The following is a 65,864-nucleotide window of genomic DNA, read 5'->3' as shown; positions in this document are numbered from 1 at the left end:
AAGAACACGATTCCTGCTGTGAAAACTTATACTTTTGATGTGGCCAAATGCGATGCAATCTATGATATACTTGTGTCTGATGGTTTGCTTGTGGTCCTAAAGACCAAAAACTTCCTTCTCCTGAACAAAGGAAAGGGAAGAAATATTGCAAATATCACAACTTTTTTGGTCATTGGACCTCACAATGTGTTCGTTTCAGGGACCTTGTGCAGGGAGCATTAGACTCAGGAAGACTCAAGTATAATGAAAAAGCCAAATGTCAAATGAAGATCGACTCTGATCCACTGCAGATAGCTGAGGCCAACTATGTAGAGCCTTTCTACATTGGCATGGTCGACATTTCCGAAAAGCTGAGTCTGGGTTTGACGCTGGGAGAAGTAAGAGAAGAAAAATAGCTGTCGAAGAACCAGAGGTTGAGGAAGAAGTGAACTTGGAAGAGGTTTACCCCAAGGCTGGAGAAACCCTTGTCGAGTTTCTATCCCGCAGCAAAAATGGCGAGAAAGAAGTTATGCTGTGCCCTCGATGCAGCGCTGTTTTCGACAAATCCGCAGCCAAGGCCTATCAAGATTCAGAATGAAAAGGCATTATCAGAGGAAGGCTCCTGTATCCAGGAGACTGAAGTACCCTCACGAGGAGTGGGTCGAGAGAGACCAGGAACTCGATGGCCATAAAGGCCAGAAAACAAGCAATAAAGACAAAACTTACCTCCCCAATGCTGGATTGCCAAGAAACCAATGGTTCGGGCCAGCGCCTCCAAGGCCAAAACCATACCCTAAGTGGCAGAAAATCGACTTAGGCCAGGGATCCTCTTACATCAACAATTCCCGTGTGTCACGAAGCTACTCCTATGGCTCTGGGAACTACTATGCTCCTGAACAAATGACCAGGACTCAGTTCAGGCGTTTTTTTGAGGAAAAGGAAAGCTGAGAGGGAAAGAGGTGGCAAGTTCCGTTCACTATGGGACATAAAGCCAGAAGACAACTCTCGCAATGAACCTAGTGTGGCGTCGATTATCAACCAGCTGGACCACGCCATCAAACAAGGAACAACCGTACCACCGAATTCAGCTAAGGAAAAAGGGAAGGATGTTGTCGAAGATGAGGATGAAGACATGCTCGAAGATTTCGACGACAGTGATGGAGAAGAGCTTAACATCATCTGCATCGTGTCCATCCTACCTGCAGAATTCGATAGAATCTCCGAGGTCACTGAAAGCGAGGAAGACTACTATGTCGACGACGAACCAGATGACAATCCTTTGTGTTATTATGTGATGCAGAGAGGATCTGTCGAAGATGAAAGAGCTATCTTCCAAAGGCCAACCGAGCAAATGAAGAGCCATTTGAAACCGCTATTTGTTTGGGCCAGAGTCGAGGAGAAGGGTGTTAACAAAGTCCTTGTCGACGGGGGAGCTGCAATCAACCTCACATGACATGGTGCTTTCTGATTATGAAGGAAAGACAGGTTCTTCCCTAGGGGCAATTATGTTGAACATAACCGTAGGAACAGTAGCCCGTTCCACATTGTTCATTGTGGTCCCTTCAAAGGCCAATTACAATTTGCTGCTGGGAAGAGAATGGATTCATGGCGTGGGGGCAGTGCCTTCGACCTTACACCAACGTATATCCATTTGGAAAGCTGATGGAGTTGTCGAAAATGTACAAGCAGATCAAAGCTACTATTTAGCAGAAACAAGCTACGTTGGTAAGAAGAATTTCGAGAAGAGTTTAGCCACAATTGCTCCTTTAGACACAGTGGCTAGCCAATACTTCAACCCCTACTCAGAGTGCTCAGTAACGTTGGATCCCATCCGGGGCCTAAACCTCAATGAAGCATGCAAACTTGATGCCATGAGTGGATGGCACAGTGATGAAGAGAAAGATGCCACTGTTGGGTGGCAAGCCAATGATAAAGATGATTAATTCGAGCATGGCTCGAATTTCGGCTTACGCAGCCGAAAACAAAATAAGAACGGCCTTGGAGGCCGAGAGGATGGCCAAAGAAATGGCTATAGATGAAGCTAGTGTCTCAATCCTGCCCGTCGAATTGACACCCCAGGAGGAGGCAACAACAAATAAGGATGACACGTGCATAGAAGAAAACGAGCAGAGTACCGAGGAAAGCGGATTCGAGGACCTTTGCAATCTGAGGCTAGATTGCATCTATGATGACGGCCCATTGGGCTTCGAGAAACCAGTGGTCGATGTTTCCAAGAAAATGGAAGCGCAAGACCCTTTAGAAGAAGTGGACCTGGGTGATGGCTTAGAAAAGAGGCCAACGTACATCAGTGCTCTCATTGACCCGGAGCTAAAAGACAGGATGGTGAAATTACTCAAGGAATTCAAAGACTGTTTCGCTTGGGATTACGATGAAATGCCTGGCCTCAGTCGAGAAGTGGTGGAATTGAAGTTACCCATCAAAGAAGACAAGAAACCAGTCAAGCAATTGCCCAGGAGGTTCCATCCAGATGTGTTGGTGAAAATCAAGGAAGAAATCGAAAGACTCCTCAGGTGTAAATTTATCAGAACAGCTCGATATGTGGACTGGTTAGCCAACGTGGTTCCAGTAATCAAGAAGAATGGAAAGATGAGAGTTTGCATAGATTTCCGAGATCTTAACGCTGCCACTCCAAAAGACGAGTATCACATGCCTATTGCTGAGATGATGGTGGATTCAGCTGCTGGTCACGAATACTTAAGCTTGTTGGATGGTTACTCAGGCTACAACCAAATCTTCATAGCAGAAGAGGACGTGTCGAAAACAGCTTTTCGATGTCCTGGTGCCTTAGGGACATACGAGTGGGTGGTCATGCCATTTGGGTTGAAAAACGCTGGCGCGACCTACCAAAGGGTAATGAATACCATTTTTCATGATTTTATAGAAACCTTCATGCAGGTTTATATTGATGACATTGTGGTGAAATCCCCATCAAGGGATGACCATTTGTTGCATCTAAGGAAATCCTTTGAGAGGATGAGAAAATATGGCTTGAAGATGAATCCCCTTAAATGTGCCTTTGGTGTTATTGCAGGTGATTTTTTGGGTTTTGTGGTGCATAAAAAGGGCATCGAGATCAACAAGAACAAAGCTAAAGCCATTCTCGACACTAGTCCACCAACCAGCAAGAAACAACTGCAATCACTATTGGGAAAGATTAACTTCCTAAGGAGATTCATTGCTAACCTCAGTGAGAAGACCAAGTCATTTTCCCCACTTCTTCGACTTAAAAAGGAAGATGCGTTCCGCTGGGAAGCAGAGCATCAAAAAGCGTTCGATGAACTCAAAGCGTACTTGTCTAGCCCACCTATAATGGCACCACCTATAAGAGGAAAGCCAATGAAGCTGTACATCTCTGCCACGGATGGAACCATCGGAAGCATGTTGGCTCAAGAAGATGAAGATAGCAAAGAAAGAGCCATATTTTACTTAAGCAGGGTGTTAAATGATGCAGAAACTCGATACACCATGATCGAAAAATTGTGTTTATGCTTGTACTTCTCTTGCGTAAAGCTGAAATATTATATAAAGCCAATCGATGTAATGGTTTTTTCTCATTATGATATAATAAAGCACATGTTATCCAAACCTATCTTGCATAGTCGAATTGGTAAATGGGCTTTAGCCCTAACCGAGTATTCACTAACTTATGCCCCACTAAAGGCAGTTAAGGGACAAGCAATTGCTGACTTCCTGGCAGACCATACTTTGCCTCAAGAAATCATAACTTACGTAGGCATCCAACCTTGGAAGCTATTTTTCGACGGTTCTAGCCATAAGAATGGTACTGGGATCGGGATGTTCATAGTATCCCCAAGGGGCATCCCCACGAAATTCAAGTTTAGGATTAAGAGTAACTGCTCAAACAATGAGGCTGAGTATGAGGCATTAACATCAGGCCTCGAGATCCTGATAGCCCTTGGGGCAAAGAATGTCGTCGTAAAAGGGGACTCTGAGTTGGTAATAAAGCAACTTACCAAGGAATACAAGTGCATTAGTGAAAATCTAGCTAGGTATTACACGAAAGCTAGCAATTTGTTGGCCAAATTCGACGAAGCTAGGCTAGGTCACGTTCCCAGAGTGGACAATCAAGAAGCCAATGAATTGGCACAAATCGCGTCAGGATATATGGTCGATAAATGTAGGTTAAAAGAGCTTATCGAGGTCAAAGAAAAACTAAACCCCTCTAACCTCGACATCCTGGTCATTGACAATATGGCACCTAATGATTGGAGAAAGTCAATTGTCGATTACTTGCAAAATCCTGTGGGTACTACAGATAGAAAGACAAAATACAGGGCAATGAGCTATGTCATCATGGGAAACGAGCTATTCAAGAAAAACGTCGACGGAACACTACTGAAGTGTTTAAGTGAAGACGACGCGTTCATAGCGATCTCGGCCGTTCACGACGGGCTATGTGGTGCCCACCAGGCAAGAATCAAGATGAAATGGATCCTATTTCGACAAGGGATGTATTGGCCTACTATTGTGAAAGATTGTATGGAGTATGCCAAGAGGTGCCAAGATTGTCAGAAACACGCGGGGATACAACATGTGCCAGCAAGTGAATTACACTCGATCATTAAGCCTTGGCCATTCAGGGGTTGGGCGTTAGACCTAATTGGCGAAATTAACCCATGTTCTTCTAGGCAGCATAAGTACATCATAGTGGCTATAGATTACTTTACCAAGTGGGTAGAGGCAATTCCTCTACAAAAGGTGACCCAGGACACGGTGATCGAGTTCATTCAGAATCACATAGTGTACCGCTTTGGGCTACCTGAGTCACTTACTACAGACCAAGGCACAGTGTTTGTAGGCCAAAAGGTGGCATCATTCGCAGAATCTTGGGGTATAAAACTCCTAACCTCGACCCCCTATTATGCTCAAGCGAATGGTCATGTCGAAGCGGCCAACAAAACGTTGATCTCCTTGATTAAAAAACATGTTGGTCGAAAACCTAAAAACTGGCATCAAACGTTAGGCCAAGTGCTTTGGGCTTACAGGAATTCACCTAAGGAATCTACCGGAGCAACGCCTTTTCGACTAGCATATGGTCAAGAAGCGGTATTACCAGCAGAAGTATATTTACAATCGTGCAGAATTCAAAGGCAAGAGGAAATTCCAAGTGAAGATTATTGGAGTATGATGCTTGACGAATTAGTCAATCTCGACGAAGAAAGACTATTGGTGTTGGATACCTTAACCAGGCAAAAGGATCGCATTGCTAAAGCTTATAACAAAAAGGTTAGAGCTAAGTCTTTTATGCTTGGTGATTACGTATGGAAGGTCGTCTTACCAATTGATAAAAAAGATAAACGTTATGGAAAGTGAGCCCCAAACTAGGAAGGCCCTTTTACAGTCGAGAAAGTACTTTTAAACAACGCTTATTCGATTAAGGAATTAGGAGGTAATCGACAAATGACGATAAATGGCAAATATTTAAAAACGTATAAGCCAACATTGCATGAGATAAACATCGAATAAGAAAGTAAAAGAAAATAAATTGCCAAACGCGAATGTTTTATTGAGTAGAATAGAGCATTACAATTATGGCAAAGGAATTTTAAAAGGGAGGGTTGGCCCTACAACTATTGTATCTGGCCCTAAGAGGCTCTATGCGCCTCAAGACATCCTCTTGTTGGGATTCCAGTCGCGATTTCTCCTGTCGAATATCCAGCTCTTCACGGGCAGTAGAAGAAAGCTTGTCCACCAAGGTTTTCAGAGCTCCCACACTCCCCTCGGGGTCCGCCTGGCTAAGAGCAGCCTTCAACTCTTCAAATTCCTCCATCTTCTCGTCAATCTGGTGTTCAGCAAAGAACACTCGAGCAGTAAGCTCCCGGTGTTCTTCATATAGAGGTACAGCTTCATGCAGGAGGCTCAAGAACTCCTGAAGAGGAATTCTTACCGAGGCAATAATATTCCTCGAAAGAAGTTGGTCAATGAGCCCCGTAAGCTCTTCAGCCAAAGGAAGGAAAGAGTGCAACTCCCAGAATAAGTCTTGATCAAAAGCCAAGTTCCGGATCTGGTTGAGAACACGACGGCTAGCCATGGCTGAAGGGATTTATGAAAGCAGGAAAAGAATTCTGGAAAAGAAACAAGGGAGAGTTTGGAGAAGTTACTGAAAAGAAGTAACCAAAAACGCTCTATTTATAGGGTAACAACCAAGGAATGCATTAAGTAATGGCAATCAGTTGCCAACTTTTCATCTTACGGTTATAGGCTATGCAGATTACCACACCATCGTGAATAGCTTTGGCTTTTAATGAACAAAGACTTGCATTGAATCAAGAAAACGTGGTATAAGATTGCAATAAATTGGTTCATTCCCCAGAAACAAAGCGACAACTACGTGAGGGGGTGCAAGGAAGTTTGAACGACGCAACAGTAAATGAATAGCCGTCAAAATAAATGCGTAGTGGAAACTGAAAAGACTTGGCAAAATTAAACGTCAAATTATATGGTTTAGGTGCCAAAACCATTGTCGAAATATTACACGCAATTGGCATCGGAAGCCATGGCTAGAATAGTGCCATCATTACATAAAAAAAAAAAAAAAAAAAGTCCTACAGCAGGGTTTTAAAAGAGTTCAAACAATCAACAAAGGTGGCAATCTTGGCATCGAGACCCTTCTTCACAGCCTGATCAATCTCCAATTCCTTGATAACCTCTTTTGTCGAGATGATCAGAGCCTTGGAGTCTTTAGTAAGCACATCCAACTGATCCTTCACAGCAGGGCCTTCCTCGACCAAATCAGCTCGCTTTTTCTCCAGTTTGGTAATCTCTCGATGCAGCTCTTCAAGTTTGATGTCGACTTCAGAGATTTCATCTGCGATCAAAACCTTCCTAGCAGTGAACTTCTTGAAGTCCTCTTTCATTGCTGCAACTTGAGCTTTACCAGCAGAGACTTTTGCTTCCTTAGAGCTGACAGCTTGACCAACGTCCTTGACTTGATGAAGGGTGGCTGAAGCATCCACTAAAAAAGATTGAAGGTTAGCCAAAGCAGCAGCCTGTTGAGAATCGAGTTTTTGGCCAAGAAGGAAGACAAGCAATTCCTTAGCAGCATGGCTCGCTTGAGGATCAGCTTGAATCTGGTCGAGAAACCCATTGGCGAAGACAATAGCCTTCAGCCGACCCATACTCTCCTCGATCTGCTGAGAATTGGCTACCCCACTTGATTGAGCAGTCTCAGCAGTGGCATCAGCTTGACGGGGTGGAGAGTCCCATTCCAAGGTGCCATCGAGGAAGCTATCCAAAGCTGCCAGCGGGTCCTCCTCAAATAAAGTGTCGAGCTTTTCACTAGACACATGAGATGAAGAGCCACCCTTGGTTTGAGGCGAATGTTGCACAGTGGCAGTCGATTTTGGAGGAGGCATAGGGCTGTCATCCTTGCTTGGAAGAGGCTCTGTTTCGCGGATGGGAGAAGTTGCACCCTGAGTTTCCTGCAAGAAAAACCTCTTTAATGCCCTTTCGATAAAGTAAAACGCATATTAGAGGAGTCGAGAAAACATGAAAAGTATAAAGATACCTGGCAAGCAGAGTCCTTAGAAGGGCTCGAGTTGGTGGAGCTTCTGGAACGGCGAGGAGACTTATGACGAGATTTGCTCCTGACCTTCCTCCTTCCCTCAGATGAGGAGGTCTTTTTAGCTGAGGATGCAGCCTTGGGAGGTTTCTCGACACCTTCAGTTTTGGATTTTGCAGGAATGGGAGCTGGGGAATTCTCACGGGATGGAGGATTGGAAGTAGAGTGCTCATGAACATCAGTCTAAAGGAAACAAAACAAACAAGAGATGACTCAGATTAGGAAACCACGGGTTAAAAATGTCACAAGGTACCCTCGAGAATGGAGAACATACCTGAATGGCGGCGCCGCCACCACCCTCTTTGTCATCGACTTCTGTTTGAGCATCAGATGCCAACTTAGAAGCCCCACTAGGGGTGGAAACACCAACCCCCTTGGCCCTCTTCTGACTGGCCGAAGCAACAGGCTTAGGTTTCCGTTTTCGACTCTGTCGAAAAATACGTCAGCCCATAATCCAAGGAAATCGAAAAGGAAAAGATAAAAGCATGAGGATAGTACCTTGAGCTTGTCAGCAAGACTAACATCATCATCCTCATCATCATCATCATCATCCTCAATCACGACTGGCTTGTCCTTGGAGGAATGAGCCACTGGGGAAATAACTTGAGGAGCTGGTCGAATAATGACTTCAGCTGCAAACAAAAGAAAAATTAAGAAGTAAAACAGGAAAACCAAGGCCAAGTCGAAGTATTACCTTGACCAATACGCATGTTCAGCGATATGTGGTTGAAGATTTCGACGGGCACATGATACGGAAAGTTCCATAGGTGGTACTTAGTCCAAGTCACTCGCTTTCGAGGAGGTAGAGCTTGATTGGCCAACACATTTATGTTTACATGGTCAACCCATTTAGGCAAGACCGGTGGAAAAGCCAATGCAAACTTACTCGTAGGCAAAGACGGGAACCTAAAGCCAGTTTTTCGAATAACAAAAGATAGACCTTCCTCACCAGGAGGAACCACTAACTTGGATTTCTTGGCTTTAAGTTCCCATTTTTGCCTTAATACTTGGGCCGCTTTCGCAACTGTATCTCGAAGGCGAAGAGTTGGGTAATATACCACACCAAAGAACTCTTGAAAAGATCGAATTTCTGCCAGGTGCATACCTTTGGTCTTCTTCGGATCCTGCTTCTGCAAAAGAAAAGCATCTGTCATGCATTGCAGACAATCGACGAGGGGCTTCGAAATTTGAGCCCAATACTCAGACCACCAGGCTTTGAAAGCATTAGTGGCATAATATGAAGGAGCGTAAGTGAAGGGGCTCAGGTTGAGGAGTCTCTTGTTATAAAACTGAACAGTCGTGTCGAAAACAGGAGCCCTCTTAATAGTTCCGGGATACAGGACTAGACTCTTGTCAAATAAAGTGTTGGGTAGAACTTGGCTAAGCCCAAACTGTCGAGAAACCAATTGAGGGTTGTAGCCACATAGAGTGTAGTCACTGCTAGCAAAGCCCACAGTTAAAATCCTAGGAGATAAGAGGGTCCTCCAAAGTATGATGTGGTGCTCCTTGGGCAACGCAGAATCAGAGGCATTAGGATAAGAATTCCTCAGCCAGAAAGGGCCACGAATAGCCTTGCTGTAAGGAGAGAAACTGGAACGGTAGTGCTTCAGCTCGAGAAACATGGTAAAGTACTTCCTGAAATCAGCTTCGAAACTCGACGCATCATAAGCAGGGGTCAGGGTCTCGAGCCTATGGGCATCGATCCTGGTGTTAGAAACAGTTAGAGGATTATCTTGTACCGGTAGAAGAGGTTCGAAGACTGCATTCAACCAAAGTTGAAACAGCCAAAGTGGTCCAGCCGCATTCAGAGAGACGGTCTTAGTATTCCGGATATCCTCGACAGCTTCATTCAGCATTTGATACAGGTTGCCAAGGACGAGCCTAGCCATAGCAAGTTGTCGACCCTCGTGAAGCAGATTGGCTAAAGGCAAAAGCTTGGTAGGTATGCGCAAAGATTTGGTGCAAAAGACATAAGCAGACAGCCAATACAGCAAGAAAGCGACATGTTCAGCATCAGACACCTCACCACTCTCGACATAATGGTCCTTAATGAATCGACTAAAAGAAACGTTGTCAGTAGGGATCGAGATGGGTTTAACAGGAGCAGGTGCAGAGTGATAATCATCACCAATGGGCCACAACCCGGTGATAGCAGCAACATCCAAGAGGGTGGGGGTGATCATACCAAAGGGAACATGAAGGCAATTAGTGGACCTCTCCCAGAAATAAAGTGCACTCAGCAGCATAGCAGGGTTATACGAGATTGGAGATCTCGACAGCTGAATCAAGTCGAGAATCCCTACATCCTTCCAGTGTTGTCTCTTATCTCCCTCAACCCTATCTAACCATTTCAGGTAGGCCTTGTCGTTAGCAGAAGGGTTAGGAGGGGCCGAACGAAAGGCTCGTTTTGGGTCAGAAAGAAATGGCATACGGTAAGAGGGTTGAAATGCCAAAATGAGCTCCTCTCCCCTAACGCTAGGGTGAAATGATTCATGTTCTTCAGGGAGACTATTGGGCCTATCATGCTTCACTACTTTCAAAGGGCCCAAAATGGCGCGTAAAGTACCATTAACAGAGAAAGGAATGAGTACCTGGGATTTCCAGATAGCTCTCTTCTCTGCTTCGTTGGGAGGCTCTGGGATTGGCACGCGCTTGGACTCATCCAGTTTAAGCTCAGTGGCCAACGGAATGGTTTGCTCAGGATTGGAAGCCATTGAAAGACGCAGTAAGTATTTCAGAGAAGACGGAAGAAGATGAAGTGAGGAAGTCTGGAAGAAGAAGTTGCAGGTTGGAGGAAAGGGTAAAGCTTGAACAAGGAATACCAAAAGGGTATTTATAAACAGAAGGGAAAACGGAACCCAAGCCGCATTGAGCAGCAATTTATAAAAATTTGGGGTCCAAGCGATTATTTTATTAGTTAATTCATGTCACCTCTCAGCTTTTTGGCATAGGCGAAATCATGGCCCTAAAAAGGCTATAACTGTCAGCTAGTGGAGAAGTCATCAGACGTTATGGCTGTCGATTGGACTTGAAGATCGAATGGTCGAGAGCACAAAGCATTTGAATCGTTGGAATCGAACGGCTGCGATATAAAAAATGCTTGGTGTCTTTGAGCTAAAGCAGTCGACAACCAACATTTTTGGGGGGCAATTGTTAAGCCAAAATTACAAGTACTACAATTCTCGACACCATGGTGCAAAAGTGGTTTCTCGACAGAAAGGGTTGGGCGAAGCCGGCAACTCAGCACACGATGTCCCTCAAAGACAAGTTAGTAAAAGCCATAACTCGACACACTCAGAAGATGAAGAAATCTCGATCATCTTAATGGAAGAGGCAGTTACCGAATAACAAGCAACTACAAGCACGTGCGTACACCCACGATGCCACGAATAGTAACGGTTGCCCACGACTCAGAAACATCCACATGGCAATAGAGTCACGTGCGCGAAGACCATCGGCTAAGCATGGGGTATGGCGCCAAAATTCAAAACCCACGAAGCCATCGTGCATCCAAGGAAAACCGCCAAGAACATGGGCAGAAAGAACAATATAAATAGAGGAAGCAGCAGCAGAAGAAAAAAGGGTTCCCAACTAAAAACTCTGAAAATTCACTAAAAGCTCTAAACGTCCGCATCAATGAGACTTCGAGAGCAGAACGTGATGATGGAGGAGTATGTTGCAGAACCAACGCTTTAGTTTCCCTGCATTTCAGTTTGTTGATTTCCAGTTCTTGTGTGTAGCTTGTTTTGTCGAAATTTGCTTTCATGTTATTTTAGTTTGCTTGACTGTTTTGTAATCGACTCATATTCAATAAAGTCCAGTTTCGTTTGAGTTGTTTATTGTTGTCGAGAATACACTCGTTCACACTACACTTTGGCAAAGCGTTTTCTCAAAAGGACCCCGAATCTAAACTTCCTTTAGTCGAACTAAGAGGATATTTGTTTACCAAAAATCCGTGTAAACACACAATGCTGTAGTAACATTGGAAATACATTGTTCAAAGTGGTAAAAGATCCAATTATAACATTTAGGATTTCACCTCTGCAAAGCTTTCATTCAATACTGTCAATTAAGAATCAGATCAAATAAAGTTTGCTGTATAACGATGTAGGACTCTCGAGCTGAGACCTATTAAGATCACCAAGTCAGTCCAGTAATGATTAAGCAAATCATATTCGAAGGCTGGCAATGTGGGACTCATATATATCAAGGCCTCCAAATCACGGTTTAGTCTTAAATGAAGATTTATTTGTTGCAAGATTAAGGTTGCATAATCAGTAGGCAAAGGTGAAAACACACAAAATGGGAGGGAATTGGTTTGAAAGTTCTAATGGTAATTACCTGCTCACCGTATAATTATAGTCCTAATAAATTTTCACAAAATTTTAATTCTCAAAATACTCAGATTAAATTTTAACTAAAACAATTAAAAGTTTACACTACCAGAATGTAAAATTACAAAAAAGAATAATTCGTACTTACAAAAAATAAATTTTGAAAATAAAAAACGTGAATAAATATTTTATCAAAAGTTGAATTTCTTTAACAAAAATTATACAATTATGAAAAATTTCTAGAACTTAAAAAAAAAGGTAAATTCCAAAAACATATATAAGACTTAAAAAATACAGGTGTAAAATTTTGTTCGAATATATGGAATAATTACTACATTCCCGCATCTTATAGTCGGTAGTGAAGGGCTTTACGATGTTGAGTGGCAATGTGGGACTCATCTATTAATAGATACTTATCCTAATGTACCGCTTCAGCTCCTGCTCTGCGGTTATACTTGGACTAAAATTAAATTTTCACCGTTTATACTCATCCTCCAACGGTGAAAATTTTAATTCAAATATGTTCTTATACACTTAACGGGAACACATTGAACTAAATCATAGGACTTGCTTGCCCAGCAAGTGCACTTAATACATACAGATTGAAGCTACATTATCGATGCATAAATATCAATACAACAGGTAAAGTATCCTCAACCTGTGTGCCTTAAATACACCTGCACCAAAACCTCCAAAGTTTTACCTAGAAGCTCGAAGGTCTCATATTTTATAGCTGGCACATCAAAGTCTGTACGTTGTTAAGTGTCGATGTGGAACACACATATCAATGGAACCATGGCTCTGCAATAACTATCTCGTGAAGAATTTATATTTGGCTTCATTCAAATATGTTTATCTCATGATCATCATGAAGACATCTAGCCATTACGATGAATTCGTTATCTAGCATCCTTAAAACAAAACCAAAATGAGTGGTTATATGTAAGAATTTCCCATGACCTTATTGCTAGAAGTTAGAAACTACCTACAATTCCCACATCACAAAACTAGACCTTTACCCAAACCAAATCATCCCCTCAACTAAACTGTGAGACAAGGGCCACTGAACTGGAAGTCAAGGTCCAGCCTCAACACTCTCAAATTGTTCTTCCAATGTGTATGGGACTCTCGTGCACTACTGAGCTCTATGCAACAGCACATTCCTTTCTTTGTGTTACTCACTCAGTGTGGATAAGACATTGTTCCTATGTATATATGCAACAACATTGTTCAGCAGAAAAAGTGAGTCTGCAGTTGAATAGTTGTGAAAGCATAGAAACATAAATCAGGATGAATGTGTAAGAAAACCATGAGTTGAGCTTCCTACTATATGTTCTTAACTTTATGCACCTTAATCAAACTTTTTTAATAACCGATGTGGGGCTTTCGAACATGTGGCTTCGTGAAATCGACCATGAAACAGGAACGTAATTTGAAACAATGTGGAACTCTCGAGCTTTAATTATCTACTATTTTTTTTATCTTAAATTTTTTATAATCAAAATATAATTTCGCTAAATTTTTCATATATGTTTTGAAGGAGATATGGGTCTTCTTGAAAAATTTTAAAATTTTAATATTATTAATAGTGATATCTGATGATGCATAACATATCTTCACTTGCGATGAGATTAAATAAGTTATTGGCATGGTGATGTTTAGTAATGATTCTTTTTATTTTTATATTTTATATTGATATCCTACATGTTAACGGTAGTGAAAATTATTTTTGTGAATTTTGAGAGTAAACAGCCATTTTGGTCCCTGGTTGTGTATTGCGGTGATGGAATGGTCCTCGACTTTTAAAAATGGTCATTTTTAATCCTTGAATGTGTCGACGTTGGTCAAGTTAGTCCTTTTTTCAATTTTCCGTTGGTCCCTGAGACAGAAAATGTCAAATGTCACATTTTTTACATGTTTGACATCCTACATGGCTCTCCAACGGTCAAAATGAAAGAAAGTAAACACATTCAGGGACCAAAATGACGGTTTACTCCAAAAAAATCACTTAACCATTATCTTCATCTTCATCCTCAATCTCACCTTCTTCTTTCATCATTTCTAGAAAACAAACACAAAATCCCCCAAATCTTCATCTCCATCATCTTTTTCCATATTCAACCATTAAACTTTAAAAACCCAAAAAAAGAGTTTCTTCACTTCATGTTACTCATATTCTTATTCTTCATTTTTGGGTCTTTTTATTCATTATTTTGCTTGATACCATGGTTTGGATCATCTCGATGGTGCACGCCGCTGGAATCACCATGGGCTCGGTCCCTCCGACGAGCTCACAGGCGGCGAGGCAGAGAACCGGCCTGACCCTCTTCCCGCCGGCGAGGAGGGAGTAGCGCATGGCCTCGTGGATCTTGAGAGGGTTCTGGAGCGAAACGGCGTCGTCGAGGGCCTGGTTAACCTGGGTCGCCTTCTGAATCATGTAGGACTTGAAATTGAAGGTGGATTTTTCTTTCTCAGCCTCCACCGTCTCCTCCTTGGTCATCACCGCCGAAACAGTTGAAGAAGAACAGAGTTGGTACCTTTGGGGCTTTGCGGGGATAATTGGCGAAATGGGTATCTTCCTAAGGCCATGGAAGAGGTAAAAAGTTGGGGATCTGGATCTGGTAGCATGGTTCATCACGAAACTTGGGCGTGCCCATGTGTTGAGATTCACAAAACTCATATTGGGGGTTTCTTTCAGTGTGGGTTCTAAATTTGAGTTTTGGTTAATTGCATACACTACACAGTGGGATGATGCTAGAATCAGAAGAAAGGGTTGAAGGTAGTGATTGTATGAGGGTGTGATTAACAGTGCATTAGTGTTGATTGAAATGGAGTTAAGGAAGGATAATGGAAATTGAGGAACTCACTGAGATGTACAGGTATGGGAGAGTGGGGGTGATAGGCAAATAGAGCAGATAAGCAGTGCCTACCAATGAGATTAGGACCAAGATAGGATCATATAAAATATATATGGGATGTGGGATTAGATGATGAACTTTTTAAAGTTTAATGGTTGAATAGGGAAAAAGATGATGGAGGATGAAGATTTGGGATTTTGTGTTTGTTTTCTGGAAATAATGAAATAAGAAGGTGAGATTGAGGATGAAGATGAAGATGAGGTTGGAGATGATGGTTAAGTGATTTTTTGGAGTAAACCGTCATTTTGGTCCCTGAATGTGTTTACTTACTTTCATTCTGACTGCTGGAGAGCCACGTAGGATGCCAATGTGTAAAAAAACATGACATTTGACATTTTCCGTCTCAGGGACTAACGGAAAACTGAACAAAGGACCAACTTGACCGACGTCGACACATTCAAGGATTAAAAACGACCATTTTTAAAAGCTGAGGACCATTCTGTCACCGCTATACACAACCAGGGACCAGAATGGCTATTTACTCGAATTTTGAAGATTCAGACTACTAGGGGGCGTTTGTTATAGGTTTTACAAAAATATTCCCAGGAATGTTGTTTCCCAGGAATCTCATTACCAGCAAAGTCATTCCCATTCCCAGGTAAAATGAAAAATGCGTTTGGTTAGTATACGTTATTCCCGGGAATATTTTTCGAAATCATTTAATAGAAAAAATAGAAAAAAAAGTAGTGAAAGAGAGAATTTGTGGAAAATAACTTCCATTCCCATCCCATGGGAATGTAAGATTCTCCTTCTTTGAGATGGGAATGAGATTCAAAAAATCATGTGTAATTTACTTACCTGGGAATCTTTCATACCCGGGAATAAAAAAAATTAAACTTCTACCAAACATGGGAATGTTACTTTCCCAACCTCACATTCCCGGTAATATTTTGAGATGCCTATCTATCAAACGCCCCCTACAAGTACATAAAAATTGTAGTATAATATGCATAAATCTGGAAGATTTATGATTCTTAACACATAAACAGAGAATAGTTTTGAAATGAAAAGTGCATGAATTGAAGTGCACTAGAGAATTTGATGCTCAGAATATAATATTTGTTGAGCTATGAATATCCATTTTAATAGCTAAGTTGTTTGCCTCGCTGATTACGCAACAACGCACACGCTCCTTAAGAGTAAATTGTATTTCTCGCCTTTGACAATGGGAGAATCAAATGTACATACCATATTTGGTACTGTAAAGATGATTGAAAAATGATAGAAATACTTTGGATATATTTTTTTATTGAGATATTTCGTGAAGTAAATATTTCATCAACACATTCTTCATTGCAAAAGTGTTTTGGATCAATTTTATGTATGACTGTGATTGAATAATTTTCAAAAGCAAATCTTTCATCAAACATGACAAAAGTTGTAATCTTTTATATTAAAGTATGGTTAATTGTCCCATAAGGACATGATGACGTATATGATATTGAATTGTGGTTCTCCTGAAGAGACCTATGAAATCTCAAAGCAATAGTATAGTAACGTGGTGGTAACTCACACTTGAGGGTGAGAATGTTGATTGTTGAGATTCAAGAGTGATTTAGAGACTCTCCTACTTTGAGCTCTCTAATTTCCCCAACTGGTGATAGCAAAGTATGAAGATAAAAATGTGAAAATCCCTGTAGGGTTCAAAATGCGAGAAAATATTATTTGAAATATTGAAGAATTGTTTTGATTAGCGAAGTTCTTCATATGGACGGAGTGATTGTGATTGACATATAGCTGGTTAGACCATCCCGAGTCTTATGATGCGAAAGTCTATTTCTCATATGTTGTTCTCAAAGCCAAAAATTAAAATTGTGGCAAAATAAGGAGAATTTCATATGATACTTTGAATATATTTGATGTGATACATGTGCACATATTCAGTGTTTATCGATGCATCGACTTTGATAGAGTGAAATTTCCAACCTTGATAAGTGTCAAATAACCACTTATCCCAAAAGCTTAAGTTGTTGGGTAAGGACCACTTTAATGGTTTTATATTATATTCTAACACGCCCCCTCACGCAAGAGCCCTTTGGGCTTGAAGCGTGGATAAATGCACAGGCCCACCTACCATGTGCTTAATTAAATTCCACTTTTTAATTAGAAAGTGTGGGGAGCAAGGATCGAACTCTAGACCTCTCGGTCATAGAGGCTCTGATATCATGTCAAATAACCACTTATCTCAAAAGCTTAAGCTGTTGGGCAAGGGCCACTTTAATGGTTTTATATTATATTCTAACAATAAGTTGGTATGTGACTTGATTAATTCGAATGTCGAGTTGCGCATGTTCATATTTAAAATGATCTGGCAAAGATATTTAGCTAAATACTTTTTATTTATAGCTATACAATCATTAAGAGAACAAATGTCCTTAATTTTTTTACATGTGATGTTGCTAGTAGCAACATCTATATGCACCAAGCCAATGGATCATTATAATTCTCTCGATTGCAATTAGTTCATTGTGAGGAACCTAATATCTCTCATCTAATAACTTTTTTATGTGAACTATGTGTTCTCCGTTGTCCAGCAGAAAACACTTAGATGAGATTAAAAGAAAGCTGAGATTATGCTATGAATTTGAGCTATTGCCAGAAGATATTGTATATCTTACTTATCGTTATTTCTCGGCATCAAGGGAGAGAAAAATTAAACAGCTCTGAAATTTTATGTAGAATGCATATATATACTCGCACACAATAATGTGAACCTAAAGTTAAAAAAAAATGCACTCTCTAACCTAAAAGGGATTTGTAAATTCCTTTATGCTGCATATGTCCTTATCTATTGAAACTTTATTAGGCTAGACATGCCTAAACTTGGTTCCAAAAATAAATCTTAGAGAAGGAAGATGATCTTGTTATGAGGAAAATTATCATGAAAAGTGTAGATATTATGAAAACTATTTAAACCTCCTGAAGAGGTTCAGGTACCTGTGATTATTGATACAAAGAGATCTCAATCGATTATATATCTACAAGTTGAAACAAGGAACCAAGAACTTGAACCCAAAATAATGGGTGTGATTGGCCAAATTAGAAAGAAGCAATTCATTGGCAAAATATAAGGGTATTTGGACTTGAAGTATGTACCCTAAAGGTGTAAATTCAAAGGCATATATGAGCATTTGTATTCAAATGAAGTGATAAAACATTAACATTCACGCGACACGTCAATAATGTGTTTGACTGGTATCAGTGGTTCAATTCGTGTTTGACAATTATGGTTTGCCCTTTGGACAAATGTTGGCAACAACTATATATAAAGGTTGCATTGCATTTATTGCTCAAGCAAAGGAAGTATATATCAAGAGAGATAGCGCAAGGCAGATATCATCAAAACTCTTCTTCATTCACGATCTACAAAATTATGGTGACAAAGACATCCAACAAATTCATTCAACAGATAATTTGGCAGACTTGTTCACGAAAGCCCTTCCGACTACAACGTATTTGAAAAGCTTGTAAAGAGTATCAGAGTCCGACGGCTCAAAGACCTCAACTAAACTTAATTGCACTTTTTTTTCCTTACCCATGTTTTTCCCCATTTGGTTTTTCTAGTTAAGGTTTTAATGAGGCAATGTTTAGCCATAGACTTTAGATTGATGCACTCTTTTTCTTCACTAGGTTTTTCTCCCATATGATTTTTCCTAGTAAAGTTTTAAGGAGACACATTCTAAGAGATGATCATTCAGGGAGAGTGTTATAAATAGATGATCATATGGGTCAGGCCCATGTATTATTATCTCCAAGTACTTGACCCAATGAATCATGCTATAAATATAGAGGAGGTTCCATCAAGCAACCAACCCTCATTTCACAGTATTCTCTCCGACTCTTGCTTCTCTCTACCTCTTACTCCCCTCTTCTCCTATATTCCATCACTTGCTTAAATTTTATTCATAACACAAACAAATTTTTTAGTTTTTCAATTTTACAAAACACAACTATTCAAACCCCGAAGTTATTCCCAGGGTGGTTTGTTCCAATGATTTGAAAAAGAATCTAAACACAAATCCTAAGTTGAAAACTAGCATAAAGAAAGAAAGAAAGAAAATTTTAATGAGTAAATACTAAAACGTGAGTAAATATTTTTTTCAAAAGTTGAACTTCTTAAAACAAAAGTTATACAATTCTGATTTCGCAGGTCAGGTTGCATGTTTTAAAATATGGTCTTAGAAATCCTAAAACATAAAACTAGTCTAGACCTATGAAGATCAGAGCAATGTGGGGCTCATATATCAAAGGATCTTTATCTACCTTCAGCTCCTGCTCTCCAGTTATACGGTGGCTTCATTCAGATTTGGCACCAGGTCGAATTAGTTATCTGGTATTTTTAAACTGGTTATAATTCCCACATTATGAAAAAACTAAACCTTTAACAAACCAAATCATCCAAGGGAGAAAGCATTACCGTTCCGCGTTCAAGGATCAATGGTATGAGCAAAAGAAAGAAATAGAAGCAACATTGGCATACAAGAAGCAAAACCAATTCTTCACAGTTCACATGGGTTTGATTGCAAAATTAAGCACATAGGGAGTTAACCTCCCAGAACAAAAATGAAGGATTTGTCCCTGTTGCACACATCAACAAGCTTTACGATTGTAAAATTGCCATTTTGAAATTTCACAGCTAATACTCAGAATTTCACCACTGCAAAGCTTTGATTCAATCCTGTCAATTAAGAATCAGATGAATTACAGTTGGTGTAATCATAGCATCACAGATAACACCATAAGTGATCAATCTAAGATATAACATAAAGATCAAGAGAAAACAACTAAACCAAAAACTGGAAACATGCTTTATATTGAAGAGGATCACATAAAGAGCATAAGTATCATACAACTACATCAAATCCCAACAAAAGAGAGATTAGCTATCCATTTACATGGATAACTTTACAAATAGAGAAGAAGAACGAGAAGAACTCAAATCGTCGCGATGTCTCGCCGCCGAATCCGATACCCAAGCCTTTTCTCTAGCCTCCTAAGCCTCTCTCCTTGTCTCTCAAGTGTTTCTCTCAGTTTTCAAGTGTTAGGTCGAAGTATATGCTGCCCAATCTTCTAAAAAATGACTTTTATAGTAAAAAATCGCAGTCTGGGTGCCTAGCTCCCTCTGATGGCCCCGCCCAGCGTCCTCTGTAGGCCGCCCAGCAGCCTGTACACTTCTTAAACTTCATTTTCTCACCAAACATGCATCTTTTCCCGATCCAACCGTTCAAATTGAAGTTCCATGTGTTATAAATCACATATCCAAGTTTTAGCTCGATCTGACGGTTAACAAATGTGATATTCAATTTTGCTAGAACAATTTTTAACATTTCTGCATCAAAACGTTGCGATTAGAATTGAAATTGTCATAAAACCTATCCTAAACTTAAATAATTACTAAACTAATAAATTTAGTATTAAAATGATATAAATTAAAGCACACAAGTCAAATAAGTGTCTAAAATGATATTCAAATTTACGTAAAAATGACACTTATAACCGGTGTTTGATTAACTAAATAGATTTTATATATTCTTTAAAAAAAATTAATGTAAATATTTGTAGAAAACACTGCAGTATAACAGAACACAATGGTGCAAATCTCTCATGTAAAAGGCTTGGCACGAAGCAGAAATTCTCAGGTTCAGAGAAACCATGTCAATGGCCAAGGAATTTCTGCAAGCACTCAACAACCTAACATTTCTAATGGTATGTTTCCTAAATAAACAAGAACCAATTTTATTTGAGTTATTTTGTGTAGGTGTTTGATTATCTAAACTGCTTTTATATATTTCCTAACAATTCTTTTAAATGGAAATATTTGAACAAAACAATGCCGCAGATCAAAATTCACATATAAAGGCCTTAGTACGAAGCCAAAATACACAGATTCAGATAAATCATGTCAATGAAATAAGAAGTAAGTATCTACCACTTAATTTAATTTAGGTTTGTAATTACTGTTCTTAAATATCTATATCTATATCTATCTATCTATCTTCTATATTTATATCTATCTATCTATATCTATATCTATCTATATATAATATAAAAGATAAGTTTAGCAACTTCGAGGGTAAAATAGTCTATCAATAAATAATTTTTCATATATTTATTTTTACCTATGGGCATTTAAGTAATTATACATATTATTCAACAGACTTTTAATCTCAGCCGTTCGATATTCTCCTTGAACTTTCTCCATCAATATTAGTATATAACTTTATACTATTAAGCTCAAAACTATTTTAAATGAATTTATTATTATTTAATTTACATGAGTTATGAAATGTCATAGGTCAAAATTAATATTAAATATCATATAAGTTATGAATTCTAGAAGACACACATAGACTTCTACTACTAATTCTAAAATTAATATTTAAAGTTCAGATCTTTCACATGACCATGTCATGTGAGATTAACACATGAGCGGATTATATTTTGCACATCCTAGGCTTACTTTTTCTAGGGTACTTATGCATAGGGGTGGCAATATGGGTTGGCGAGGCGGGCCTGACCCAACCCGCCACTAACCCGTTGAAATGCGGGTTGGGTTGGATTAGCTCACTTTTAGCATTTGGGTTCAAAGTCTTAATCCAACCCATATTTTGGCGGGACGGCAGACTAGCTAGCCCACTTAGAAATGTAGTGAAATAAAAAAAAGATGTGCAATGATGAATTTTAAGAAATCTTTCCCATTTTGTATATTGGCACATGAAAAAATTAGAATTATACTAGAAATTAATGTAGATATAAGATAGATACACGGGATAAAAAAAAATCGTCTTTTTATCTTTAAAGGTTATGAGTTTAACGAGAAAGTCTCACCAATAGCAATACCAAAAAAAAAATTTATCATGCGTTGTTATTAATAGTTGTAATTGTAACCTCAGTAGTAACTATCAAGTGTAAGTGTCAATAACCTTCATTGTAATGCCCCGACTTTCAGAGATCACCATGGTAACTTGCTAAAATAAATATGCAATGTTTACCAAAATGATTCATAAACACGAGTATATTCTTTTCTGTTCAAAGTATTTCCAAAACATTTCATGCATAATCCCAACTGTAAATCAGATTACATCTAGCATTGAACAAGGCAAGTATCTGAAGGTAAGAACGAAAGAACGCATCCTACGAAACCTAACAAGTAGTACCAGATTCAACAAGGAATCTATTATGCAATGATACCACAAACCCGACATACTCCCTACGATTTCCACATTAGGGAAACGCAGGAAAGCAACGTATCGGAACCTACCCGAAACCTCAAATATAAATCCATAAAATCCTTATGCAAGCTTGAACCAATAATGGTAAGCTCTATATCCCAAGGCTCTAGTCTTACACCCGACTCTACTCTTCGAGTCTTCCACTAATCTTCAAGTTCTCATCTCCGACTCGTACAAAGGTCAAGCTTCATCGAGGGTTCTTCATCGCCTAATAGCGTTAAGCGCCCAAACAACAAGTAGTAAAAAAAAGAGTTAACTCCATACAATCACCTCACATAAAAGAGAAAAGCATGTTATTCAAATTTAAGTGCATAACATGGCACATAAGTTAGAAACTTAATTCAAGATAGATGACAACATATATCTAACATATATCCAACAATTTAGACTAGTCAATAACGTCTCGCAAGATGAGACAATCACGTGGGACAATATCCACCACACTACCACTTTAGGACGCCTCAAAAGACAGGGCGATCACGTGGGACAATATCCACCACATCGCCACTTCAAGTGATCCAAAACATTCCGATAGATAAGCTAACAATATAGTTCAAGATAGATATCAACAAAATCAACAACATAGAATTAAATCAAGTATCAACAAAATTAGCAAAAGAGAATTAAATCAGATATTAACAACACATAATTAATATCATATATAAACAGAATCAACAACATATAATTAAATCAGATATCAATAGAATCAGCAACATAGAATTAAATCAGATATCAATAAAACCAAATGTTAGTGTCCTGTAATGCGACTATATGTTGCTACCAAGATGAATCGATCAATAACGTCTCACAAGACGAGACGATCATGTGGAACAATATCCACCACATCGCCACTTAAGCGCCACAAAGGACGAGACAATCACGTGGGACAATCACCACCACATTACCTCTTCAGGACACCTCGAAAGACGGGACAACTACGTGGGACAATAACTACCACATCGCCACTTTATAACGCCTCAAAAGACGGGACGGTAACGTGGGACAATATCCACCACATCGCCACTTCAAGTTCAAGCCCTATATGCCAAAGTTAGTAAACAATATCTCATCAAACTCAGTAGTCACTCAATCAAAAATTCCAAGTCCAATAATCAAGCCAGAGTAACCACATGTTATTCATATTTACAACAAGCATAAGTCAATTCATTTATGCATACTAGTTCTTCAAGTGAATCATTAAGCAATGAACAATGGCCTAAGCCCTAGAAAACAAATGTGTAAGCCTCAAGGCTTAACAATGGCCGAAGCCTCAAAAAACGTTTGGCAAAAGCCTCAGTACAGTCAATAGTAGCAAGTATATATCATAGTAAAACATGTCAACTTCACAATCAAACTAAACATCTTCATCTCAAACAGAAGTAGTTCAATTAAAGCAGGCAAGACTCAAGGACACTTATATACTGAATTACCCTTACCTTTGATTTTATCCTTCCAAGCTCGACATCACAGTTCAATCCAAACTCAAGTTCCCGAACTCAGCAAGTTCCCTGGAGCGTCCTCCTCCGTCATGAAACCTCACAGCTTGCTCCAAAACCTCTTTCCTCGGCTCAACTCGTTCCAAACCTTAAGCAAAGTATCCTTGCTTAGTCACTAAGAAACAATATAAACTATTAACATTAATCAAAACCCGAAAAGAAGCTTTCGAAGCTTCAGAGTTCGACATTTAGGCACGAATGGACAGCAAGACATTTGTTCGCTAAAATGCGCATAACTCGAGCTACATAACTCGGAATGACACGAAACCAAAGCCAAAATTTTGACAACTGAAAGAGCTACGCTATAGCTCAGGCCATAAAAACCCAGAAATTATTTTTGGACACAGTACCACTCCAACAAGTTTCGGCCACTAGAAAAAACAGGGTTTCCCGAACTTTTTTTTGTCGATCTAATTAAATTCCTAGGTATTCTTAGGAAATATCTAGGGTAAGGAAACACTCGGAACAATTATAGAATTTGAAATGCACTTAGGGGCAATTTGGTCAAGATTTTAGGCTAAAAAACTCAAAGTTAAAATTTTCAAAAAGTAAACCGATGGGGTTGTAGACAACGCCTTTTATAGCAACTAATCCTAAAGGCACTAGATATGCCCAATACCTCTACCTAGTATGAGGGTCAGTATCCCTTAGAGGAGCAAAGTGAAAAGGTAGCCTTGAGAAGTGAATTTCCGCCCTTAGATGTGGTTGATTCGGGTCCCCCGACACCGATGAACTAACGGAAATCAAGTCTTTCACTAAGATTTCGAATAAGTTGATTATGTTTCGCCTCTTCCTCGAAGAAAGACGATCAAACAATTCCCAATCATGGTCCTTGCGGATCGGATCATCCATATAATATACAAAAGGAAACTCTAGATATTTGATATCTTTCTCTTTGAATGAGATCTCAATTCCAGCGACGGTTTCATTAGATATCTTACAACTAGAATAGGGACTTTTCGGTCCAAAAAGTAAACTCACTGTGAAATTGGTTTTTGAGTTAGATTTTCAGATCTACGACGACTCGGTGAAAATCCAAGTGCATCGGCAGTGAATATGGAGTGCAGGGAAGGTGTAGAAGATGATTGAAAGAAGAAATTGAATTTTTTTTTTTTACATAAAGCTCAAAACTTTGAGCATAGAAAAACATCAGAAAGAATAAAAGGGTGCAAGGGTTGTGAAGGTTACCTTTGTGCCTATCCAACGCAACTAAAATCGGGACGATCGAACAAGAACTGAGCAGAAACTCCTCTTCTCCCCCTCTCTCTAGGCCGCAACCACCTTGGGTGAAAATGAGAAGAAATTCTCATTTTTCTCCTTTTATAAACGAGGGGAAAATGCGAAAAAGAAAGATTTCGCGGGTCCGATCGTTTTGGTACTTACATATGCTGATTATAAATGAATATTTGGCGACAGAATGCCAAAACTTAAAACGATGTTCTTTTAATTGAAGAAAACGATCCAAACGCAGTATAAATCAAAATGCGCCGAAAAACTACTTTTTGCAGTTGACGTCGGATGAAGAAACTTCCTTCTGAAGAAAGACTGCAATCGTCGAAATAAATCAGGTACCTCGGATGGAAACTTCGTCGGGAAGGGGAACCTATCATGCGTACAGTCCAGAGTTCCGTAACGAAACACTGGTCATGGGAAAAATACCCTGAGGGTCTTATTTTTCTAACGATTTTGAATTTCGCTTAAACAGTGCTCTATGAGCGGAAACAACCTTTTTCGGACACTCTCGACCTTAGTCGGGTGCGAATACGGCTCATGCTATCACTTAAACTTACTACCGTAACATCCTTAGTCATAATCTGAACTTAATAATTATATAAATAATTTTCATGACTCGCAATAGGGTTAGAGTCAAGAAAATAAAATAAAATAATAGAATATAAACACTTAATTAATTAATATAACGAAAATAAATAAATAGTCTAATTATTTATTTTGGGGTCTTACATTCATCAAATCAAATCATTGATAAATGTCATTTTTTCTTTGATACACACTCACTTGATATTACTTAACATCCTTAGATGTGTTTTACAATCATTAACAAGAGTTTACTTTAGTCAATAAAGTCAACCAACAATTATAAACGATATGTCGAGTAGTCATGAAAGTTGTAGACAAAATATAACTTACAAATAAGAGTTGGAGCTTAAATATGTAAATCCTGGGAAGATCATCATTTACTAGTTTTCAAAATAGTCTTTTATTAGTTGAGATCTCCTGTAATATATGCGTGTCTTACAATAATCTACTTAAAAAATAAAAATAGAAAGAAATTTTCAAAAAAAAAAGTGAAAAATTGGTTCGTTGGTTGACTCAATCCAACCCGTCATTAACCCGTCATTAACCCGCCAAAATGCGGGTTGGATTGGGATGACCCGTTTTTAAAATTTGGATTCAAAGTCCCAACCCAACCCATCAAAAAAGTGGGCCAAACAAGCTTTGCCACCCCTACTTACACCCTATAATTACTATTAAGTTTTTGGAATTTTTAAAAGATATAAAACTATTCGAACTTTAATCTTGCATAAGCTTAACAACATTTAAAAATTTTAAGTTTTGTACCCATATTAACTTCCAACTTCTAACATTTTTTGAATTCCAATATGTAACGATCATTGTATGATTTAAACAGAAAATAATTTTTACATTCTTGCAAAGAATTCCAATTCAGAAATTATACCAAATTTCACACTTCGAAATTAAACCAAATCCTGAGCGGATTTCTCTGAAAGAAGGTAAAAATATTTTACTGTAAGATGCAAGATTACTATTTATCCTTGTCTCGCATTTTTATAGATGGTGATGAAGGTTGTACCATGTTGAGTGGCAATGTGGGACTCATATATCAACGGATCTTATGAACCTTCAGCTCGTGCTCTGCAGTTAGACTTGGCTTCATTCAAATTGTGTATCCTCATGATCACACCATGAAGATATCAGAAGAAACCTGTAGCCATTACCATGAATTAGTTATCTGGTAATCTTTAAATTGGTTATAATTCCCACATTTTGACAAAACTAAATCTTTAACAAACCAAATCATCCAAGGGAGAAAACATTACCGTTCAGCGTTCAAGGATTAATGGTCTGCACATCACTCAATATTACTGATTATAAGTAGAGGAAGCACCTAAAGTAAGAAATAAAAGCAATATTGGCATAAATCAATGGTTAATTAGTAAGTAACCGAAAAAAGAAAGGTTAGTCATTAGTCTTATATATACAGCCTCAAACAAGAAGCTAATGGGGCCAAACCTCATTGCTTCTTCCAGGATTACTTCCATTAAAAGGAACCTCTGCCTCTTTTACAACTTGTTTTACTTATCTATTCATCTGTGTCAAACCTTATTGCTTCTCATGCTGGAGTAACATTGAAAATACATTGTTCAAAGGTGGTAAAAGATCCAATTACAATATTTAGGATTTGAATCCATCCATGAGTGCACCAAGTTGTGGGACTCTCGAGCTGAGCTTCCAAGTGTATTCCTTACTTTAAGCACCTTTATCAAACTTGTTTTGTTTTGTAACTGATGTGGGACTCTCAAGCTTAGCTCATACAATTTTCTCCATGCACCTTAACTAGTTGTCGCATCTTCTAAGCAAACCAAATCATCCAAGCAAGCAAGGTATACAATTTACACAGAAAATGAGAAAACATCACCGTTTGAGGATTAATGGTCTGCACATCTGATAAGTAGTGGGAGCTTCTACAGGAAGGAGTAGAAGCAATGTTCTAATCAATGGTTCGAAAGTAAAGTCATGTTGATTTTAATGTATCTGCAGTGAAGACCGAAGTAAAACCGTGAAGAATTTTATTCAAACAAGTTAATATAAACTAAAAATGGATTTTAATTAACGACGAATAACAAATTGGACACTAAATGGGAACATATTGAAGCTCTCCTATTTTATATTTGGCATATGAAAGTCTCTCTGTTGTTATGCAGCGATGCGGGACATATATATCAGTGGAACCATGTTTTATCCTGCATCTTTAAACAAAACCTAATGAAACAAAATGGACAAGGGGTGGGTTATGTAAGAATTTATCATCACCTTATTGCTAGAAATTAGCAACTACCTACAATTCCCACATCACAAAACTATACCTTTACCCAAACCAAGTCATCCCCTCAACTCAACTGTGAGACAAGGGCCACTGAAGTGGAAGTCAAGTGCCAGCCTCAACACTCTCTCAATGGTGTCCAAACCCCCTTTTTTTTTTTAATATTAACTTTCAAAAAGTAACAAATACTCATCTCTCCATTCATGTGTGCATGACCTTAAACAGCAAAAGGAATTGAATTACCATGAATTAGTTATCAAGTGGTAAAAGATCCAATTACAATATTAAGGATTTCACCACTGCAAGTAAGGCTTTCATTCAATCCTGTCAATAAAGAATCAGATCAAATCAACTTGATGTTTTGTGAAACTGACTATGAAGCAAGCTGGTGGTACACCTCTCATACTTCAAAACTGACTAGCTGAGAATCAAACTTATTTTAACCGATGTGGGACTCTCAGGCTAAGCTCCCTGCTATTGTATACTTGTCTTAATCGATGTGGGACTCATGAAGATAACAATTCCCCATTGACTGGTTAAGTGGCTAACAACCCCTGCAGGTATAAAACTGGTTTTAATTCTCACATTATGACAAAACTAAACCTTTAACAATCCAAATCATCCAAGGGAGAAAGCATTATACCATGAACATTTTAATATAGGTTGTATGTCAAATCCAAAAGTTCTAGTAAGATCATTTCTAGTGATCTATTCAGAATAGGATTTTTTTTTTTTTTGGACAAGAAGAGGATTTAAGTAATGAATGGTAAAATACTTTTCATGAATTACAATGGTGTCGCGCAAGAAGATAGTGGAACTACCTGATAGTTTTAAACATATTGAATGTAAGTTGGTCTTTAAAACTAAGAAGGATTATAAAGGAAATGTGAAATGCTTTAAAGTAATATTACCGGTGAAAATTTTTTCACAAAGAAATATCATCAAGTGCAACGTCATAAGAATCATAATGGCTATTGTAGCTCATTATGATTTGCAATTTCATCAAATGAAAAAAAAAAAAAAAAAAACTGAATCTAAAAAGAAAAATGAGACAACTGCAACTAGACTTGGCTTTTGTAACAAGAAATAAAAAGGAAAAAAAAGTTGAGGGTCTGTTTGTTTTATAAATAGATTAGATTATATAAATTTGATCAAAATAAGTTTGATAGAACGGAGTTAAAATATCGAGTTTGAGCTGGGAATGATATATAAAAACTACATTTTAAAAAATAATGTTATTTGGATAGAATAAAATTTAAAAAAAAAATTAGAGATTAAATTATTTAAATAAAGTTCAAAAGAAAAAATATTAAAATAGACCTTGTGAAAAAAAGTAATAAATTGTGATTTTTTATTTACCCTTATGGAACTTCACCAAATCCTTCTGAACTAGTATCAATTTCCATAAGAATTTGAACCTTGGATGTGTGAAAAGTGTAAAAAAATTCCCAATAATGTGTATGAATTACATTCCTCGACTCAGAATTTATAGTTGGTAATAAAGCGCTGTACGTTGTTGAGTGGCAATGTGGGACTCATATATCAACGGATTCTTATGTATATCTTATACAGTGGCTTCATTTAAATTTGTCATTAGGATGAATTAGTTATCTGGTATCTTTAAACTGGTTATAATTCCCACATTTTGACAAAACTAAACCTTTAACAATCCAGATTATCAAGGGTAATGTGCTACCGCTCAGTAAATTATACAATTGATCAAAATCTTTCCAAAGTAAAGACCTCATCCTTGTAATTCATGGAAATGAACAATTCACCAGGGGCTCAGATTTTCATTCTTATCATTCACCAGGCTTGAGCAGCTTTCTTTTTTAGGTGCAGGTTAGTTTCTGTTGTGGCTCCCTTATTGCTCCTTCCAGCATTACTACAATTTCTTCCATAACTTTATTTACCTTCACCATTTTTTAACATAACTTGTGAATCTTTTGAAGGTGTCAAACCATTTTGCCTCTTATGCTGAAGTACCATTGAAAACACTTAGCTCAGCGGTGGTAAAGGATCCAATGACAATATTTGTGAACTAAACATGCATTTAATTAACTACGGTTTTGTGCAATCAAAGGCAACCCTGTCAAATTATATAATAATAATCTCACTGGTTAATAACATTTCTTTAATTAAACCTTAAATAAAGTACTTTGAGAGTCACCAATGTGGGTGGGTAACTTTCCAAACTACTTGGCTTTTACAATGTTTTCTTGTTTTCAGTCAAGATCAATGAATGAGACTCTCGAGCTAAGCATCTTTCCTAGTTAATCCATACTGTAAGCTACTTTATCAAACTTGATTTGTAAACGATGTGGGACTCTCGAGCTCAGCTCACACAATATTTTCTATTTTCTACCTACACCGTAACAAGTTACCATTATTTTATGTAAACATGAATTGGTAAAGATTGGTGTCAATAAACGAAACCCATAGTAAGAAAAATAATAAACCAAAATACACTTAAGACTTGAATTGTAGGGTGCGCCAGGCCCATGCAATAGTGCAAGACAAGGGCGACACATGAAAACCCAAGTAGCAAGCTACTTTGTGGGCCCTCCCCTTAAAAAAAGTAATTTAATATCGTGTGGACCTATGGCCCACATATCAGATATTAAACTGATAAGAACAGATACTACACTTGATCTTAGCCAAAAGGCCGAGAAAGGTATGATTGTAACGTTTTCTTGGCTCCCTTTTTATAGCTTGTATTGAGAGGCTCTACGTTGAAGACTAGCGATGTGGGACTAATATTATCAAGGGTTCCAGTCAATCTTCCTTCAACTCTGTAGGTACTATCTCCAAGCATGACAAAACTAAACCTTAGCAAAACCGAATCTCCAAGCATGTTACTCGATTTAAACAGAAGTGGAAAAAGTGTTGTCATTTGAGGATTCATGGTCTGCATATCAACATTACTTATGATAAGTAGAGAGGTTTTTACTATTAAACCGTAGCTACCATTCTTCACAGATTACATGGGTTGGATGGCAAAATTAGGCAGCTGAGAAAGAAAATGTAGGATTGTTGGTGTGTGATAGATAGATTAGTCAGCATTGCATTGACAATAAGACATGGGCTTCTCAAATGATATGGTAAAACTATATAAGTGGAGCAATTAAGTTTGAGTATAACGCACTGGTGATTGAAGTGAAGTAGAGAGCTAAATCTAAATTAAGAATGTTGTAGTAGTGCAAACAGAACAACCAATTTAAGGAAGATGTCTTAACAAATTCACTATGATTTCACAAAGGCAGAGACTATTTGCGCCCCTTTTTTGCTAAGTCCGCCATCCCCAAACACGCGAAAAGACTAAAATACCCTTCAGTAATTTAAATTTAAAAAAAAAAAAAACTACCTTATCTCTACAAACCCTCCCCCTCTTTCAACCGTATACCATCTTCCTCTCCCACCCAATTTCAAAAGTTTCAACCCTCACAAAATCAAGTCTCTCAAACCCACAACCAAGTCAAGAAGAGGAAGAGAAAGGAGGACAACCAGTAAGAAGAAGAAGTAAGAAGAAGAAGTTGAAGTAGAAGAGGAAGAAGGAGACCAAGTCAAGAAGGAGTAACCCACAAAATACAACAACAACCCATAACCCACAAGAAGAACAACAATGTAAGTTATTTCTTACAAGTTTTCGAGGCTTAGGTTGTATTTCGTGTTAAATTTCAGTCCCTCGATTTGATCCTGCAATGGGAGGAGGTTTTGTGACTTTCCCGCACTCTAAACCGCGGACAGGTTTTATGGCTACCGCATGTTTAAGTGCGGTACGCCTGTCAAATCTTTTATACCTACCGCATGTTTAAGTGCGGTACGTCTGTCAAATCTTTTATACCTACCGCAAGTTTAAGTGCGGTTAGCCTGTCAAATCTTTTATACCTACCGCAAGTTTAAGTGCGGTTAGCCTGTCAATTTTTTTTTAATTCTCTCTGAATTTTCTCTGAATGTTTATAAATTATTTTTTATGTTAGCAAACTGTTGTTTATGTTAATAAACTGTTGTTTATGTTAATAAATTGTTGTGCATGAGTATTAATTTTTGTATTTTTAATTTTCAGGCCTCCTAGGAAAACTGCCCGTGTTGTTGGTCCTTCTACTGAACCTACTGCTCCACGGGATCGTAGCTCCACTCATGCTTCTAACCGCAAACGGTCAGAAGAGGCTAATAGAGGAAGGGGTAGAGGAAGGGGTCGAGGAAGGGGTAGGAATGCTGAACAAGAGCCTGCTGTACAGGATCAGCAGGATGATGAGATTATGGCTGATCAGCCGGATGATGACACTGAGGCGGAGGAGGAGACTAGTGGTGAGGAGGAGACTAGTGGTGAGGAGGAGGCTGAGGAGGATGTCGGTGCTGACCTCGAGGCGGAGTTTGATGAGGAGTCTGGTGATGAGGACGATGAGAACAGGTTGTGGTATGAGGGAGGTCCGTTTGACCTTTGCTTGTTGACTAAGTATGGCGAACATATAGCTCGTGACATATGGAGGTCATACAAGCGGCCAAATTATGAGACTAGAGGTGTGCTCAAGACCTATAATCATGGGAGGATGTGTCATCCTGTAGTCCATCATGCTCGGTACATAAGGGGTGCGGTGCATAATGCAGGTTTGCGGTGGGTGATGAAATGCACAAGCCCGAGTGTTGACCAGAGCATTATTTCTGCTTTTGTTGAGCGATGGCATCCTGAGACGTCATCTTTCCACTTACCCTGGGGGGAAATGACGATCACACTTGAAGATGTCTCAGTATTACTCCACTTGCCCGTAGAGGGTGAGTTCTTCTCCTTTGGTAACCCGACTAGGGAAGAGGCGGCTCCTGCGGTTGCTCAGTTACTTGATGTGGACATTGAGCTTGTGATGGAGGAGTTTGATGCTTGTAGGGGTCCATCTCTTCGCTTTAGCTTTCTCCAAGCTATTGTGGAGAAACACGTAGAGGCCAACAATGAAGTTCCTGCATGCCGAGCTTATATGCTGCGGTTGATTGGCATGACCCTTTTCTGTGACAAGAGCAACACATATATTGGTGCTGTGTATTTGTCTCTGTTTGAAGATGTTGAGAATGCATCAAGGTGGAATTGGGGAGCTGCCACTTTGGCTTACTTGTATGGTCAGCTCGGGGAGGCCAGTAGGAATGGTGCTAAGTCTGTTGCTGGTTATTTATCTCTTCTGCAGGTATTGTTATTTCTTTCTAATTATTGTTAAAACGTTTGTTGTTAAATAATTAGCATCATACTTTGGCATTTTCTCTTTTGCAGTCATGAGTGTTTGCCCACTTCCCCGGATCAGTGTTTGAGCGCAGGGACAACCCTGCCTACACACTAGACAGGCCTGTTGCACTAACTTGGGAGGCGCTTCGAGGGACTACTGAGGTTGCGCAGAAGAGGATGAACCTGGATACGTTTCCGGCCAGTTCTGTGATTTGGAGACCTTATGTAGAGCACTATGATCACTGGCCCTTCCCTCAGGTTGCCTTGTATAGGGGATTTATCAGGCATGCCGGGATGATATTCCCATACCTCCCAGATCGAGTCATCAGGCAGTTTGGCCGGATCCAGTATGTGCCAGATCCCCCACCATCGTCAGTTACGTGCCGGGAGTGTGATCGTCGATTTGCGCACTGGAATGATCACATTTGCCATCTGTCGGAAGAAGCTGCTTTCCCTTTTCAGACCACTGGCGAATACACTCCTTGGTATATCAAGGTCTCACACCCTTACATGGTCCCAGATGAGTACAAAGGCGACCGCTTCGCATTTCTAGAGGTACTGACACTTGTTTTTGCCATGTGGCTTACATTACGATTATGTGTATGCCTATGTGTATATTGACCTTATTTATTGTCATTTCAGAACCAGTTTGCGGAGCTTGCGTTGTACTCTGGCATTGCGGTTGATCCGACGACAGATGGATCGCCCCCGCCGGGTTCACCGATGTGGGATGTGGTGCACAATATGCATACCATCATCGAGGCTTACAGGGTGAAAATATAAACACCTCCGCAGTTATAACCACGGGAAATTGGTTCTATTAATGAGGCTTACAGTACCTCTTACAGATGCGTCATGACCTACCGCAGTTATAAGTGCGGACAGGATGAAAATAAAAACACCTCCGCAGTTATAACCACGGGAAATTGGTTCTATTAATGAGGCTTACAGTACCTCTTACAGATGCGTCATGACCTACCGCAGTTATAAGTGCGGACAGGATGAAAATAAAAACACCTCCGCAGTTATAACCACGGGAAATTGGTTCTATTAATGAGGCTTACAGTACCTCTTACAGATGCGTCATGACCTACCGCAGTTATAAGTGCGGACAGGATGAAAATTAATGACAGTTATAACAGAGGCATGCACAGACTGATTTCCTGACAGTTATAACAATCCAGAGGCATCACAAGCTTTTTAAGGAGACAGTTATAAAGTTCAAAGTAATCATCCGTTACACGCATATAAATTACAAGCAATTCGTTACAAAACAACTTAATGATCCAAAATAATTAATCATCACTAAGGTCAATAATATCATCACTACATCCTCCATTTTTTTGTTTCAGATAAGCCGCGTATTCTTCAATGCGCTCTTTGTAAGGCTCTTCCCATTTTCTTGCATCCGGGTGACAGTTGTATGCTCACAAGTGAGCTGTGGTCGGCATTGGATGGCCTTCACGAAGAGTAACCTACAAGCAAAGAAGAGTATAAGCATAAAAGTATAAGGTTTTACATATACGTATTATGAAAGATAAAGGATAAGGATTTACCCCAACGAAATGATCTTTATTGACAAGCACAATCGGCATGAATTTGTGTTCTTCCACTAGGTCCGCCTTTCCCTTTAACGGATAAAAAGTGTTGCATCCGGTATTAGCAATAGTCAACACTATGAACTTATATGTTGTGGAAATAAGGTAGGCCATATTTGGTATCATCATCCACTTGTCTTCACCTACGGGCTTAGTATCCTTAACTGTTAGAGCTAAACGCATTTGGTTAACCTCGCTGGCTCCAAACATGTTGATGTACATATTAGCATCCGAATCAATCTCCGTCAGAAGTTCCCTACGTATAAGTGGCCAATCGTCTTCTGCAAGACCCTTCAACGATGCAACACATCTATATCCACAGTGGCCATCTCCCTTTACATTTATAAAGTCAACAACGATCGTTTGGGCTTGTTAGTGGATCCCATTGGCCTACCCCTTGTTTTCTTCTTTGTTGGAGCGCACATAGAAGTCGTTTCTGGATAAGTAATCATTCTAAGGCTCTCAATGATCGACATTCTAACTCCGTGAGAAGACTCCTCGAACTTGGTTCGTAATTTATCAAATTCAGACTCAAAACTCAAACCCAATGTTGGATCCATGTCACGGTCCGAAGAATCCCAAGTCAATTTCCTCCAATGTGGATGAATTGCAAGTAATGGGACAGATTCAAACTTCATGAGCTCACAAGCACATGGTAGTCCATGGGTTCTCCTAAGTACACATTCACAGTATATACCACCAACCCCAATCATGCCAATTTGAGTCTTCTCTTTAACAATAATGTGCAATGCGGCTCTAGATACAAACCCGCGCAAATGCTTATAGAACGGGTCATTCAAAGAATGCTCTGTGACAAATATGCTGAGCTGGAAGGACTCCTTTATCTTGTCATGCTGCATGATAATAAGCTTGTTCATCGCAGTCCACGCAATGACCAAGTCACCCTTACTGTCGGACAATAGTTTCTTCAGCTTTGAGTGTGCCCCTTCAACTCTGCGCATGGTATAAACATGAAATAAAAAAAACAGAAAACATTTTGCCAAACATTTTACAGTTGAAGTAAAAAAAGTGAAGGATAGCAACAAATTACCTGTTTGTTGTCGTGCACCCCATGTGCATACAAGTATCAATCTCAAACTTCACAAACTTGCTTCTCAAAGGCAACCAGTTAGTCTCAATGTAAGTCCAGAGCTCACCGGTATTCGACATAGCACCCACAGCTTTATCATACTCAACCTCGTTGGCAGCATACATCAATCGATTCCATCTATCAGTAATGTCTTCACGTGTCTCAATGTCTTTCACAAGTTTCTTCATCTCGCCAGTTACACTCTTAAGTACATGAAACTGACATAGAAGACAGCGAGCTGCGGGAAAAACAGTTTCCAATGCTTCCATCAAAACTTGGTCTTTGTCTGTAACAAAGACCTTCGGCAGATTGTCCTCATTAATGATCAAGTCTTTTAATCTATTCACAGCCCAAACAACCTCATCCTTTTGCTCATTCTGCATGTACGCAAAAGCAATTGAGTATGTCAAATTTGTCGACGTAACCCCCACCATCTCAAGTAAAGGGATCCTGTACCTATTGGTCTTGTATGTACTATCCAGAATCACAACATGAGGAAACTCATTGAATAAGTGAATGGAATCAGGGTGTGCCCAAAACAAAGATCTGACCACATCAGTACCATCCTGCACCCTGGACCAATGTGCGTATTTGTGTTCTTCCAACAACTTCATCAAGTGTTGCATCTCGGTCAACGATCCCCTCTTCAACCTGTTGTATGCTTGCTTCTCATTGTAAATCTGTTTAATTCTAGTCAAGTTGGTTGGGTTGTGTTTCCTTATAGCAATCAAAATATCACTGGCCTTGACCCTTTCTTCAATCATTTCTCCCACCATCGCCTTTTCCTCTGGATTTAGACGGCCAACATATGAGTGACCCTGCAAAACCTCAGCAATGTCATGATTATGGATCCCACTATGCACAAGCACCGTCCACATTTTATCTTTATTACTACGCCTTGCCCTTAGCCTGAATGGACAATTACACTTCTTAGTTCCAGTCCGATTTCGCTTTAACACCGATGTGGATGGTTTATATTTGCCGCCACGCTCACATCCTAGTGTCATCACGGCCCTCCTTTTGTCAGATCCATAGTCCGACTTCTGAATAATAATAACATAGCCATGCTCTTTACCTACAGCTTTGGCCCAATTAACAAGATCTTTGGAGGATTCAAAAGCCTACAACATTTAAAAACTCAATTAAGTATACATCGCATGACCTACACATAGTGCCTAACTTGTTAAATTGAACAAAACTTACTTGGCTAGTGGTGAAAGCTTTTGTAAGATCCACAGAAGGCACAATCTCCATATTGGGCCTATTTACTTCCTCAGGTATCATTATGCTGCAATCAACAAAATAAGCTCAATCAATCTAAAAAACTTTGTTCTGTCCGCACTTTAATATGCGGCAGCACATATTTGCCTTCCGCAGTTTAACTGGCGGACCTATTATTCCAACATATCACTTTTCGCACGTATGTTAACGGGAAAATCAATTTTATTTAGATAGTAGCAGTACCAGAACTTAAGACGATTGAAATGACTAAGTTTTTTTGACTTCCGCTAACAAGTTAGCGGAAGGTATAAATTTAACACGTCCGCACGTATGTTAACGGGAGCGTGTAATTTGTTTCATTCCCGCAGTTTTAAGAGCGGGACTATCCAGTTACGTCAGAAAGTCGCGAAATCGCGATGGAAGCTAAAAAAAGCTGAAAAAAAGCTCGGAAAAAGGTAAAAACTTACATGGGTAAGCTTCTATTCTTGACTTGAGATCACCCAAAAGAGCTTGGGGGTGGAGGAGTGGAGGAGTGGAGGATTAAGAGGAGAGTGAGGAGGAGGGTGAGGAGGAAGAAGGAGATGGTGTGTGGGAAGTAAAAATTAAATATTACCTTTTTATGTTTTTTTTACTAAGAGCATTGTTGGAATTTTTAAAAAAGGAGATGGCGGACTTAGCAAAACATGGCGGCGCAAATAGTCTCAGCCTTTCACAAAACACATTGCATGTATGTGATGCTTTGTGAAATTCACTTTGACTATCATTCGTTTTGAAGCGATGTGGGACTCTCAAGCTGGTCTCCCTATTACATTTTTTTTAATGCTGCTCACTTAGTAAGGGATAAAACCCTAGTTTGAAATTGATAAAACCCAAGTTAAGTTCACCATAACCTTAAACCAAACGGACACTGTATATAATAGTTTGACTGAAGTAGTAGGTTAACTGGATAACAATCCCTGCAGGTAGGTACACTATATTAATTGCACAAATTAAAGAACATCATGTCGTATGCCTATTACAAATAACAAACCTTACTCTTATAACACATTTTTAGTGTGTCATTTTTTTATCTTTTTCTTTTATTCATGTCACATCACTCATTTTATTTCTCACTGTGCACTAGAAAAAAAAATTAACGTCGAAAGAAAAAAAACATTTACTAATTGATTGAAGGCTTGAAGCCTGCCTAGATACATGATCATGGAATTTCTGACGAGATTCAAGTCAATGAATGAAGTAACTAAATGATTGTGGTACTGAACATGAGAAACCTATAATCTGATTTATTTGTAGGGAGCTCCATTACGTTTGTGATTGGTATGAGAAATTGTGATGTATTGAAAATAAAATATTTGTTATCAGCAGTAAACATATATTCATAAAAAAAATAGTTCATATAATATAAACATTTATTATGAGTTATGTTAATAATTTTCAAAATTTACTTTCAAGATTCAATATTCCCTGCAGGGTTGCAAATGAAAAAAAACTGAGTTGGGATTCTTTTAAGATTGTTTAGTAGAAGTACTAATAATAATTACCCCCTCTTTACTAATAATTACCTCCTCTTTACTTTTTTTTTTTTTGAAATGTACCTTCTCTTTACTTAACCCTTCAAGGAAGGGGGTGTTTTATTTTTGAATGTTTTTAATACATTCACACAGATAATATCAAAATGCTTTAGAAAGTGCCGAAATTTAAATTTAAAATTAGAATTCACTGACAAACATGAAAAAATTGCTTGTGAAATGGTTGCTAGACCCAAGCCTTGTGTCATGTTTTATAGCGGGTAATGAAGGGCTGTATGTTGTTGAGTGGCGATGCGGGGCTCATATATCAACGAGCTCCTGCTCTTCTCTACAGTTATACTTGGCTTCATTTTCATTCAAATTTGTGTATCCTATGATTACCACGAATACATCAGAAGAAACTAAACATATTCATTATCTGGTAATCTTGAAACTACTTATAGCCGATGGGGTAAGTGCTGAATTACATGTATATATCTTTATGCAAATTACAAACCGCCAAATGAAAGAATATAGAGAGTTAGTTCATTCCTTTTCCAATTCAGATTGTGAGTTAACACCAATTAACACACTATAGTAAGCAATTACTAACTAGCTAATGAATACACACTATAGAGCTTTAAAATTCTTCTTGGAGGTGTTGTCTTGTTTTCAGTCAATATCCAATATGGGACTCTCGAGCTGAGCTCCCTGCTACATTCCTTCCTTTGTGGGACTCACTAGGTGTGGATAAGACATTGTTCCTATCCTGTATGCAACATTGTGAAAGCATATAAACAGAAATCAATGTAAAATAAGGAAGGTATCATAACACACCATATTGTAGCACAATTGTAGGGGGCATTTTCATAAAATTGGTATTTGGAAAATTCATAACTAGTATTGAGAGGCTCTACATTGAAGGCTAGCGATGTGGGACTCTTCGTAGTTTACATGGGTTTGATGGCAAAATTAGGCATCTGAGAAGAAAAAAATGAAGGATTCTTGGTATGTGATAGATAGATTAGTCAGCATTGCATTGACAAATAACATTGACATCTTAAATCATATGGTAAAACTATCTAAGTGTAGCATTAAAGATTGAGACTAACACACCAGTGATTGAAGTGAAGTAGACAGCTAAATCTAAATTAAGAATACTGTAGTGGTGAAAACAGAACAACCAATTTAAGAAAGATGTGTGTTAACAAATTTGACAGTTTTACGGACAACCAATTAGCTAGTTACTACTTATAAGATTTTTCTCCAGATAATAATCATCTCCTTTTCTTTTCTAGGAAGTCTAAAGTTTAGATCTCCGTAGTAAATTGTACAATCGATCATAATCTTCCAAAGTATAGACCTCATCCTTGTAACTCATGAAAATGAACAATTCCCCACGGACTGGTTTCTAAGGAATTTAATAACTACCCACAAGATTTCACAAAACACATTCCATGTATGTGATGCTTTGTGAAATTGACTATGAAATAGAACTGAGAATCCATGAGTGCACCAAGTCAGTGCAATAAAATAGGATCAAATTCGTTTTGAAGTGATGTGGGACTCTCAAGCTGGGCTCCCTATCACATTTTTTTTAAATGCTGCTCACTTAGCAGGGATGAAACCCGAGTTTGAAATGGACAGAACCCAACTTAAGTTCACCATAACCTTAAACCAAACTGACACTAAGTATAATAGTTTGACTGAAGTAGTAGGTTAACTGGCTAACATCCACTGCAGGTACACTATATTAATTGCGTAAATTAAAGAACAACATGTTGTATGACTATTAGAAATAACAAACCTTTACTCTTAAAACTCATTTTTACTCTGTCATTCTTCTAAAATTGTAGGGTATGCCAAGCAAAAGCACTTAGAGGCTACTGATGGAGGTGCAGTATACCAATGCACAAATATGCAATATAAACTAAACCTCTACCAGTGAGCCTTTAAGTACTCCCGCAGAAAAAACCCTTCCAAGTAGTCTGTAGTATAGCTCGAAGGTCTCCTGTTTTATAGTTGGCACATAAAAGTCTCTACGTTGTTAAGTTGCGATGTGGGACATATATATCAATGGAACCATGTTTTATCCTGCATCTCTAAACAAAACCTAATGAAACAAAATGGACAAGGGGTGGGTTATGTAAGAATTTCCCATGACCTTATAAGATTTTCTCCTCATAATAATCATCTGTTTATATCTTCGTAGTAAATTATACAATTGAACATTATCTTCCAAAGGAAAGACCTCATCATTGTAAAGGAAGGAGGCCTAACTCAACACAAAAGCTAGTTCAAGAGTTAAGGTTTGCACAACCATATATAAGCAATTGCTTGGCCACATCTCTAGCCAATGTGAGACTCTAACAATTCCCACAAGGTCATATACTCCCACAAGGTCACTTTGATTTCACAAAACATTCCATTTATGTAATGCTTTGTGAAATTGACTATCAAACATAAATGAGAATCCATGAATGCACCAAAACCTGTTTGTATTTCAGTTGGGTTCACTCAAACACCAACTCTACTCCATTCCCACTTTTAGGTTCAATGCCTACGAAAGCCAAATCCCACATTCCAATGCTGCTGAATGTCATTGTGGTGAGAAATCCAAACATGCACCAAGTCAGTGCAATAAACTAAGATCTTTTTTTTTTTTGAAAGAAGATCAAATTTTGTTTTGAAGAGATGTTGGACTATCAAGCTGGGCTCCTCATTACATTTTTTAGAAATGCTAACAACACTCTTTTTTTTTTTTTGAGCTCCCAGCGCCGACTTTCCACATTCCTCTGCTAGGGTGTATTTTCAGTGAGCAACATTTCCCCCCTTGGGGGCTCCTCCCCTTTGGGGGGGGGTCCTCCTCCTCTAGGGAGGCTTTCTTGCTTATTTAGTAGGTTTTTCTTCCCACAATAGGTGGGTTCTTCTCCACAATAGGTGGATCTCTTACCCAAATAAGTGGGTTTTTTTCCTAATTATGTTCAGGCCTCTTTCCTGATTTTGTTCAGGTCTTCTTCCCTTCCTTTGGTCACTTCTACCGCCGCCGTCTCTGCCTCGTCCACCTCGGCCGCCTCCGCCACCTTCACCTGCCACGGGAACCTTGAAGCAGATCCAGTGGTGTGACGTTGCCACCATCTCCTCATCGTAAGCATTACCGCATCCCGGACCATGAACGAATTCCAGATCTCAACCTTCATAACCCATTGTCCATCTCTTGCAAGGTGCTGATTCTAAAGGTGGAAGCTTTGGTTCTGCTCTGACTTGGAAAGGTAATACAAGGTTGGGTCATTTGCAGTTCTCTATGTGCTGCCTTTGTCATTTGATTCACCCCGTGTTGACACGCTATGCATCTCTCCTCGTCCGTTTTCTCGGTTTGAGCTCACACCGTCAGCGTGCTGTGTCCACACTGTCTCTGCTTCCCCTCAGCTTTCTGCTGTTGCATGTCTTGGATCTACAAAAGTCTTCTTTTCACCCCTTTTCTCAGAGCTGCATGATTGTCCCCCGTTAGTGCCGCTGAAGTCAAGTGTTGGGCTTCTTGAAAGCTGCATAGCTAGCAACTCCGGCAGAGTCGATGAGTTGTTCTAAGGGAGCGTTGCATAAAATTGAGGATATAAGTTTTTCGCTCTAAAGACAGTTAGTTTCTGTTAATTTGAGGTTTTAGAGGATTTTGTACGAGCCTTAGGATTTTACATCATGGTTCTTAGCTGGTTTGTTCAGCTCTTGTGTGTTTGGGTGTGCATACTTGATCTTCATTTGCTTATGTTTGTGTATTGCGGATCGCTCTTTGAGATTTAGTCTCACATGATGTAAGTGTCGTTTGGTAACCCTCGGGTTTTTATTCAAAACATCATTGACCAAAAACAAAAAAAAAACACTCTCTTTTGAACACTCTCTTTATGATTGGTTAAAATTCATGTGATCCCACTAAATTAGTGGGTCTCATTTCCAAAGTGGTGGGACCCACGTGTATTTTAACTAATCATAGAGAAAGTGTTTGAAAAAGTGTCCAAAAGACTCAAAATAGAGTGTTGCTGACATTTCTCTACATTTTTTATGCTGCTCACTTAGCAGGGATAAAACCAAGTATGATATTGATAAAACCCAAAGTTAAGTTCACCATAACCATAAACCAAACGGACACTAAGTATAATTGTTTGACTGAAGTAGTAGTAGGTTAACTTGCTAACAACCCATGCGAGTAGGTACACTAAATTAATTGTGTACCTAAATTAATTGCGCAAATTAAAGAACAACATGTTGTATGCTTATTAGAGCATCTCCAATGTTAGTTCTTATTTCTTAGTTCTTAGCACTATTCATGTGGGTCCGTATTGTCACATGTGCTTAAGCAACTCTCAAGCAATTTTGCTCCAATCATGAGTTCTTAGTTCTTATCACTATTCATTTGGTCTCACCAACCACATTATTTATACTTTTTATTTTCATAGAGTAAAAAATAAAACTCATAAAGTAATTTGGATGATAGAGAAATAATTAATATTTTAAGCTAAAAACTCAAAAAGTAAAACTCCTTATTCTTGAGTTCTTATTTTTAAGAACTAAGAGCTCCATGTTAGCATCTCCAATGGTAAAGTTCTTAATTCTTAACTCAAAAATAAGGACTAAAAACCTTGCATTGGAGATGCTCTTACAAATAAGAAACCTTACTCTTACACTTACAAATAAGAAACCTTACTCTTACAACTCATTTTTACCTTGTCTTTTATTCCTATCACATTACTCATGAGGATAAAAGGGTGAAGATTTTAATTCAAACATGTTAATCTTAACTAAAATTGTAGGGTATGCCAAGCAAGAGCATTTAAAACACACAGACATTGGATTCCATGGCAAAATACCCGATGTAGCAGGTAATGAAATCTCAGTCTGCATGCCTTAAATATTCCCGCACAAACACCAGACCCTTCCAAGTATATCTAATAGATTGAAGGTCTCATATTTTATAGCTGGTACATGAAAGTATTTCCGTTGTTAAGTGGCGATGTGGGACATATATATCAATGGAATCATGTTTTACCCTGCACCTTTGAACAGAACCTAATGAAACAAAATGGACAAGGGGTGGGTTATGTAAGAATTTCTCATCACCTTATTGCAAGAAATTTGCAACTACCTACAACACCCACATCATAAAACTAGACCTTTACCAAACCAAACTCAACTGTGAGACAAGGGCCACTGAAGTGGGAAGTCAAGGGCCAGCCTCAACACTCTCAATTTGTTCTTCCATGGCCCAAAGTCTAACCTCTTGCTGTAGCTCCATGGCCAATTCATAATGCATTGTTTTTTATTAGCTTAGAAGGAAAGGAATAGGGGAGGAACATGGAGAGATAGGAACCCTTATATCATGTATTGGTTTAATTCCTTGCTTGGTATTTGTACCAGATGTGTTGAAAAATTTGACAATTTTGCAGACAACCAATTAGCTAGCTACTACTTACAAGACTAGCACACGAAAATAATCATTTTCTTTTCTTTTCTATATATGAAAGCAAACTGTGTTGGATAAAGGTTAAAGCACACTCTTTTACCTCTTTCGTTGACAATGATGTACTAATGGCTCGTGAGAAAGAGCTGCATCCTCAAGGAAGCATCTGAAGGAAAGAGCTACAGTTTCTATAGAAGTGAGACAAGGTGCACTCTCAATTTGTTCTACCATGCTCCAAAGTCCGAACCTCCTTGTTATATATAGCTCCATGGTCAATTCATAATGCATTGTGCAGCTTTTTTTAATTTACACTACTCTATTCTATTAATCTTCCTTCAACCTGAAATACCTTGATCAGGGAAGAATGGCAATGGAAAATTAATCTTTTATGTTAAAATATTCAATCTTCTCTGCTCATTCTCAAACAGAAATCAAGGGTAACACGCTATCGTACAGTAAATTATACAATTGATCATAATCTTCCAAAGTAAAGACCTCATCCTCGTAACTCATAAAAATGAACAAAAGTTCCCCACGGACTAGTTTGTAAGGAATTTAACTACTACAAATGCTATAGTGCCTTTTGCTTTTTAATCTACTTCACTTTCAATGAGTTAAAAAATGTTGATTGAGATCACTATCATCATACACAGTACAACAAATATCTGTCTAGTATATATATTGCACCTAATCATCCACTACAACGAATCCAGCATCAAAACCCTCTTTCATTTCTGTATCACTTTCCTTTTTCTCCGGAAGACTTGGATTTTCATTCTTCTCATCCACCAGGCTTGAACAGCTTTCTTTTTTAGGTTCAGATTCTACTACCATATCCTTACTCTCGCCGTCTGCTGAAGAATCAGGTTTGCAGTCTCCTTGAGGGGCTGGTGGTGATATGGTCACTGGTTTGTTATCTGAATTCAATAATGGCGTTTCTGCAATTGGCTGGTCTTCTGTGGGTGCAAGAATTCTGTTGATATCTTCACAAATGCTTTCTAGTGGTTGGAAATTCTTCACCGCATTGGCATCTACTGATTGTCTCGCCAAGGATGTTTGACCTAAATCCATGGGATTTTCCAGCACTACCTTGCACATCTGCAAATACAGAAAAAAGATTGTTGATACAGCTACTCAGTAGAATACTGTTTTTCACCATCTATCTTTTGTTGAAACTTGAAAGAGATGATGAAGTAATCCTATATAAAGAGCAGCACATGAAGAGAGTACAGTAGTACTTATACCTCATTGTAAAGTCGAACTAATTCCATGCGATTTGGATCATTATCACAAGCACCTGAAATATCTTCTAAAGCTGCAGAAAATGGTAGCAGTTCAAGTTAGTTTTCTGATCTTCACTTCCCCATCTTCAGGGAACTTCTTCAAAGATTCTTTTTTGAAATATAGGGGGGGACCACAATAAAAATAACAAACAGAAATATTGACCCATCGATAAAATATCTGGAGAGGTTCTTGCATATTATTGTGCCTAACATTGCAGATTTTGATAAAATTAAACTTGACAGCGCAGATTCAATTTCTGTATCATGTCATATTCTAATTGCCTAGGTGAAATTATCTTGGAGTATGCAAGATTTCCTACATTATCAGATACAAACTAGGTACTGCTGCTGTCTGATCATAGTGATCTAGAAACAAATTATTCGAGAACAACAATAGAATAATACCTATTTTTTCTACTTGTGGCAGTTGATCAATCATTTGGGTATCCATGTCCCTTGATTTATAACTCGGAAAATTTGCAGCCTTGGGTTCACTTTTAAGTTGTTCATTTGTTACTTCATTTGCTTTTGGACCACCCTGCAAACAAAGTTCATGAGGAAAATAAGTCAGTCCACAAGCAAGACTACGCATGACTTTTTGAGTCATAGAAGGAAGCATTAATGCCATGAAAATAAGTTCTCAGGAACTGGAAGATGGTACACATTCAGAAAGTACACTTGTCTCCTATTCCTATAACTTCCAATAAATTCTTCTTTCATCATCCATAACCACCAAAAAGAGAATTAAAAAAAAATTTATCAGCCATGTTTGTCTTGCTTTATCTCTCAACTATGAAGTTAAATTCTAGCATCAGTTCATTTGATCGGCAGTGCCTAACAAGGAAACTTCTGATAAAAGAATAATGCATCTACGATCAACTTCTAATATGATAGGGTTTTGAACTTGAATCCTCAGCATCCCAAAGAGAAGAATTGAAGATTTTATGCACCACCGAATGTTAGTACACTTACAAAGTATTCTTTCTGGTACTCAGCATTGAGTCCTTTTTCCAAGAGAAGAACCCTCTTTTTTACAAACTCAACCTGTCTTCTCTGCATGTCTCTAAAATGATATAATATGGAAGAGTCTTGATATAACTGTGGTTGGTTCTTAGCATCACCCGAACCCTGTGCAACATCAGCTGTTATGTCACTCCCACCATTTTCCCTGGATTGATTGGCAGGTACTTCTGCACTTGTCAAATTTGCACCATTTTGTGCCTGAGAGCCAACTTGTCCTGGTAATGGCAAATTTATCGTGGGAAGATTCAACTCCTGACAGATGAGCTCCTGAATCTTCAGATCCTTATCATCAACAATAGCTTGCCACCTTCCATACCCATGTCTTACATAGAAAAATGTCATGTTAAAAGAATATATGAACAAAATGAATAGACTAAAAATAATACCTAATATCATACAGTTAGAAGATACAATTCTCTGCATTCGTTGAAGAAAACAAAAGATATCTATCTCAATACATACTTCAACACAGCACGCAGTAGAACTAAATCATGCTCTTCCTTCCATATCTTTGCACCCTTCAGTCCTGAATAGCGTGATAATATGTCATCCGAAAACAGTGGAGTTTGAGGATGTTCTGATGCAAACCTCACCTGTCAGTCCACATCCCAAAAGGAAGAAAGCATAATCATCAGATGAAAGCTTCCAATCGTTTTTTTTTTAATAGATGGAACACAGGGCGCAGAATGATATAATATATTAATAACAAAATCATTAAAATACAGAAATTTCATTAGAAACTTACTTTGTCCCTTATCAAGAGAAGAACTGCAATCCTAACAAGCACATCTTGAATTCGGAGTCCTTCTTTTGGAACACCATCTAAGGCAAAATTATGAATAAAAAGGAATTAGGAAATTAAAGATATAGAAAAAAGGGAAAATGAGAGAAGATACGAGTAGCAATAAGGATCTATCACCTGTGAATGTAAGGGAATCAGTTATATCTTCAGCAATATGAGACAAGAAAAGGGTTCCGTAACTGTAAATAACACATGTATCAAGTTCAATCACATAGAATAACATTAAGGTATGATACAAACCATAAGATAGGCAGTTCATTAAAAATAATATCATACAATGTGGTAATGTTTATTATATTTAAAACTTAATTTAATTGCTAATTTTGAGATTTAAGTTAGGCCAAAATTCTAAACTCAAGCGTACTCCCGTCGATGTGAAAGGAATTACCAGAGGTATATCGTGCAGGATTTACCCTAAGGAATAATAATACATTTTCCTTCCAGCTGTTAACGAACTTCGCTAAAACTTTTTGAAGTGACAAATTGCAAAAGAAAAAATAATAAAAACAGTGGAGAAAAATACAAAGCAACATCCTCAACAAGCAATTCAGACGCATGAAGGAACTAGTTAATATTAAATTATACAGACAAGTAGCAACACTATTAAATACAAAAATATACCCCTATTTTAAACCTTGTATGTATCCAGATTGATGTTATTATTGTTACTTTTTTTTTATTTTATGTTGAGAATAGATGGGCACACTGGCACAGCTATCATTAAATCCCATCTCTCCGTCCCGGCAAAAAGTAAGTTAAAATCAATTTCCAACAAAAACGTGTTGCAAATAAAACCTTAAAATTGTATAAAAAAATCCTAAATATGGTAACAGATTAAAGAAAATTGTATTAATACTCTTTAATCTCTTCATAAGTCTTCTGTTTCATGCGGGAAGTGAACTCCTTCCAATCAAAATCACCAACTCCAAACCTGTAATACACATTCGAAGTGAGATAAACCACAGATATAGCCATGCAAAACCTTTTCTTCAATTCAGTACTTAAAATAAATATAACGCAACCTCATTAAAATTTGCACAAACGCAGCTCTCTGATTTTGATTAAAACCTAGTACTCTGAACGCTTTTCCTTCACCTTCCATCAGAGGAAGTGGTTCTGTGCTATCCGCTGCTGATAAAGTTAGAGGATATTAACATCATAGTCAAAGGCCAGATAATCTAGTGTCCATCATTTATCATTAAAATAAATAAATAAGTATTGTTACATACTACGAGCTTTTTTTTTATAAGGCTTTCTAGCAATAGGAGCCCCGCCCCCAATAGAATTTGTTTCACCATCACTAAGCTCTGCTTCATAATTGTCATCTTCACCATCAGAGCTTACATCTTCTAGACCAGCAAGGTCGTCGTCCTCAACAGAAACCATCTGGGAAATCAAGGAATAATAAATAGTTAAATACTACCTGAAAAACATTAAAAAAAAGGAAACTTAAAAAAGAAAAATTAACCACCCAAGTTGTAAAACACCCACACCCTGACAAACAAAAAACAAACTCCAAGCACCAAAGTCCTAGATGTCAATATTCAGTTAAACAAATCATTAGCATGTCATTTATTGAGAAGAAAAAGGAACAAGTTCGACAAAACCATAATAAGGAAGTTAGAAAAAGCGAAATTAGAGAGTAAACAGAATATTTATTGACACTGTTGAATGACACCTCACACAAATTCATAATGACTAAAGGAAAAATAATCTTTTATATTTTGCAAAATGAAAAAAGAAAATGGCATAAATACCAAAATCACATACCAGCTTGCGGTTCCGCTTCCCTTTCCCCAAGGTATTAAACTCCTCGACTTTATGCTCTTGATATTTGTCTCCTAACAACTCCTCCCAGAAATGTGTTCTATCTGAGCTGTTGTTTACAGTCTCCATGGCTTTCTTTTGTGCTGCCTCTGCTGCAGCCTCAGCTTCATCAACATACTCAAAATTTGCAACCTAGATCATATAACCCACTTAGTCAATCAAAAGCATAGAACCCATTAGAAGTATAATAAAACTATTCATGCGGTGTCTCTTCACCCAACAGGTTAAAGTTTTAAGTAGTGTGTTTATGAAATGATATCAGAGCCTATATGATCAAGTGGTTTACGGTTTGATCCTTGTTGTTTCCTTTCTTCCAATAAGAAGTTAAATTTCAGTACAAGGTAGGTGGACCTGTCCAACATGCAAGCTTCAAGCCTAAACAAATTGCAGTAAAATCATTCATGTCTCTTCACTCAACAACTTCAGCTTTTAGTATAGTTAGTTCATGTCAGAACCCAAGCAGAAACCAAAAAAAAAAAAAACAAATTGCAGTAAAAGATTTTGTACAGTTACTTCATGGAATAAAGGTAAAATTGGCGTTGATAGACAGCATGAGAAGGTAACAGAGCCAGAGTGCTCCATATAAAAGAATTGCAAGCAATTTAGTCACAACTTTGCCAGATTTTGAAGAAAGAAGCAGCACTTTCAAGAAAAAAATTGTCAAAACAAATAACGGCAATAGCAATTCTGAATTTAGCCATTCATCAAGTTTCATAAAATCTACCTGAAAACTTTATATGAATGAGTTCATTTAGCAGTTACATATACCAGATATTTAAACTCCAAATATTAGGCTGAAAAAATTCATGTCATAAATACAATAAAAAAAATAAAGAAAGCAAAGCAAAGAAACTTCCGCTTAACATTTAAAATTAATTTGATTGAATTTTCTTAAAAAAAATTAATAAATAGAAAAGCATGGTGAAAGCAGTAGCAGCAGAATAATGTACGCACTTCAGGGTAGGGATAAAGTTAACGATAATCCACCAGAAAATTCACATATACATCAACACTTGCCAATTCTAAAGGCTAGCCAAAATATATGCACAACGAAGTTAAATAATCATGACCAGTGGATCCCCATAGCAATGTTTTCACAACAAAACAAGCTAATCCAAAAGGTAAAAAGTGACAGTTGAGCTTTTTAAGCTGAGACTAATTCAGTGGCACTTCTAAGATCCAATTTTCTCATGATTAATTAATGAGTCCACATGTGTTTTTATAAGCCCTTATATGTTTCTTGCTATAAAATGATGAGTGCCAGGTAGATAGCAACGGCACATCAACAAACCAAAACCAAAGTGAATAAACATTAAGAGCACAAAAATGTAAATGCAGATTATCTGGTAGTCAACCTTAAAGGCCTTCAGAAATCCATTTTCATCTTCATCATCCAGAGTAGTTTCTTCATCTCCAACTTGGTCACGATCCAGCAACCTATTATGATGAAATATACAAAGAATAAATTTCTCAGTCATATTCCTAGTTCATGTTTGAGGAGAAGTGCTTGAATACCTATCGATAGCTGCTGCATCATAATGGATCTGGCGAGATTTTACTGCTTCATCATTCTCTTCTGCAAATAATTCCTTCGAGCCATACCTTATGATGTCATCCAACTCTTCCTAAGCACAATTGATAGTCAAAAGCTACCATCAAATCTTTCAGCAATACTGGGCTCAATTGGATATAGGTCAAATTTTCAACTTGTAATTAAATACTGAAAACACCAATTCCATATGACTTCAATATTTTAGAAAATATGAATCTATCCCAGACTCAATAAATATAAAAAAATAAATAAGAATATGCAACTAGTACACATCAGGAATTTTTAATGAGGGGAGGGGGGGTAAGGAGAATGACATTCAAGGACCCACGAAAAGCACATAGGACCATGTAGGAAGCTATAAAGCTAATGTGTTTATTCATATATAAAGTGGCTAAAAATATTTAAAGCATATGATTGCTCTATTATAAAAGAAGGGGTTTTAGTGAGGTATTTGGTGCGTTCTGAAAAAGTTCAATGCCTGGTGCTTTCCTCTTCCTGTTTTCTGGAGTTCAGTCAATAGTTATTTCTGGGAATTAACTTTGTCTGATACGCAGAGAGAAGAGTTGTGATCGCATCAACCCTTTTAGGAGCATATGCCATATCCTAGCTTTTGGTGTTTTTCCTTTTACCCATCTAAATAAAATTTATCCTTTTATAAAAAAAAAATCAGAACTCCCAACACACAGGTTAATACTACGGGGATGTTAGATAGATATACTCCAAAACCTGTCAAAGAAGAGGGGGATGAAAAATGAAGAAACAAACAGAACCAAAAGTGAAGTGATTTTAATCAATCTGTGTGTTGAAGTTGCAGAGTTTTAGAGAAGGAATGAGAGAAGAGAAGAGAAACAACAAAGACTTTGTCATGATATGATATATGAAGTGATACAAAAGACAACAGCACTAACTCTTATTGATTCTGATGCCAAACTCCTAATCCTAATAAAAGAGGAAAACATTATGATTAATATACTCCTAACCTTGATAAAGTAAGGAAACAAATGACAAGATATAAGGAAGTACGCAAAATAAGCCTAAGAAATAATCTAAGATCTGATCAAGATATTATAAGATATTCGTTATATAACCTAACACTCTGTTCTCTCTTTTAGGCCTTATTAATTTAAGGTTAATACTTTGAGGACAGTGTGAGTAGAAGGCAGAGAGAATTTGGGCTGTAAAGGGCAGTTACAAACTTGCCTACATGGCAAGAAACATGGGAAAAGGAGGAAACTGACTAAAGGGAAGGGAAGAATCTGGGAGAGGGAGGTGTGAATTGTGGAAGGGGGAAAGGATTTGGAGGGTTGGAGTATTCTGTGCTTCTGCATAATTCCCCTGTATTGTGTTTCCTTGTAATTCCCTAGTCCCTGAATTTATAGCTTTTACAGAGAGATACAACTGCTTATAAGGAGCATGGCCTACCTATTTCCTAAAACAGAGAGCTACCTGCCTACCTCTGCTTGTAAGAAGCTTGGCCTCCATACTTCTAGATTCAGTTAGAAATAAAATCAATTTATGTGATATTCCAGTACAAATACAAATATGTAAAAGTACCCCAAAATGCATATTCTGACTAGAAGGTAAAATAAACAATGTGATGAACAGGGATTTTGACCGATGAGGCAATGACAATAAATAAGCATACATGAATTGAAAAAACATGTCTTTTATATTCCTGAGTCCAATAATAAAGAACTAGTCTCCCCTTTCCACCTGGTTCTACAATTTTAGTCATATCAGCAGCGCTTTAAAGTATCAAAAAAATAAGAAAAAGGTGAAAAAAAGACAAGATAGCACCTAAAAAATTGTGGCCTTAACAACAAAACCGTTAACTTTATCAGTTTCACGACAAAAGCTTTTACTTTTAAAAAGTAATTATTTACCTGATTAATATTTTGAGCCTTAAGCCTCCCTACAACAAGGTGTTCCAACACCATTTTCTTCTTAGTCATCTCCATCATCCTTTCTTCAATTGTTCCTCGTGTTATAAGCCTATAAATCAACACCTATAATGCCAGAACCATTAGGACATTTTAAGCCCACAATAACAATCAAGTTCACATCAACGAAAAACTCAAACCTTGTTAGTCTGTCCAAGTCGATGAGCTCTGGCCATAGCTTGTAAATCAGCATGAGGATTCCAATCACTAAAGAATGATATTTTGATCAGTGAATTAAATATAAAATTGGACTAAATTAGACAATAATAACACAAAAATAAAGGCTTAATCTTTCAGCTTCACATAGATTGTAAGCATACCATAAAAAATAAAAAAAATAAATGAGGATCACCGATTGTTTATTTAACTTCAAAACAGCCAAGATGTTAACGACTATTAAAAAAGGGCACTAAGGGAAACGTATTGGGCAAAATATTTCAACCAAAAATTCTCCAAGTACTCATCCATTAGAATAAAAAATGCCAATGTACTTCAACTGTCGTTAGAGTCATTAAAATACATTAATAGATTGTTCCTAAAGGAAAGTTAGAACAAGCAATGCAAGAATCTCGAATTCTCTTCTAGTACCATTCATACTGCCCTTATCCAATCCTTATATCATCATATCTTAAAACAGGACAAGAAGGAAAAACGCCTACATAAATCTTGAAGAAGAGTTTCAACTCCCCTTAAAATTATGCTTCTTTTCTGGACCTCATTTAGCAGTAGTCTCCATAAACTCATTTGATGGCATGTTTCCCAAATCACTAAAACATATTCGCTAAAGAGTTCAGGAAATTGCCAATCAACCTTTAATGCCATATTTTGGAAAGCAAGACAACCAGATCAGGAAGTTGCTTTCTCAAATACTATATAAGGTTTCAATAGTCAATCTTCCCCTGTACTTGCAAGCTACGCCCGATGTTGTCATCCATAAATAGGCTGGTCATGTCTCGCGAGCATAACAGATTGAGGTCAAGAAAAAGAGAGGGGGAGGGGGGTACAGAGACCATAAAAATAAAGAAGTAAAAAATCAACCACGCAACAATCAATCATATAGAATAGAAGAATGATAATGAATAGCCAGGCACCAAGAAACTACTATCTTGCAGCAAATTTCAATTGTTCGGCCATGTAAATTTATTGAATATAGAAGTTGTAATTGTGGATGTGAAGGTATTTTTAATCCAAAATAGAAAACCTTGAGACAGTAAAACTTGTTTCATGGCCATTTTCAATTATATTTTTCATTAAACTATTATTCTAGACAGAAAAAAAACAATTACAGGGATTTAAAGGTTCACCTATCATATATAATAACTGTGTCAGCAGTTGCGAGGTTTATCCCCAATCCCCCAGCTCTAGTAGAAAGAAGAAAGCAAAATCTTGAAGAATTTTTGGCATTAAAACGATCTATCCGTATTTGTCTTTCAGCTCCACCAACCTTGCCATCTATCCTTTCATACAGCCATTTCTAGTTTTTTTTAAAGAAAAAAATGAACAGAATATCATAGTGAAACATTCAGCTTCAGAAACCATTTGGTTAGTCAAAAACTGAACAAGATCATATGGATACCTTGTAAGAACAGTAATCTTCAAGCAAGTCCAGCATGTGCTGAAATTGGGTATATATGAGGACTCTATGCCCTTGCTCTTTAAGCTTTACCATCATCTTGTCCAGCAATTGCAATTTCCCTGACGATTCCAGCAGCTGTCTGTCAAATAGAAATTAAAAAGAAAAAATGGAGTAAATCACTTGTACAGGCCATACCACAATAACGCCATTCAAAATTATCACCGAGTATTTCATCTTAGTTACAGCTAACAAATAAAAAAAGCTAATAAATTTACATGAAAAGGAAAAAAGAAAAATAAATACATTTCTTACAGGCAACAACATTACACCAGTAAAAAAATGATATAAGAGCTTACTTGTGGAATTCTTTTGGATCGTCAATATCTGGTTCAACTCCTTCTAACATGAAAGGATGACAACAGAGCTTGCGCAGTTCCATAACAACATTAATAAGAGAAATCTGATTCACAACATACGAAACACAATAACACAAAATATTGTTAAGAATTTTGGCACTTTACTTATGAAGCTAAGAGTAAGAGTAAACCCGAAAAGATCAGTTCATCAAAGCATGCATCTTGCCTGTGCACCACCACGACGAGTTAATAACTGATAATTGCGAGTCAAAATTGCCTTATAATATTCTTTCTGTTTGCTGCTCAATTCAACACGTAGGATAAGTTCCTTTTTGGGTGGTAGTTCCTTCATGACATCTTTCTTCACTCCTGCAAGGGCATCAAAAAAAAAATCACAACTCAGAAATACGTGCAAATTACCGCATAGTTTGTTATCAGAAACATTGAGTAACGAAGCTTCTGAGAGCACTTTTGCAATTTAAATTAATGCTAAAATTAAAATCATCAAATTAAATTATCAGAAATCGGCAGTAGCCCCATGCACTTCAAGGCCTACCACTAAATCAAACAATACTGAAAGCCATTCAGGCTTCACCAATTAAACATCAATTCCTTTCCCCAAGCAAAGTTAAGAGATTAATGGACCAGCACCAGGACAGATGCCAACATCTGCCAATCACTTCTCTTCTAGTTGACATAGTCAAAGGAGTGTCCCCGGTGACCAACACACGTCGACACATGTCTAAAACCTTTTGGCGGTGTCTCAATAATTTTTTTGCTTCTCGCCTCAGACACAGCGCGGACACGCCTTGAACACTTCTAAAGAGAGTAAGACGATACCTCTTGAGCAAGGAACATATATGGGCAACACAAAAGTAGCACAACTTAAACTAATAGGCTCAATGCTAGATTATAAATCTAGAGATTAAGTAAAACTCCAGACAAGCAGAAATTAAGTGCGATTGCATCATTTATTCAAGATTAAGATACATACTTCGCAGAAGATGTGGGGCCAACATTTTATGAAGCCTTGAAATCTGTTCCTCTTGATTGATGTCCTTAAATTCTTCCTGGAACTCCTCTAAACTTCCAAACTATCAGCAGTTAAAAAAAAATCATAAGATACCTGGGACATTGATGGGGAAATCCAAAAACATAATAGAGTTTAACTTAAAGTACAATCCTCAGACTAACCTTCCCAGCATCAAGGAAGTGCATAAGCATAAAAAGTTCATCCAAGTTATTCTGAAATGCACCAGACAAGCTATTGTTACAGTACTTTTCAACACAGATAAACTCAATACATGCAACCAAGCTTTAAATTAAAAATATGTACATTAAGAGGTGTAAAGTGTAGCGCACAAGTAATTTGTAAATTTTAATAGGAAATTTGAAAAAAAAATCATACTTATTAGATTTCCAGAACCAAAACAAATTAATATTCAAACATGCAATAGTAACTTTATTGCTCTAGACACACAGAAATACAAAACACCAGCTAAAAGCTAAGACTCACAATCAATCATCATGTGATTCCATTATCGAATTTAAGATATTGTTTTGACAAAGAGAAACTCTTTGGAGAGGTTGACCTCTGATTGGTGGAGCAACTGACATTGTTGAAAACTCAGAACTCTGTAAATCTAATTCTCATTCATTTCGAGGTAGTGATACAATGAACCATAGTACAGTATTTATAGAAGGATATAAAGCTTGATGAATTAATAAATGAAGGTAAGTATCAAATTATCAATGCACATCATCATATAGTGAAATAGTGAAATGGTTCAACCTCTTGAGAGCTCTACCTCAACATAGACTTACCCTTTGCCATTTACATTCACATTATTAAATATTCGATGGTATTATGTGCAACGCTACTATATCATAACAATTCACACATAGACATATTGGAGTGACAAATAACAAATATTATACTGAGTATCCATGAAAACAAAAATCTCATTTTGGATATATTCAAAAACCCAAATGCCCTTTTTAAGCAAAGTTATGTGCAGTTCAAAAATCAGTAATGCACCATAAATAATATGACTCAAGTTTAGAAAATGGAACTCGTAGTATTAGTCAGTAGTCACAACACAACCTATCCAGACAAAATACAACCAGCAAGTCCAGAAAAAGAAGCAAAAACACAATTCAATTTACCAAATACCAATAATAAAAAATTAGGATATAATCCCATAATTAACAATCTATGAAACAATTTAAAGTGAACCTGAAGTGGAGTCCCAGTCAAGAGCACACGATGCCTGCTAGAATATTGCGTCAATGAAGAAAATAATTTTGAATCCTTATTTTTTAGACGATGCCCTTCATCAACTATCTACATACATATAGATGCCAAACTATCAGCTTAATTGAGAAACCAAAAATTAGAACAGCAAGAATATTCTTGAGGGAACTGTCAAACTAATGTTTTTTAGTTCTGGAAATTTAATGGTAAGTATAACTTACCATGGATTCCCATTTTATCGGTTTCAACGATGTTGTGTCAAGGTTGATCATCTCATATGATGTCAAAAGGACATCAAACTTAATCCTATCTTGCTTGCTTTCACTAACTATTTGACCAGATTTCTTTTTCTTGATCTTCTTCTGCTTTTTTGGAAAGTAAAATTCGTACTCTCTTATAACAGTACGGGCTTGGGCAGACCCAACATACATAACCTGCAGAAACAAACATACAATTAAAACAGTAAATACCTAAAAAAACATATTAATGAGAAATCCCTGTTTACATACGACATTCATTTGAGGGGCCCATGTTGCAAATTCCCGTTCCCAGTTTCGCAATGTTGACAGTGGAGCAACCACCAGATGTGGTGAGATACCCTCTTTATAAAGGGATGCTAAGAAAGCAATACTTTGTATGGTTTTACCTGCAAATGTGAAATTCAGTCATCACTCATCAAGGTGCAATAACATACGTCTCTAAAAACTCCAAATTAAGGGCAGAGGGAGGGAAGACAAGAGTTAAAAAGGGGTACGTAAAGTATCAACCCGATGGGGTAGGTTCAGCTTGAAACCACCAAAGCATTTTGATTGAAAAGTTAAGTACCACTATACGCCCTTATTGAGCTTATGACATGCCCTTGCCTTGGGAACGGAGCAGCCTCACATCCCCTAAATTTTTTATTTACCCTAAAACAGAGAAGGAATAAATAGATGGAGAATAGGAGAATAAGAGAAACAGAGACTAAGTACCAAGTCCCATTTCATCAGCGAGTATAACATGAGTTTGCTTGGACCAAGAAAATCGTAAGAAGTTCAACCCTTCAAGCTGATATGGATGCAGAGTACCTTCATTAACATGAAAATTAAATCAGGTGATCTAGATCAACCAAATCTGAAAATTAAAGATAAAGCAAAATATTGGCAGTAGAATAGATCAACTAAAAAACATACCTCCTGAAAGAAACTCGGGGCTATTTTCATACTGTTGAAATTCTTTCTGCTGTTTTGTCAACTCCCCATCATCCTTAAAATTGCTTTTTTGCTTACCGGAAGAAAGTTTGCTGGATCTAGACCGTAATCTATGGAATTTTTCTATTTCTGGCTGAAATGCAGAAATATCTGACTCATATTCCCAATAGCATTCATCATATGGAAGCTCTTTCCACTTCACAAAATATTCCCTTTCTTCATCATCACCACCCCTGTACCATTTAAACAACACATTCCATGAAAACATGTACATTTTTTGATATTTATATTGGGGAAAAAATAGCACAAAATAATTAAGCAAACTTTCTAAGCCACTAGCTTGCACATTGTAGTGTCACCATTCTCTCTCATGACCATGAGACAAACTAATGATAGTTTTCTTTTTTTCATGAAGAGGGGGGGCGGGGGGGAAGAAGAAGAGTTTGATGAAGAGAAGGGAAAATAAAATCAGAAATTAAAGATATCAGAAAATTTTCTTTTTGATGGAACTATTTTCCATTACTTGACTAGGATAGATTCCAATAAGATTCATCAAAATATAAGTGGGGAGGACTAGCAGAAAAACTGAGAACCAAATTGAAGATTCTAAATTCCTTATGCCTGAAAATAATAACTATGAAACTGTGAAGGACACAGTCACACAAACGCAGAAAGACTCAGAGAGGGGGGGGGGGATTATTTCAATTGAGTTGCTGAATTGAAAATTCTAATAAAATAGTCTACAAGATTGCATGCAATTCAAAAATTAATTGAAACTTCACAGTACAGATTTATTTATAAATCTCAGTTTGATATACCTTTTAATAACTCTTTATAAATGGTATATTCTATCAATCCAACTGTTCAAGTAAAAATTCTAATGAAGTGGATCATGACTACAAAATTTCATACAATTCAAATTTTATTTGATACTAATTGCACCACTTTATTTTTATTGTTGTCAAAATTTTAGTATAATCGTTCATCAGCATAATATATTATTGAATCGTTGGATTATTAACATTTTCATTTTACAAGAAGTTATTAGGTGGTGTGATGTAATTGCCCAACACTTACATCAAGAATGGTAGTTTGGACATGACTTAACATCACACCACCACTTTCTAACTGTCACTAAAATGCTGGAAAAATAATATCAAGTATTCAAATTTTAAGTTCTATTCCGAAATTAGGAACATAATCATGAATCATCTCATCTTATGTTGCATATGCGGAAGGAGGAAAACAAAATCCCACATAGTTGAACCTGCTAGCAATTATCCGATCAACTGTAGTCCATTCAGGACGAATGGCAACAAAGTCTTCATCAGAAGTATTGACAGATGCCATTTGACGATGGAAGTTGTTCACTTTGGTCTTTAGACGAGGATGGTTCTTAAAAGCTTTGAGAAACTCTTTCTCTGGAACCCTAGAGAAAAAAATATGTGCAGGTAAATACAAAATACTCAAAATAACATCCTCAAAAGCATAAATTTGAGAAAATAATAATGATGAACATGATACTGAAAACCTAAAAATGGGAGTGAGAATAAATAGACAGAATAAAATTGAGGAATGGATATAATACATAATAAGCATTGAAGAAGGTCTACTAAACACAATGGAAAGGTGGAATAAAATAACGGATGAGTTGCCACAACTTTACCATGTGCAGTGCAAATATGATAGCCCCTTCCACTTAACAAGGTATTGTTTAACAAAAGTTTGTTTTGACCCCAATTTTGTGGCATCACTGTCATCAGCTACAGTAGGGCGCATCTCACAATCAAGTAACTTATCAATATCATTAAGTGGGCTAACCTGCAAAAATATATATGTAAGTACGTACAGGCTATTATTCAAGCAGAAATCTATTGTAATATTGCTGGTATAAACATAAACACCTACACATTCAGGGCACCTCCAGTTGTCTGGAAGAGGACCTTTAAATGGTGGAAGTAAACACTTGGAATGATAAGCATACGTGCAAGTTTCACAGCTCAGAAGATTTCCACTTTCTCCACAGGCTTGACATGAATCCTCTTTCTACTTAGTACAAAAAAATCAAAACAAGGAGTGGAGAGAATGAGTACAAAACTTTTACGAATTGTAAACTATAATGCAACAACACCAAATTTGCAAACATGCTCACAATATCAAACAATGTCAAATATACAACATTTACGGATAGAAAAATTGGAACTACCTTTAACTGCCATTATTAATTAGAACAATAATATTCCTAATGTGTGTAACGAAAAGCCTTCATATTTCACCTTTGGATAAAGGAAGAAATTCTGGCAGTTAGCGAAGAGGAAACAAGAACAAGAGTAGAGGATAGCATACTTTTTAGATAAACCAAAAAGTAAAATGAAAACAGGGCTTTCTGAATTTCGCTAGCCCCCAACAAAGAAACTTCTTGATTCTTAAATCATAAGTATCAGATTATGACTCCGTGTTATTTCTCAGAATGGGTTAATCGATGTTGGAAAACATGTTATAAGAGTGTATCAAAGGAACTCCTAAGGCGATGAAGCAAGAAGATAGAAGGAATCAGCACCTCCTGCTGGTTGAGGCACTGCCCCTTCAATGACGCACATGCGTCTAGTGCCTTCAGCACAATATTGATAACTGTAAACGACCCAAAAGCCCAGCCATATTGCCAGCTAACTATGATGTTAGAAGAGGTAAACTAGACAGAACGGTAGAAAAAATACTGAATTATCAAACTGTGGGACTCTTAGCAGCAAGCAGCTTGGGGTTTGTTTTGTAAATTGAACATAGTAATATTTTATTTTTACTATGAAATAAGAATGATTGCTTGACTGTTTGTGTATTTAATTTGCACGGCAATCTCAAATATTTTACCTCTTTTTTTCTTTTACTAATGTTGACAGCATCCTTCAAAGAAGCACGTGCTTATTTCCATCTCTAAACTCAAGATATTAAGGCTCTGTTGAGACTTGATAATTGGATTTTGGAGGGGAGGGTTTAGGGAATTTCAGGTGTATGAGAACTGAGAAGCCTCTGGTTTGGGTGTTCTTCAAAAAAAGGGGAAGGGTTTGGGGAATTTCTGAAAACCCTTCAAGACCCTCCCTCAGTTATTTTGCTGAGTTCCCTTGAATTGGGGGGTTTTGAGAAATTTTGAATTTCCAGACAAGGGGAGGGTTTACCCTCTCTTCCCCTCCCCTCCCCTTCCCCTCAAAGCCCGCTCCCCTCCCCTAAAAACTCTCAAACAAAGCCTAAAGCTCCAAAGAGCCTTCACTATCTAGGCCATATTGAAGCCCTTGTATTAGCGACTATACTTCCATACCAAAATACACATTATTAGAGTGAAAATTTTAAGGGAAAATCTTACACCAACAAACTTGTCACCAATCAACATGGATTAGTAGGTCAGGAATGTTCATAACTTTCAAATTTATCAAGGAGATCTCAAATTGGACTGGAAATTCCAATGAGTTTCTCGTATCACAGAAAAAATAAGAACTATCAGACACCATATGAAGCACTGACCAGTGCACTGAACACTATAATACCTAAGATGTAAACAAGGTTCATGAAATATAAGCATAACAAGCTCAAATAAAAATCAATAAGCTAAAAAATGAAGCAACATACCGCATCACTTCTGACTATCCTCTCCATATTTTCCAGAACTGTTCCAGGTTTTTTAGGTAAAAGATCATCATCATCTGACTCATCAAGATTGTAAACTGGTCGGCGATCTGATCTTACCCGAAGCCTCTCAACCAAGCTACTCATCTTCTGCAAATAATAATTGAAATCCTTAAGCACACAAGAAGACGAAAGAACAATTTGTCAATTCCAACTTCCATCAACCAAACCCTCCAATGAGTGACCAATTTTCATAATGAACCAAGAATCATCAAAGGAGGGCTGAAAAGAATGGCAGGCTAGGCTAACATTTTTCCTTTGAAATAAGTTTATAATCCTGAAACAAGGAACTAGATCCTCTACAAAATTGGTTTACCAACTGCACAAGGTGTAACCACAATCCTGTAGCTCTAACTTTTTCCCCTTCACATATTTTACTTTCAATTTCATATAAAACAAACACTAAGGATGGTCAAGTGCAGGTGATCACAACCCCAGAAACAAAAGGGATCAAAATCACAGAAGCCCAAAATCCAGGAACAAACGTATCATCTTATAGTATCCTTCTGACCAAAAGAACACTTTCCCCACGTAATGCAGCAAAATTGATGCTTGAAAAAACATAAATCCATAAAACCTAATCCCTCAAATGCATTCTATGCAACACAGCATGATAAAACAGTACCCTACTGAACCAACAAATCAGATGAAGAAGAAAAGCATGTTAGTGTCAATTCTTGGTGATCATGCATGGTATCACCCAACAACACTTGCAATTTACCAAAAACAAAGCAGAAACCCTAGACTTGAGAAAAGTGAAAACCCCCCATTTTTGAGAAATTTTGAGAGCAATCAGTGATGGAAGTGAAATTGAGAGTGAGATGTACCGTAGAGTGCAGGATTTTCCGGCGATCTGGACGACGGAGCTGCGGAATTTCGCGGGAGAAAGCGAAGCCTGAGAAATGAGAGAATAAAAATGAATAAATAAATAAATAAAGAAAAACAAAATGCAAAAATGGCGGTGAGAGTTGAGAGAGAGAGAGAGAGAGAGAGAGGAACAGGGATGGATGGTAGAGTCACCTGGACAGTGACGAGATTTAACATTCAACAACAAAGGCACCTCTTTATATATCCAAAACTTAGGACAAACAAATTAACCAAGAACTCAGATTATCGGCTTCAGAAACCTTTGTGATGACAATAAAATTAAATAATATATAAAATATAAATGACAAAAAGCAGCATCTTTATTCATTTCCTCAAAATAAAGAAATACCAATAAAACCAGTAGGTATATATAGTTGGGCTCTTTAAGCATCTAATCGGGTTTAATCCCGAAATAGCATGTATGAAGAAAAAATTATTAGAAGAGACTTACGCACTTAATATGATCTCAGGGCCTTAATAGAATTAGTTTCATGATGATCGTCCGCGAGTTGGAGAATTAATAAGTCGATTCATGTAATTTGATCCAATTTTCAATGAGATTTAGTGTGTGTTTGAATTGAATAGAAGTTAAGCTTAAAGTATCCATGAAACTTTGTGATAGAGATAAAATGAAATATACAATAATATTGAAAATGACAAAAGCAACTTTTTTTCCAGGTCAGTAGTCATGAGACTAATACATCGAGACTCAAACTATTAGATATCACATTAAGGGGTAGACTTCTCCTAACAAATCATCATCCATATACGCATTGATATAAAATTACATTATTAATCACATGGCATTTTTATTTATAAATATGAGAAAAAAGATAATGCATCGACAGTGTAAAGTTTTTTACACCGTCAACCAATCAGATTGTAAGGATGTGTCACGTCAATTAATGAAATTAAATAAAAAAATAAATTTTCTCACATCCTTGAAATATGATTAGTTGAGGGTGTACAAAAATTGACGTGACACATCCTTGAAATCTAATTGGTTGACGGTAAGTGCATAGAAATTAAACTCTATAAATATTACTAAATGAATGAGGATATGAGACTTTACCACCAAAACAAACTTGCACTCTACTTAGGTCTCATTAGGGAAAGTCAGCTTCTACAATGCTAACTCCACAAACTTGATTTGCCTCTTTGCCCTGCGTGTTTTACCAAAGGAAATAAGAGAGGTGTGAGAAACAAATGAGATTTCATATATGAATATAAAACACCACATATATTTAAACAAACTATTTACCTATAGTGGATTGTAAATTTGTGTGATCTCCTTCAAAAGTCTTGTTTTGATCTATAGATCTTGTCATGGTGAAAAGACTTGGACTTCCAGTAAATGTCAAACTCTCTTTTGCCCACCCACTGTATGTTCTACATAGCTTTTTGAAAATCTTAACACATGCTCAATCCAAAGTCTCAAACTACAATTTACACCAACACCACGACCACACAACCTGTGTGTCTCCCCTCTATTTTTTCTTGTGTGACAATGCTACCTTCTCTGTTCCAGATTTGCTCATCATCACTAACCGCCTTACCTTCGCGACAACATCACTATGCCCATGTTCTTCTCGCAATTACGTTGATCATCCCCCGATATGAGCTTGTTTGCCATGTTTCTCTTCCTCTTCGCCCATCTAATAATCGAGTCTCATGAGACAAGCTATATTGAAGGGACAAGCTCAAGAGTCGTTTGACAAATGTCATTATCTCAGGTTCAAGCTACATATAAAGTTGGGTGTCAAGAGTTTCCCTTTGGTTCACCCATGACAAGAGTTTATGGATCTTATTTTTAGGGCATCTCGGCCTTGCTTGTGAAGGGATTGAATTCTCAACGTGAAAAAAGACATAGTTCTAACCATTTTTGCTAAATCATCTTAAAACGGTGAACCATCAATTTCACAAGTCTTCTTCTCATTTTGTGTCACGCAAGTTACTGCTACAAAGGACTTGTGAAACTACAATCTGCAAGCTAGTGGCTTAGAAAGTTTGCTTAATTATTTTGTGCAATTTTTTCCCCAATATAAATATCAACAAATGTCCATGTTTTCATGGAGTGTGTTGTTTAAATGGTACAGGGGTGGTGATATTGAAGAAAGGGAATATTTTGTGAAGTGGAAAGAACTTCCATATGATGAATGCTATTGGGAATATGAGTCAGATATTTCTGCATTTCAGCCAGAAATAGAAAAAATCCATAGATTACGGTCTAGATCCAGCAAACTTTCTTCCGGTAAGCAAAAAAGCAATTTTGAGGATGATGCGGAGTTGACAAAACAGCAGAAAGAATTTCAACAGTGAGGATGATGCGGAGTTGACAAAACAGCAGAAAGAATTTCAACAGTATGAAAATAGCCCCGAGTTTCTTTCAGGAGGTATGTTTTTTTTAGTTGATCTATTCTTCTGCCAATATTCTGCTTTATCTTTAATTTTCAGATTTGGTTGATCTAGATCACATGATTTAATTTTCATGTTAATGAAGGTACACTGCATCCATATCAGCTTGAAGGGTTGAACTTCTTACGATTTTCTTGGTCCAAGCAAACTCATGTTATACTCATTTTGTGTTACACAAGTTCCTGCTACAAAGGGGGCGACTACCAGTTTAGTTCTTGGTCTGTGTGTGAGAACCACGGCTACAATCATAAATCAACCCTTCAATCACTACACACAATAACCCCATTTGACTGACAACTATATGTAATAGCTGTGAACATCCCTCAAAGTACAAAAAGATGTACAACTCCTCAAAAATAACAATGTTGTTATTCAAACCAAAAGATGACTCATAACATGATGCACCATATTGAAGTTTTCATGACAACTGAATAGCTCTTAACATATTTTCATTATTTATGAAATACAAATTCATATCACTCCATCTCCCCATTGGTAAGATAATGTAAGACCTGCTCAGCATCAACATATTGGAAGCCTTTCAAATTAAATACATGCAATGATAAGAAAATTTCTAAAAAGTATCATGAATTAGTGCAAATAATGTCAATTTACTCAATATCATCTACATTAATTCATATATCCACAGTCAAATCTTTAATTGCCTTAACCATATATACACTTGATATACAACCGGTCTAGAAAACTAAGAGCTCCACATTAATTTATCGCAACGAATTTATATGATCATATAACATATTCGATTCGATTTTAAACGTGCAGTTCAAACTAATAATTTAAATAAATACAACTAGAGTAAGTATGTATCATTATTCATTTCAATCTCATAACATGTAACATGTCACATTTCATGATTTCAAACAACAATTTGCAACAAATGGCAGTGTTGTAAGCAAGCACGAACCTTTTTGGTTGTCATTCCACTCTTCCAGCTCAAGCTCATTGTTATATGCAGATTTTCATCAAATTTGGGTAAATTATTCAAAATGACAAATTGTTTCTCGTTCATGAAACCCTATCTAAGATAGTTTTTATCTATATTTATTTAGTACCTTTTTTAATTTTAGATTTGATTAGGATTTAGGTTGTTTGTTTTTATGTATCTTTGTTAGATAGTTTCTGTTAAAAAAATCTTCCTAAAAAATATTTTTTTTTATATAGAGTATCAATATCAATCTATATTAGAAAATAAAAAGGGTTAGAAGAGCAAAAAAACCTTCATACGTTCTCTATCTCCAAAATTCTCACACAACTTTCTCTATTTCTCCCTTCGCGTTAATTCTCATTAAAAAAATTCCACGTGTCATTCTCAGGTTAATTCTCATAAAAAAATTATTTTTAAATTTTAGATTT

General features: G+C 37.4%; 5 protein-coding genes and 1 non-coding gene across 7 annotated transcripts; 2 read left to right on the top strand and 4 right to left on the bottom strand.

Annotated features, from left to right (window-relative positions):
• Positions 1 to 14,101: 14,101 nt before the first annotated feature.
• On the bottom strand, positions 14,102 to 14,596 carry LOC130709751 (geranylgeranyl pyrophosphate synthase, chloroplastic-like). The gene has a single exon (XM_057558970.1). It carries the CDS (start codon positions 14,594 to 14,596, stop codon positions 14,102 to 14,104), a length of 495 nt encoding a protein of 164 aa, XP_057414953.1.
• Positions 14,597 to 30,129: 15,533 nt separating this feature from the next.
• LOC130734852 (U2 spliceosomal RNA) lies at positions 30,130 to 30,324 on the bottom strand. Its single transcript, XR_009018191.1, has one exon. It is a non-coding gene; the product is annotated as a U2 spliceosomal RNA (small nuclear RNA).
• A 476-nt stretch (positions 30,325 to 30,800) lies between these two features.
• LOC130726675 (protein MAIN-LIKE 1-like) lies at positions 30,801 to 32,903 on the top strand. Its single transcript, XM_057577977.1, has 2 exons — positions 30,801 to 31,270; positions 31,713 to 32,903. Coding segments are annotated over exons 1-2 (1,143 nt in total). The 5' UTR covers positions 30,801 to 31,268; the 3' UTR covers positions 32,854 to 32,903.
• Positions 32,904 to 33,035: 132 nt separating this feature from the next.
• LOC130709735 (uncharacterized) lies at positions 33,036 to 33,479 on the top strand. The gene has a single exon (XM_057558969.1). The coding sequence runs from the start codon at positions 33,036 to 33,038 to the stop codon at positions 33,477 to 33,479; it is 444 nt and encodes a 147-aa protein (XP_057414952.1).
• Positions 33,480 to 35,503: 2,024 nt separating this feature from the next.
• LOC130709719 (protein FAR1-RELATED SEQUENCE 5-like) lies at positions 35,504 to 40,878 on the bottom strand. The gene is made up of 3 exons (XM_057558968.1): positions 40,805 to 40,878; positions 36,750 to 36,834; positions 35,504 to 36,667 (listed from the first exon to the last, which is right to left on the bottom strand). Exons 1-3 carry the CDS (start codon positions 40,876 to 40,878, stop codon positions 35,504 to 35,506), a joined length of 1,323 nt encoding a protein of 440 aa, XP_057414951.1.
• Positions 40,879 to 44,178: 3,300 nt separating this feature from the next.
• LOC130726642 (CHD3-type chromatin-remodeling factor PICKLE) lies at positions 44,179 to 62,346 on the bottom strand. 2 transcript variants are annotated; one of them, XM_057577948.1, is made up of 32 exons: positions 62,229 to 62,346; positions 62,036 to 62,103; positions 61,152 to 61,298; positions 59,439 to 59,576; positions 59,197 to 59,351; positions 58,798 to 58,959; positions 57,513 to 57,763; positions 57,312 to 57,407; positions 56,850 to 56,986; positions 56,562 to 56,774; positions 56,323 to 56,430; positions 55,281 to 55,331; positions 55,081 to 55,180; positions 54,313 to 54,455; positions 54,087 to 54,190; positions 53,731 to 53,869; positions 53,459 to 53,628; positions 52,295 to 52,361; positions 52,098 to 52,220; positions 50,178 to 50,287; positions 50,018 to 50,099; positions 48,606 to 48,794; positions 48,065 to 48,221; positions 47,858 to 47,966; positions 47,692 to 47,766; positions 46,953 to 47,014; positions 46,779 to 46,855; positions 46,496 to 46,626; positions 45,983 to 46,355; positions 45,416 to 45,548; positions 44,972 to 45,042; positions 44,179 to 44,825 (listed from the first exon to the last, which is right to left on the bottom strand). In XM_057577948.1, the coding sequence occupies exons 3-32, from the start codon at positions 61,293 to 61,295 to the stop codon at positions 44,415 to 44,417; spliced, it is 4,281 nt and encodes a 1,426-aa protein (XP_057433931.1). In that variant the 5' UTR covers positions 61,296 to 61,298; positions 62,036 to 62,103; positions 62,229 to 62,346; the 3' UTR covers positions 44,179 to 44,414. The 2 variants fall into 2 exon arrangements, with proteins under 2 accessions (XP_057433931.1, XP_057433938.1); XM_057577955.1 differs by having other exon boundaries at positions 47,858 to 47,963.
• Between the last annotated feature and the right edge of the window lie 3,518 nt (positions 62,347 to 65,864).

The sequence above is a fragment of the Lotus japonicus genome, chromosome 1 (genome assembly GCF_012489685.1).
Source record: "Lotus japonicus ecotype B-129 chromosome 1, LjGifu_v1.2".
Classification (NCBI taxonomy): Eukaryota; Viridiplantae; Streptophyta; class Magnoliopsida; order Fabales; family Fabaceae; genus Lotus; species Lotus japonicus.
Note: the sequence above shows the minus strand (reverse complement) of the source record. Positions and strands in the feature narration are given on the sequence as shown.

What these genes read in the sequence shown, in the direction of transcription:
- LOC130709735 (XM_057558969.1), top strand. Translation starts at nt 33,036, where the DNA reads ATGAACCTGGATACGTTTCCGGCCAGTTCTGTGATTTGGAGACCTTAT.
- LOC130709719 (XM_057558968.1), bottom strand. Translation starts at nt 40,878, where the DNA reads ATGACATTCAGCAGCATTGGAATGTGGGATTTGGCTTTCGTAGGCATT. An exon ending in AAAAGTGGGAATGGAGTAGA is followed by an intron (nt 36,835 to 40,804) that starts GTTGGTGTTTGA and finishes TGTTGATTGCAG; the next exon opens with CATAATGATACCTGAGGAAG. An exon ending in AAGCTTTCACCACTAGCCAA is followed by an intron (nt 36,668 to 36,749) that starts GTAAGTTTTGTT and finishes TAAATGTTGTAG; the next exon opens with GCTTTTGAATCCTCCAAAGA.
- LOC130709751 (XM_057558970.1), bottom strand. Translation starts at nt 14,596, where the DNA reads ATGAGTTTTGTGAATCTCAACACATGGGCACGCCCAAGTTTCGTGATG.
- LOC130726642 (XM_057577948.1), bottom strand. Translation starts at nt 61,295, where the DNA reads ATGAGTAGCTTGGTTGAGAGGCTTCGGGTAAGATCAGATCGCCGACCA. An exon ending in TTATAAAAAAAAAGCTCGTA is followed by an intron (nt 47,967 to 48,064) that starts GTATGTAACAAT and finishes TAACTTTATCAG; the next exon opens with CAGCGGATAGCACAGAACCA. An exon ending in TTCTCTTGATAAGGGACAAA is followed by an intron (nt 46,627 to 46,778) that starts GTAAGTTTCTAA and finishes GTGGACTGACAG; the next exon opens with GTGAGGTTTGCATCAGAACA.